Source organism: Cynocephalus volans, chromosome 6 (genome assembly GCF_027409185.1).
Source record: "Cynocephalus volans isolate mCynVol1 chromosome 6, mCynVol1.pri, whole genome shotgun sequence".
NCBI lineage: Eukaryota > Metazoa > Chordata > Mammalia > Dermoptera > Cynocephalidae > Cynocephalus > Cynocephalus volans.
This window is the reverse complement of record NC_084465.1, coordinates 14,028,474-14,100,562: the sequence shown is the minus strand read 5'-3', so window position 1 is coordinate 14,100,562 and position 72,089 is coordinate 14,028,474. Positions and strand designations below refer to the sequence as shown.

Below are 72,089 nucleotides of genomic sequence, written 5' to 3'. Positions count from 1 at the left end.
ATTGGAAATAAAGTTCCTAAAATAGCTAATAAAATTTTTAAATTTTGAACTAAGGTGGAGAAGAGAGAGGATGACTAGATCATCTAACCCTCTTAGATATTAAGGCATAATGCAAAGCAGTAATTAGTAAAATGTACTGGTTTTTGTATAAGAGTAAGTAGGTACAGAATTGATAGTCCTAAAACAAACCCATATCTCTATGTGAACTTGGTGAATGATGGTGATGTGTGTCTATATTAATGAATTTGAAAATATAATGATGAGAAAAAAAGTAAGAAGAAATGTAACATAATTTCAGATATGTTAATTAAACACACAAAAGTGAGAACTACATATAATATTAATGCAATAGTATTAAATAAAAGAATATGAAAGGAGGAAACATGCATGACTGATAATATTGTTGTGCTATGGACTAATTGTGGTAAAGTTAATCTTCTGCCTATTAAGCCCCCCAACTAACTAAATAAAATTTTAAAATAGAAATGTTGGAAGCTGGAATCTATCAATTTTGGTCAGTGTGACTCTCATCTATACATGTCCCTTTCATATTTGGTTTTGTGATGCCTACTTTATCAATCAATCTGCTGTCCACTGTTAATCTCACTCCCCGAGACTTAGCTTTTCCCTTTCTCCCCTGAAAACAATGGAAATGGGAAAGGATATAGTTGACTATTGCTAACTAATATCATTCTAATGATTGATCTTCTCTTATTACTCAGTCTTCTCATTTGAGGTCTACGGAATCAGCACTTCATATCAGAAAGTCTTGTCACCATTGTCTATAAATTTCTACAATTACTTTTACCATCTTTGATGATTTCTGGTAATAAAGGCTGAGCAATGTGGGGGTGAGGGCAATATGTTCAATCTCCTTGCAGTTACATAATCACATCCTTAAATAAAGCAATACTGCAGAATCTTGTTCCTAATTTTCCTGTCCATTCATCTTCTGCTACATTTTCAGTGACTTCAGCTCTTATGTTATAGTATGCTCACTATACTTTCCACCCTCAATTATCTCCACCCACTTGCTTAGCTCATATCAAGGAGATGAATAAGCCTCAGGACTAATTATCACCAACTCCTCTCTAAGACATCATCTACTGAAACTAGTTGTGTCCTTGCTTATGTAGTACAACTGCTTACTTATTCCAATTCACCCATTCTACCAGCTTTCTTTGTGACCAAACACCTATCAACTTTTTCCAGTACCCATGGCTGGCTAAACTTCAAGTGGGTCTCTACAGATGCTTGATAATGGTCCACTCATTTGCTGATGAAATCTCCACAGCATCTCTGCCAACCAACCTTTTTCTGTTTTTCTCAATATTACTTCTGGTCACATTATTCTTAGACAAGAATATTCCTTATTTATTATTGCTACTCCTTTTCCTCGTATCTCCACCTCTGCCACTGCAATATCTTTGAAAAGTTCCTGGAACACAGTAAACACTCAATAGGTGTTTGCTCCCTTCTCACAAGCCTCACTCCTACCGACCTACTGTTAGGTCCCCTAGGGCCACCATATGGTGGACAATTATTATGTGTCAAGACCTGTGCCAAGTGTTGTACATATGTCATCTCATTTAATTTAATACATTTTTACTGAGAACATCAAAGCCATTCCAGAAAAATCTTTAGCTTTTAAAAATATTGATCTCCTTAAAATGTGAGCTCTCTACTTCTAATATCACAAAAGAGGCATGCTCATCCTCTCATACTCTGATACATGTTTTCATCCTCTTTTCTTTCTACCACTTCCAACACCATGTCTTCTTGGTTTCTGACTCCCTAGATTCTTCAGTTTCTCTCTTCCATTGGCTCTTTTCTTAAACTTCAAATACTCTCAGGTGTGCCTAACTTGTCTTGAAAACTCCTAGATTTGAACCTTTTTCTGTATAAGATTTTATCATATTTTTCTCCTTCCCATTCTTGTACATTTCTTAGGTAAGTTCTCAGTCTTTCTTATGCCTCCTTCTTTCCTGAATTCTCTGCACCTGGAAACTCACCTCTTTCATTTCTGAACTAATCACAGTTGGTAATAATTTCCTAGTGACCAAAATTCAGTTACCAAAACCATCTTCTAACTACTTATTCTCCATAGATTTTTTCAGTGCATTTTTTCCCTTTGATTACTGAATCCTTGAATCTTTCTTTTGGCTTTCAGGTAGGACATGTTCTTGATTCTCTTACACTTTCCTGCACACACCCCCTGCCTCATTAAGGCCAGATGGGGAGCATCATGTGAGGCACCATCTGATGGATCTTGGAAGCAAATCATGCAACAGAAGGTCAGAGTTGGTACAGCAGTGAGATCAGTATTCACATTGTCAGAGAGAAGTCAAGAGGGTACAAGAAGGCAGAGAAAAGCGAAGGTTCATATTCTTGGTGCTAATTGATAGCTGAGATAGCTACAGAAGTCATAATGGGAATACTATTAGTCAAAGGGTTTACAAAAACTGCTGGATAGCTCATATCGTTGCAGTATTTTAGGTGAAATATGACAGTTTGGGCAATGTTAATTAAAGGGTTTCCAAAAGCCAATGTAGCTGGAGCAAGGAAGCACAGCAGGTATGCAAGTGGGCAACTGGGTGGGATGATAGGGAGGCAGGTAGGCTTGTGGACAGGAGAACGGATGGACAGTAGAAAAAAGGAGACCTGAATCCATTTCCTTACCTCCTCCTGATGCAAGTTAATCCTAGGTTGGACTTGCTCAGAGGCCTGGGAGTAGTGATAGCATGAAACAGCAGGCTGGGTGACTGCAGAATTAAGGAAGGACCTGGGTTGGTCTGATTATTGGCATGGAATGGGTGGAACCTGGTAGAGGGACAGATCTGATGGGACAGGCACTTGGACCATCATCATCCTTCCTCTTTGATAAGTATCAGTCATCTATACATTTCTGTAGCTCTTAATTACAGAAATTTTCAAGCATACACAAAAATAGAGTAGTATACTGTGCCCTCCTGTATCTATTATCCAATTCAGAGATGATGAGCATTTTACCAGTCTTTACTAAATTCTTGAATCTCCTTCTTTTTTGGCTTTTATGATAGGATGTGTTCTTGATTCTCTTACAACTTTCTGCACATCATCACACCGCCCCTTCCACCGCTTCGTTAAGACCAGATGAGGAGCACCCACACTGTGCCTTTTGGTTTTTTGTTTTTGTTGCAAGGTTTTAAAGCAAATCTGAAACATCCTATTATTTCACCCACAAGTAATTTAGTACACGTGTTTGTTTTGTATCGAAGCAGCTGTATATACCGGCACATTTTCTGCTTTTGTACCATTATCCATGCAGCTCCTCAGCTATGATGTTTAAGCACCAGGTGAGTTTTACAAAGGAGCAGTAGCTAAGAGCCCAGAGGATTCTACAAATAGATCTAATAAGGACTCTGGTACTAGCGCTCTTTGTTTCCTTTAGGTTTTGTGGCTTTAAGATGTCCTACTAAGAACTAGACCTTATTCCTTAAATTAAAGTAGGTTATTCATTTCTTGGGCAGTCAACTTGTTCACTGAAGCTGAAATTTTTATTTTGGGTAAAAAGAACTTTGTCATTTGAAAGTCTCTGAGGTAGGCTGATAGAAAACCATAGAATTATTATTACTGTGTAATCAATGTAAGATAATGAGCATCTAACTCTGAGAAATAAATAAGTACTGGAGATAAATAGACTAATCTAGTAGGAAAGATATGAAGAAATATAAAACATAATTAATAATGCAGTACTACAGACAGTGCCTCAAATCAATAGTACAAAAAATAGGTGTGCTCAATAATGACAGCAAACCGACTACATAAATAGAAAATCAGGATTTGGTAATTTAATATTTTTTTTTCAAAAGTGAATATACTTACAATAAATGATAGATGCATTAATTATTTTATTGTGGTAACCATTTTATAATGTGTATATATATATATATAAAATCATCACATTGTACACTTTAAATGTATATAATTTTTGTCAATAATACCTCAATTAAAAAAGTAAAAGAGTCCCTCAAAATAAAAAATACCCTATTTTATACGACATTTGAATTATCTTTATTAAGGGATAAATCATGTGAAACTAGGACCATGTAGAAAATCTTGTACACGTGGTCCACTTTGCAGTGAGCTGAATCTGGAGAACTACATCGGGGCCTTGGGGGTTGGAGAAGGATGGTGTTAAACTCAAAGATAGGATCTGGCCCGGCTTGCTCAGGAGCCATTTAAATGCACAAGGGATTTGTATAGGGGAGTAGTGGAAGGTAAGTTCAGAAATGGACATGGAGATGAAGTAGTGAATGTCCTAAACGGTTTTGTGCAACTAATGCCAAACAGATGTTCCTAAGTTTTCATTGAAAAAAGTGTTCTGTGGTCCAATACATTTTGAAAATGCTGGCTTAAAAAAATTTCAGGTTTCTTGGTCACATATTCTGATAATGTGCATGTAAATGGAGAAGAGGTGATAGTAGACAGCATTTTTTCTTTCCTTTTTAATTTTTTTTTAATGAAGCATCTGTTAAATCTAAGACTGGTGTTTTTCAGCGTATGGTTCAGAAAAAACCTTGCTAAGGAATTTCGATCTTACCCTAATGGACATGGAGGGCCACCGAAAGCTTTTCAGCAGAAGATGAAGGGGCATGCTACCAAGATTAATCTGGGGCAGTTTTAAGATAGAATAAAAAGGTAGGAAATGAAAGCAAGAAGACTATCCTACCAGCTCAGGGTGAAGTGGTGAAGCCCTGAGTGCCACAGCAGGTGCTGAGCAGAAGGGAAGGCTCACAGATGGGAGACGGCACAAAGAAATAATCTTCGCTTCAGCGGATACTGAATGTGATGGAGAGGTGAAGGAGAAGTCAAATATTATACCAGGGTTTCAAGTCTAGGGAAAATTTGAGACCACTGAAAGAAATGGAGCCATATGCATACTCAGAGCTGGTGTGCTAGAAAGGTGCTGATGTCAGAACTGAGCACACTGAGCTCCATGTGACTATCCAGGTGATTTATGTACAACAGCTGCTGATATAGGTACAAAAGATGAGGGGAGGGGTCAGGGCTGGACATGGAGACTTGGGAATTTTGATAACTGGGCTTTAAGTGGTGAAAGGCTGGTATTTATACTCTGTTCAGACCTTATAGGCATCGTGGTATTCCAAAAAGCATGCAGCGTCTGGAGCCAGACAGCTTGATTTCTAGATTTATCTCTGCCACTAATTCTTTGCAACTTTGGTCAAATTATTTATCTTGCCTGAAACTCCTTATATATTAAGTGGCAATAAAAATTCCTACCTCAAATGATTGTTGTCAATGTTGAATTAGATAATATTTGTGAAGTTTTATAAGCTGTAAAGGGCTGTAACAATTTTAGTTCCACTATGAGTGAGAGGTCAATGGAGATAGGAAGCTAAAATGTAAACGCCAGATCCAAAGATCAGTCCCAGATTGGGTGGGCAGTGAGTAAGACCACTATGGCTTATGTCTATACACATGCCAGGATTCATGGAGTTGAACTACTATTGGGAGGCAAGGCAGGATCACAGTGGGCAAGTGGTTTACAACAAGAAATTCTATGAGCGGTTATTAGGGACCTACTCATTGGGAATGTGAGGCATGAGTGGGCAGGCCACGGGGTGCTCAATATGAGGTAAGAAGTTCAAGTTAGCAGGTCTTACACAGATAATAACAACATCAACTCCAGAGATCCAAAATACCAAGGACATAGCAGAAGCAAAGCCAAGTCTGGCCATGCAGAGCAGGTGGTGAACTAATGGCAAGAATTGGTTACAGAGTTGGGAGTTGAGAATACTTAAGAAGGTCCTTAAGTAATAAAAATGTAATAATCATAATGAGCAGTAGCACTTAGTGTACCAGAAACTTTACTATAAGCTCTGTTCTAATACCAGCTGAAGCACTTAATCCTCAAGCAACCCTATTATTGTTAGCATTTTGCAGATGAAGAAACTGAGACCCAGAGGAGTAAAGTAATTTGCCCAAATTCACACAGCTAGTAAGGAACAGAGCTGGGATTTAAGGGCATTGCAATTGGCTTCAGAATCCAACCTCTGCACTGCTATGCCACAGTTGCTAGTGTTAGAGGGTCCAAGACAGGGCAGGTAGCCCGTTCTGCCATCGACACTCCCATGGTGTGGGGATTCTTACTTCTTAATCTCGATGCTCTGTATCTCTATACTTTCTATACCCTTTTATACCATTAATCAGTGTATTCATTATCAAGGAATATTAATCCTAGGACAAAGGATGGCTTACTTTTCTTATTCTATTGTATTCTCTGTTATGGTGGCAGTATAACACAGCAATGTCAGGCGCACTTTGTGTTCAGAGAAGTCTGAATTTTCATACTGGTTCCACTCCTTGGTTGCTGTGTGCCTTTGGCCTTGTCACTTAAATTCCCTAAGCCCTAGCTTTGTCATCTGTTGCTATAAGCTAGGATTGCGTGTGATGATTCCGTGTACAGGCTTTGGAATGAAACACTTTGAATCCTGGCTTGGCTGTTTATTAGCTGTGAGAGTTTCGGCAAATTGTGCACTTTTCTGTTTCTCAGTTTCCCCGTCTGTCAAATAGGGATAATAGCAATTGTACCTGTGCCAGAGAGTTGTTACAAAGAGCTAATGAGATATTGGCATGATGCCAAAGGCATGGTGCATGTTCAGCCAATGTTCTCTATACTTACATTATTCTGTGCGGTGGTGAGTAAATGCAAGGTACAGAGCAAGTCCTCACCAAACATCAGATACTGTTATTATTTTCTTGTTTGTCCTAATGCATTTACCACAGAGCAAAAGCAGTCCGCAGTCCACAGTCTTTCTCTTGAGGGCTGACCTTCTGCATGTCTCAAGGTTGAGGCTCTTGCGTTTAAAAGTAGGCTTGAATCTAAAATTCTGTCTTGTTACTGATTCCGAGATACTGAGAGAAAGTTTCGTAATAGAGCTGTTGGCTGCAGGGCAGCATCTCCGCAGTTCCTTTCTATAGTCTCCCCTGAGGAATCCTCTGGCCCTTTGCAGCTCTAGGAAGGCTTCTCAGCAGGTGGCCTTATTCCCCAGGGAGAGCTGGAAGAAGCACAGTTCTGTTGGATACCTCTCCTCGCTGCTGGTTGGATGGTTCCTTGTAAGGCTCTTTCATGAATCTGACCATATGCCCTATTTCATCCTCAAGCTCCTGGCAGGAAAACACACTTCTTCTTTAGTTGACTTTTTATTTTTATCGAAATTTAAAAATAGTTATGTAAGGCTGAAAATATTATCAGTCTTCCACCTTGCTCTTTCCTACCTCTGAATTCTCCTTCTCAATTTAAACTCTTTTAGGTGTATCTTCTGGCATTATATTTTAAAAAAATATTAATCTATTATTAGTTGATTTTTTCCATTTTTTTTTTCTCGATGTTTTATGCAGGAGATAAGAATTTGGCTTTCTTATACTTCTTCTCCCCAAGACAAACAGATACAAGAAAAACACTTGTACTTCTTTTTCCCATATAATAATTACATCATTATGATGTAAATATTTAGTATATAATAATATTCACTGTGTACATTATTATGACTATGTTAACATTAATTGTGGCTGGGCCGTAGACTGTTCTATGATCACCAATTATTGCATTTCTTTTCTTGTAAAATGTTTATTTCCCCTGGAGTTAATAATTATCTCATTTTTTTGTTTGCTTAGCTTTCTATGTAGCTATCACTACTTTACCCCTGAACACTGAGCCGATAGTATAAATCTCTGAGGTATTAAAGCACATCAGGCGATGGGTCAGTGTCACCACTAGCATGGAGACATCTGCAGCCCTGAAACTCCAGCCCTGCCATGGACGACTTACTCTTTGCTCACTGCACACCTGTCTTCACCGTCAGCCTAGAGACCAACTTCACTTTCTTTTATATTGGATCCTTATTTCCTGAATACTGGAATTTTCTCTCTCCTTTCCTTTCTTATTGGGTTGGAGCATATCCCCCTAGAAGCTTTAAAAAAAGGGGGGGGGCACATGGGAAAATAAAGTTGTTAAGAGCTTTCTTAATGTCTGAAAAGCTGTCTCCATACTGGATTAATACTTTGGGTGGGCATCCAATTTCATGCTGGAAATCCTTTTCTCACAGAATTGTGAATGATCATTCCATTGTTACTGACTTCCTGTATTGTTTTTGAGAAGTATGATCTCATTCTCGTTATCGATCCTTTTGAAATAATCTGTTTCTCTTTTCCTCTCTGGAAACGAGTGGTGTCTTCTCTTTGTCCAGCATAACCTGAAAGATCATGATGAATGTGTCTTGGTGCGGGTTATTTTTAAAATGCATCATAAGAGCTTTGGTGGGTCCATTCAGTCTTGAAAATCCTGGCTATCAGTTCTGAGAAATGTTGTTTTAGATAATATTTTCCTCCCCAATTTCATTTTTCTTTTGTTTTGGAATTCCTATTTAGGTATTGGGCCTCCTGGACTACTCATCTATGATTTTTTTTAAGTATGAATTTTCTGTAGTTTTTCCTTCCCGTTGTTTTGCTTTACTTATAAGAGTTTATCCTAACGTTTTTATTAAATTTCTCCAATTTCTGATTTTAAAGAATATTTTATTCTGATGTTCTTTTTTCTTGTGTGATGCAATGTGTCATTTGTTCTTATATCATAGATGCAATATCTTTTCTATGCATCAGAGATATTTTGTAATATCTTTCTTTGCCTCTTCTTTGTGTGTGTGTGTGTGTGTGTATATATATATACATATATTTAATATTAAGGTTTTTTTTTTAACATGTCTGGTGCTTCTTGGCTTTTTGTTCATACTTATGAGGAGTCAGTAAGACTATTTATTTTATTATTATTATTATTATTATTTTTTGTCTTTTTCGTGACCGGTAAGGGGATCGCAACCCTTGGTGGGGTGTCATCCGCACTGGCTCACTGGCCAGTCCTATACAGGATCCGAACCCGCGGCAGGAGCGGCGCTGCGCTCCCAGCGCTGCACTCTCCCAAGTGCGCCACGGGGCCGGCCCAAGACTATTTAGTAGCACAGCATGCACAGACAAAGCCTGGGGAGCTGGCTTCAACCATTGGGTGGTGCCTCAGCTGTTTCACTGGGAAATCTCTAAATGTTGGGATCTGTATGTAAGTCTCTTCTACTGATGTGTCAGTAGAATCAGAAAGAAATCCACTAATCTCTAGCCTGTCGGGTATGAGCTTGGCTGCCAATGTCCTGGGAATCTCATAGGAAATGGGGTCTGAGGGTGGGATGAGGAAGGAGTCTTACTCAGTGGTCCTTTTTCAGCATAAGACTTCACTTTTTGGAAATGTATGGATATTTAAGAGGTCTCTACTCGGAGTTCACTACGTCAACCTTTTCCCTCTTCTGCTAGGAATAAAGTAGCAGCAGCTCACTGACTGCAGGACTCCAATTGCTTCTGTGCAGACTTTTTTTTTTTTTGTAGTAGTAGTCTATAAAGATTTTATTTTTTATTAAAACCTATTGATTATACATATATGTGGGGCACAGAGTTATATTTCAATGCATGTAACAGTGTGTGATGTTCAAACCAGGATAATCAGCATACTCATCGCTGCAAAACTTAATCACTTCTTTGTGATGAGGACATTTTATCTCCTCTCTTCTATTCTGTGCAGACTTTTAAGCCAGGCTTCATGTTGTTCGTGCTTGCAATCCCCATTCTTCCCCAATTCTTGAGATCTCCTAGTAATCTGCAGTACAAATCTGGGCATTAGGGCTACTGCTTTTTCAGGTTAGGTTTCTGTTTTCCATGATCTGCTATGTTGGTTCCCCATCCACTTGTTTTGCAATGTCTAAATTTTTGTTGCTGTCATCTCCACTCCCATTTTCTTTGATCCTGAAGATTTATGTCTTTCGTAATCCCTTAATTACCATTTTAGCAAGGTTTGGGAGGAAGCAGGTGTAGAATCATATGATGTATCTAATACATAAGTGGAAGTTCTTTGAGAAGTATTTCTTCACCATTTTCTGTGGGGCGTGTGTAGGTCACCAAGTAGGAAAGACAGTTCTTTTACTTTCTTCTTTACATATATTTTCCTTCCTGATAGCAGCCAGATTTTTTTTTTTTTTTTTTAAGGATTTAACTCTTTCGTAGCTGGATAAAAACTGTCACCAGGGGTCCTAATCTCTCCTACTTAGGTGAAGGTCAGGTGACCCATGCTGAGCTAGTTTGATTCTTCTTCCTTGGGATTTAAATCTTAGAAAGAAGTAAAAACAAGTCTGAAAATATTTGGAATTTATTCACCCATCTTATCTATGGCATTCTAATGAAATTTCTTCTTGTATTAGACCATTCCTGGTTTTCTTGCTGTCTAGATTCCAGAAACTGCCTTGGTTTTCAAGTCTGATTGATTTCAAGTCTGATTCTTCAGATTTCCAGCCAATTCTATCTGGTTCTGATAATGTTTCAGTAATTTCTCACTTGTGAAAGTTAGCCATAATTGTGTGCAACCAAGGAAACGTAAATGATGCAGAAACTCAGGTAGTTTCTATCATCTTGAAATAATTTCTTATCTTTGGCAGTTTCAAGACTGAGAAACAAGCAAAAAACAAATTCAGGTATTTTCTTTTTCTTTCAAGATAATCAATTACTCTATGATTAAAATTTACATTCTCATGAAATACCTTTTGTGAAAATTTGAGAAATCATTAGAAAAATGGAACCCCATATCAGTCAGCTATTGCTGAAAAAAAAATTACAGTATATCAGTGTCAAGTAATAAGCATTTGCTTCTTGCTCATGTATCTGTGGGTTAAATGAGGTGGTTCTTCTTCAAGCTGCAGGTTTTCAGGTTGGCTGGGGCTGTTCTGTTCAATGTGCTGAGCTCACTTCTGGGGCAGAGGCTCTCTAAATTCTATTCTTCTTGTGGCCATGGCAACAGTGCTGGAGGAAAACCCAACTGCATATGCTCATTTCAAGCCACTGCTTATATCACATCTAATATCCCATTGTATATTAGGGAAGCAAGTCCCCAGTCATGCTCACAGTAACATGACAGGTAAGTCCACCCACCACAAAGCCATGGCAGGAGTGTGGATATGTGATACTATTACAGGGAAGTGAAGAATTTGGACTGATATTTCTGTCTACCACAGTCTGTCCTTTTTGCCATGATTATTCATGTCCTTTTCATATTCCTTCTAGCTTCATCCAATCACGATATCAGGCCCTAAAGTCCAGGATATTGTGATGCACATCAAGTTTGGATGTGGTTTCCTTTGATTCACAGACCTATGAATGATGAGGGCAATTTTACTTTTCTTCACACGCATAACATACAATAGTGGAGTAAGGATACAATCACAGGAATAACCACTTCCATTAGGAAGGGCAAGAATAGTAGGCACACAGCAGTGACAGCTCAGTAGCAGTTCTAAAGTCCTGCTGGATAAACATTTCTGAGTCTCTTCTACCAGGGTGAGAAATGTTTCCTGATTAGCTTCCAGTTATTTTCTTTAGAAGTGGCATCCTAATCTATTCTTCAAGGCTCTTAGTTCTGCATACTAGAAGACCCTTTATTACCCAGGTTTTTCCATCATTGCAATCTTCTTATTTCTAGAAAATTGAAGACTCAGAGGTCATTTTATATCTCACACAGTCACAGTCTCAGCTTCTTTTAGCCCAAGCTGGTGACGCTTTTACCAAGATAATTCTCTCAAGAACTTTATGAGTTTTCTGTGTGTTTGATTCCATTTAACCCCATGTACCTACTTAGAGTGGCCCAAAGAAGCCTGATAAACCCAAATTACCTATAAGTAACTCTAAAGAGGAAGGCAGGTTTAAGAAACAATCATGGTATGTTTTGAAGGGAGGCACATGGAGTTAAAATACACCACGATTCTTTCCAAAATATGTCTTCCTCTCTAGAGTTACTTGCAGGTAATTTGGGTATCAGGTTTCTTTGGGCCACATCCTAAATATTTTGCCCAGCTGTAAAGATCTACTAAGATGAAACATTAATCCCTTAAGATGTCTTAACAGAGGGTTACAACTTCACCCATGGTTTGCTCTTTACTCTGAGGCTGTGTAATAATTGCCATACCTTAGATTTGGTGAGAAACTGCCTCATTATTCAACCCTGCAATTTCTCACATTAAATTCCCTCCAAATTCTTGCAAACTGACCCGTTCTTTTTTTCAGTTCAGCTTTTTCAGGTAGCACCTTAATAATGCAGCTGGTAGCAATGAACTCATCTTTCAACATTCTTTCTCAAACTTCTTTACCTAATGCTATAATTTTGTTAAATACATTTTTTCTTAAAAGTTATCTCAGGCAACAATTATATCAAATGCTTTGTGCTACATAATGCATGTCACCATTTTTCCAGCTTTTATTAATAGTTTCTTTATAGTCCATAGTCAATGCCACACATTTGAAATTTTTGTTATGGCAGTACCCTACATCTGGTACCAATTTCTGTTCTAGCCAGCTATTGCTGTGTGACAAACAACCACAAATCTCAATGTCATTTATTTATACATCTGTGGGTCAGCTAGGGTAGCTCTGTTCTCTGTTTCTCATTCTGGGGCTCAAGCTGGAAGGGGCAGTGATTGCCCGAAATATGTTCCTCCTGTGCTGGTAACAGCAGCACGAGAAGGCAAGTCCAAGCACACAAGTGACACTTGAAGTCTTTGCTTACATCAAAGCTATTTTGCTAATGTAACATTGACCAAGCCAAGTCAGATGGTGAGGTCCCAAATCATGGGAAAGAATATGGTAAACTCCACTCATCATGAGGACATGGAAGAAGGTAGGTTTTAATACTACTATGTGGGAGTGAGGAATTGGTACCAATAATTTAAATCTCTTAATTTCTCTGAAGCACACATTTGCCCAGTGAGCCTCCCTTTCCAGAACAAGTATTTTCCCTTTCCTCCTCTGAAGAAACAGTTCTATTTTCTTGAAGATGTTATTTCTTCTTTCTCTGGATAATTCCCTTGTAGAAAGTAACTAGTAATTTCTTTCATGCTCACGCCTTTGGTGAAGCAAATAGAGACTCAAAGTAAAAAAATCTTGCACACCAAAAGAATAACAGGAATTCTCTAATTTAGGTTGGCGAAGTCTCAGGAATATTACTGAGAATGGATTGAGCATACTTAACAGTGCTTCATGAAAGAGTGCAGACATAGCTGTAGATTTTACTGTATTTGTTGATTTAGAATTCACTGTACTAGTTGTCACATATGCATGAGATAACCCACGGGTTGGGCTGGTGAATACAAACACAGACCCAGCATTCACAGACTCCAAGGGAAAACAAGGCCTCTGAAGTCCACTGGAGCAGTTGAAAAGAAAGTAGCGAGAGTACTTGGGTGATAGAATTTATTGAGTAGGTCTATCCTGTGCATATGATCCTCACATAATCTATGTCTCCTAACAGCCTAAAAGGGCTCAGAAGACACGTGTTTCACCAAACACTTAAGCCACGCCTACATGAGACATATCAGTATACTGGATGTTCCCTCAAAACTGTGATTAGTGCAGAGGGACACTACAATCAAAATGAGCTCCCTGATTGGAAAGGACAGATGCCTTGTCCACACTGGAAAGCTGGTAAGCATAACAGTTAGGACTTGATGTAAGTTACTTTAACTTTGATTGCAAGTATACTAGCAAACCACAAATTAGTGAGTGGTGTAGTGCTCCAATGCCTCCTGGCTCCTCATACAGGTATTTTTAAAATTTGATGATAAAGTATTCCATTCATACTAGGGGAGTCCTCTACCAGGTTGCAGGATAGCATCTGACACTGATTTTTTTACCTTTAGACTGAGGGAGAGGCCACATCAGCATTCAAAAGTCCACACATTTCCAAATGAACCAATTTCTGGCTGTGCCTCTTCTGAGTTCTATGCATTCTTCCGTGTTCCATTTCTTCCTGGCCATGGTTTACATGAAAGGCAGGTGACAGAGGCCAAGGAGCCTCACTTCACAATCACAGGACCAGTGGGCGTGTTAATACAGGGAAGAAGAGCTGGGCGATAAACCGAATGATCTAACCTTTGGAGGTCTCTGGTTATAGCTAATTATATGGGTTCTAAAGAATGAAATAGATAGGCATACCATTAAAGTCTTGCTATGTTTTTATGTGTTCTAACTGGTAAACAAGCATCCTAATGATCGGAGGCTGTTGAGCCACAAAGATGAAGAATCCAGACCCTTGACACAATTCCCAGACATGAGTCTATCACAGACCCAGGTCCTTTAAATGAAGGAGAGACAGGGCTCCCTTGAGGATGAATGGTGCTCTTCTAAAAAGAGCAGAAGAAAAACATCAAGTTGCATATACAGGAATATCCATTAGACTAATAGTGGATTTCTCACCAGTAACCTTACAGGTCAGGAGAGAATGGGATGATTGTTCAAAGTGCTAAAAGAACAAAACTGCCAGCCAAGAATACTAAACCCAGCAAAGCTATCCTTCAGAAATGAAGAAGAAATAAATTCTTTCTCAGACAAGCAAAAATTGAGGAATTCATCACCATTAATCTGGTCTTACAAGAAATGCTTAATGGAGTACTACATCTGGAAGCAAAAGAATGATAACAACCATCATGAAACATGTGAAAGTGTAAAGTCACTGGTAGAGCAGATACAAGAATGAGAAAGAGAAAGGAATCAAATCTTTTCACTTTAGAAAAATATTAAATGGTAAAGATAAACAATAAAAGAGGATGAAAAAAACAAAGGATGCACAAAACAACTGGAAAACAATCAACAAAATGACAGGAGTAGGTTCACACCCATTGATAATAACCATGAATGTAAATGAATTAAATCCCCCATTTAAATGACACAGATTGGCTGAATAGATAAAAACAGAAAAACAAGACCCAACTGTATGCTGCCTACAAGAAATTCGCTTCACTTATAAAGACACTCATAGATTTAAAGTGAAGGGCTGAAAAAAGATATTCCATACAAATGGATACCGAAAGCCACAGGTGTAGCTATACTTATGTCAGATAAAACAGACTTTAAGTCAAAACCAAAAAAAGAGACAACAAAGGACATTATGTAATGATAAAATGATAAATTCAGCAAGAAGATATAACAATTGTATATACGTATACACCCCACACTGGAGCACCCAGATATATAAAGCAAATATTATCAGATCCAGGAAAGGTAGATACCAACACAATAATAGTTGGGAATTTCAGAACTCCACTCAGCATTGAACAGATCATTTATACAGAAAATAATCAAAAAAACATTTGATTTAAACTGCACTATAAAACAAATGAATGTAACAGATATTTGCAGAATCTTTTACAAAACAGCTGCAGAATACACATTCTTTTCATCAGCACATGGAACATTCCCAATATATATATATATATTAGGCCACAAAAGTAGTCTCAACAAATTTTTTAAAAATTGAAATCAGATCAAGTACCTTTTTTGACCGCAATGGAATAAAACTAGAACTTTATTATGAGAGAAACTGGAAACTGTACAGATACGTGGAAATTAAAAAACATATTCCTGAATGACCACTGGATCAAAGGAAAATTTAAGAAGAAAATTAAAATTTTTTTGAAACAAATGTGACAGAAACACAACATAACAAAACCTATGGGTTATAGTAAAAGCAATATGAAAAGGGAAGTTTATAGTAATAAATGCCTCCTCAGAAAAAAAATAGATTTCAAATGAACAACCTAACAATCCACCTCAAGGAACTAGAAAAGCAAGAAAAAATCAAACCCCAAAATAAATAGAAGAAAAGAATAAAAATAAGAGCATAAATAAATAAAACTGAGATTAAAAAAATCAATGAAATGAAAATTTGGTTTTTTGAAATGATAAACAAAATCAACAAACGATGACCTAGAACAATAAAGATAAAAAGAGAAAAGATCCAAATAAAATTCAAAACAGAAAAGGAGGCACTATAACTGACATCAAAGAAATACAAAAGATCATTAGAGACTATTATGAACAACTATATACCAACAAATTGAAAAACTTAGAGGAAATGGATAAATTTCTAGACACATATGACCTATCGAGAAGAAACAGAAAACCTGAACAAACCAATAACGAGTAACAAGATTAGTTTAGTAATAAAGTCTTTCAACAAACGAAAGCCCATGGCCTGATAGCTTCACTGCTGAATTCTACGAAATTTTTAAAGAAGAACTAATACCAATACTTCTCAAACTATTTCAAAAAATTAAAGTGGAGAAAATACTTTCAAACTCATTCTATGAGGCCAGTACTACATTGGTATCAAAACCAGACAAGGACATAAAAAAGAAAACTGCAGACCAATATCCACGCTGAACATAGATGCAAACATCTTCTACAACATACTAGCAAACCAAATTCAATAACACGTACAAAAGATACATTATGATCAAGTTATCCCAGGGTTGAAAAGATGGTTCAACATACATAAAACAGTGAATGTGATACATTACATCAACAGAATAAAGGACAAAAACCATATGATCCTCTCAGTAGATGCAAAGAAATAATTTGATAAAATTTAATATTCCTTTATGATAAAAACTCTCAGAAAATTATGTATAGAAAGAACAAATCTCAACACAATAAAGGCCCTATATGAAAAAACTCACAACTAGCAATATAGTAAAAAGGAAAAAGCTAAAAGCTTTTCCCCTAAGAACTGAACTAAGACAAGAAAGCCCACTCTCATCACTCTTATTCAAAATAGTTCTGGAAGTCCTAATAGCCAGAGCAATTAGGCAAGAGAAATAAATAAAGGGCATCCAAACTGGAGAGGAGGAAGTCAAATTGTTCCTGTTGGCAGATGCCTTGATTTTATGTATAGAGATACCTAAAGACTCCATAAAAAAAACCCTCTTAGATATGATAAATGAATTCAGTAAAGTTGCAGAATATAAAATTGACATGAAAAATGATTAGCATTTCTATACACCAACAACAGATTAGCTGAAAAAAAGAAATTAAGAAAGCAATCTAATTTACAATAGCTACCAAAAAATAAAACACCTAGGAATAAATTTAACAAGGGAGGTGAAAGATCTCTATAAGAAAAACTATGAGGGCCGAGCCCGTGGCGCACTTGGTAGAGTGCTGCGCTGGGAGCGCGGTGACGCTCCTGCCGCGGGTTCGGATCCTATATAGGACTGACCGGTGCACTCACTGGCTGAGTGCCGGTCACGAAAAAATGACAAAAAAAAAAAAAAGAAAAACTATGAAACACTCATGAAAGAAATAGAAGAGGGCACATTAAAAAATGGAAAGACATCTCATGGTCATGGATTGAAAGAATCAATATCGTCAAAATGACCATACTACCCAAAGCAATCCACAGATTCAACACAAACTCTATCAAACTACCAATGTCATTTTTTTTTCACAGAAACAAAGAAAAACAGTCCTAAAATTCACTTGGAACCTCAAAAGACCTCAAATAACCAAAGCAATTTTGAGCAAAAAGAACAAAGCCAGAGACATCACACACCATAACCTCAAAATATACTACAAAGCTATAGTAATCAAAACAACATGGTACTGGCACAAAAACAAATACATAGACCAGTGGAATAAAATAGAGAACCCAGAAATAAACCCAGAAATAAATCCCAAATGATTTTTCAGACAAAGATGCCAAGAGCATATATTGGAGAAAGAACAGTCTTTTCAATAAATGGTTCTGGGAAAACTGGATATCTATATGCAGAAAAATGAAACTAGACCATGATCTCTCACCATATACAGAAAATAAACTCAAAATGGATTAAAGACTTAATTGTAAGACCCCAAACTTTGAAACTACTGGAAGAAAACATAGGGGAAAATCAAATGGTCAAAATGGTTTCAGCTCTTGTAGTTTCTTTGCTTTTTTCATATAAATTTTAAAGTTAGCTTATAGGTTTTTCCAAAAATTTCTTTTACATTTTTAAATTAAGGTTGCATTAAATCTATAGAACAATTGAGAGAAAATTGACATCATAACAATATTGAGATCTCTAACTCATGAACAAGGGATATCTCCTATTTGTTTAGGCTTTTTATTTCTTTCATTGCTGTTTTGGAGTTTTCAGTATACAGATTGTAAACATATTTTGCTATATTTACATCTAAGTATTTCATATTTTTTTGGTGCTATTGTAATAGCACCATTTGAAATGCTTCAGTTTTCATTGGTAGCATATAGAAGGTGGTCTGAAACACAATTGATTTCATGTATTAAAAACTTATATTGACTTTGTTGAACTTATTAGTTCTAATATATTTCTTGTAGACTCTTTGGGATTTTCAAAATATACAATGTAGTGGGCCAGCCCCGTGGCTCACTTGGGAGAGTGCGGCGCTGGTAGCGCCAAGGCCACGGGTTTGGATCCTATATAGGGATGGCCGGTGCGCTCACTGGCTGAGCGTGGTGCTGACCACAATGTGCGGAGGGTTGCAATCCCCTTACTCGTCAAAAAAAAAAAATACACACACACACACACACACACACACACACACACACACACACACACACACACACACACACACACACACACAATGTAGTGGATTGACTTATGTCCTCTCCAAACTCACTGAAGCTTGAATTGTGTCCCCCAAGTTTTATGTATTAGAAACTTAGCCCCCACTGTGACTGTTAAAAAGTTGGTAAATCCTATTATGGTAATTGAAAGGTGGAGCCTTGAAGAGATATTAGATTGTAGGACAATGACCTAATGAATGGATTAAAAGTGGTGGTCAGGGCCGAGCCCGTGGCGCACTCGGGAGAGTGTGGGCTGGGAGCGCAGCGACGCTCCCGCCGCAGGTTCGGATCCTATATAGGACTGGCCAGTGCACTCACTGGCTGAGTGCCAGTCACGACAAAGACAAAAAAAATAATAATAATAAAAAAAAAATAAAAGTGGTGGTCAGGGTGTGGTTCTGAGGGCTTTAAAAGAAGAGATAGGAGAGTCTGTCATCACTCTGCTCTCTCAGCTTCCACCATCTTGCAATGTGAGACCCCTGGGTCACTGTCACCACCACCAGATGCACTTTGGACTTCCCAGCCTCAGAAACTGTAAGCAATAAATGTCATTTTTCTTTATAAATCACCCAGTTCCAGGTATTTTGTTGTAAGCAGCAGAAATGGACTAATACATACAATCATGTCATTTGCAAAAAGAAACATTTTTATTTCTTCCATTCCGTTCTGTATGTCTTTCTCCCTCTCTCCCTCCCCTCCCTCCCATTTCTTCTCTTACTGCACTTAGTAGAACTTCCAGTGTGTCAAGGAAGAGTAGGATAGTGGACATCCCAGCCTTTTTGCTAGTCTTAGGGACAAAACATTGGGTCTTTCACCATTAACTATGATGTTAGGGCCATTTTGTAGATGAGCTTCCTGAGTCTGAGGAAATCCCCTTCTATTATTAGCTCTCTGAGAGTTTTTATTATGAACAGAGTCTGAATTTGGTCAAATGATTTTCTGCATCTCTTGCGATGAGTGTGTGTTTTTTTTCTTCTGTCTACTGATGTGGTAAATTGTTATTATTTTTTGAAACATAATTGATTATACATATCTGTGAGGTACTGAGTTCAATATTCACACCTGTGTGCAATATGTGATGCTCAAATCGAGATAATTAGCATATTAATCATTACACAATGTAGTGTGATCATTTTTGTGGCTTTTTTCAAGTTTCTCACTACCTTCCTTCCCCTCCCCCTTTCCCACCTCTGGTGGTCTCAGTTCTCTTCTTTTGAAAGTTCAATGAATTATTTTGATTGTTTTATCTTTCTTTTTAAAAAATTATTTGTTTATTTATTTTTTTCAGCTCTCAGTTGTGAGTGAAACTGTGGTAGTTTTTTTTCTGTGCCTGGCTTATTGATGCTGTAAATTAACTTAATTCTGAATATTTAACTCTCTCTGCATGCTGAAATAAACCTCACTTAGAAATAATGTGTTACTTTTTCTACATATTGTTGGATTGCAGTTGCTAGTATTTTTGAGTATTTTTTTAGTATTTTTGTATCTATGCTCAAGAGGGATATTTGGTCTGTAGTTCTCTTGTAATGTGTATGTTTTTAATATAAGGAAATGCTGCCCTAATAAAATGAGTTGGGTAACTTTTACTCCTCTTTTATTTTCTGGAAATAATTTTTGTAGCATTATATGTGTGTGTGTGTGTGTGTGTGTGTGTGTGTGTGTGTGTGTGTGTGTATACATATATATATGTGTATATATATATTCTGAAGTATTTGAGAACACTTGTCAGTGCAGCCATCTGGGCTTGAAGATTTTTTTTTTTGAAGATTTTTGGCCAAAAATTCAATTTATTTAACATATATTAGATTATTCAAGATTTCTATTTTTTTTTTTTCAGTGAGTTTTTGTGTGTGTTTTTCAAGAAACATGTCTGTTTAATCTTTCTGGTTATAAATGTCCATAGGATCTGCAATAATTTCCTCTTCTGAAATTTCATTCCTGAAATTGGTCACTTGTGTCTTTTTAAAAAAATCTTGACCAATATATTGGCTAGTGAGGTATTAATTTATTGCAGAAGTCCAGGCAAAAGATGGCGGTGACCTGGATTAAGGAGAGGGCAATAAAAATGGTGAGAAAAGACTGAATCTGTATATATTTAGAAGGGAGAGCTGACCAATTTTGCTGATAAATTGTATGAGGCTATGAAAGAAGGAAAGAAGCCAGCCCCATTCTCTATGATCCCATTTTATCTACTTTTATGGTGTTTGTGTTTTCACTGATGATTATATTATGTATTTTTTTGATTACTTGTTGTTTTCTTTAATCACTAGAATAGGTACTCCATGAGATCAGAAACTGTGTCTATCCTGTTCACAGTCAAATTCTAACACCTAGAAAAGTGCCCAGTACATAGCAGGGGCTCAATAAATATTTGTTTATATGAGTGAGAGAAAGGAAAGAGATTTGGCATCTATAATGGTCCTTAATATATTGCTACCCTTTCACTTTCTAATTCCACTTGCAGGAATCTATTTTGAGAAAAATTTCACAAATGCAAAGACTTATCCCTATTGGTATTCTAATAGTGGATAATTAAATGCACCCTGACTATTCAATAAGAGAATTTGGGTCACTTCTCAAGAGGTTCAAGGAAGACATTTCCCACTTTAGGGGCAGGTTGATCAATGGTTGCAAATAGCCCTCTCTGCCAGGCCTTTAGCACTCAGAGCCTGCATTAGTCTGTTTTTGTTGCTTTAACACAATACCTGGAACTGGATGATTTATAAAGAAAAACGACATGTATTGCTTACAGTTTCTGAGGCTGGGAAGTCCAAAGTCCATCTGGTGTTGGTGACAGTGATCCAGGGATCTCACATTGCAAGATAGTGGAAGCAGAGAGAGTGAGAAAGACAGACTTTCCTCTTCTTTTAAAGCCCTCAGAACTGCGCCCTTATCCACCATTTTTAATCCATTCACTATTGCTCGGCCTTACAGTCCAATCACCTCTTCAAGGCTCCACCTTTCAGTTATCGTAATAGGATTTCCCACCCTCTTAACAGTCACAGTGGAGGCTAAGTTTCCAATACATAAAACTTGGGGGACACAATTCAAGCTTCAGGGAGTTTTGGGGGAACATAATTCAATCCACTACAGAGCCCAACAGACTTATGGGCACAGGGTGACTCCAGTTACTTGGCAGGGTTTTGTTAGTTCACTTCAAACCATGCATCTTAATGACAATTGCTAAACTCTCGAGGGTTTAATTTAAAAAGTTTTGCAGCAGGCTTTGAACCAGTTCCTGGAGCCTCATTATTGTCAGTTCTCCTCATCATGGGCCTATGTGAAAAGAGTTAAAGGAAAAGAGAGAAGTGGCTAAGGGAGAAAGAAGGGGAAGAGAAATGTATATGATAAAAAACAAAACAAAATAAAAAAAAAAAACCCCAGGGGAAAGTGGGCGCGGAGCTTTAATTAAAACCCAGTTGGGCAATTTGCAGTAGTGAGTTTAACTTCCAGAAGGAAAAGTAGTCCTAGGAAATGCTGTGGGAACATGGCTTGGCTTGGCCCCTCAGAGGTCATATTTACAACAAACCTCACAGTACAGCCCATACAGGCACTCAGAGCCTTCCTTTGGGAACTCATGCCTGGCTGCACAAATGTGAACACACTGGAATTTACAGTTTTACTAATTAATGAGACCTACATTTATTCTGCTGAATGCCGGAAAAAATGCTTGAGACATAACCCCATATTTTCCTCCAGAAAGAAAGAATTATTATTTTTTAACTTGTACAGTAGAGTTCTGAATCCTAGTACTCAATCTCAAGTATATTTATTCCAAGATCAAAGAATTCCTGAGCTGAAAGTTACTTAGAGCTATTTTGCCTCTTCATTTTACAAATAAGGAAAATGATGCTCAGAGAGTACCTCAAGATAGTAAAGAAAGAGGATGTTTTATTTCCTCCCCCGTATTTCAGCTCTCTCTCCACTATTCTGTGCTGTTTTCCAGTTTTTATTTTTTTCTGGGTTTATCTACTCAACAAATACTTGCTGAGAACCTTCTATATGCAGTGTACTGCTTAGCATTGGGGAAGGTGGCACACAAAGATGAAACAAAAAAAAATTCAATTTTCTACAGGTGTATAGTCTGGTTATAAGTATTTTATATTCATTCTTTCTCTCCTTTCTTCTGCCGGATTCTAAAAACAGCTGGAGGTGGCTAAGATTTAGATCGCAGTGAGCCAAATAGGACCTTGTATTAGAAAAAGTACCGTTTGGGCTTCCAGAGATTCCAAGGGTTGGGTGGAATATTCCTGGAGGAAGAGGCTGTCAGGTTGTCTTGAGGATACTACAATTGTGAGTGTACCTAGAGTATCACTCAGGGATCCTGGCCGACAAGCAACAAAAAAGAAAGCTCGGCTAACTTTTCAGGGAAGGAATTCACTAGAAGGAATTTGGATGGCTCTCACCATTGATGGAGTGTGTGGAAGGAAAACCAAGCCTGAATACACTAGGAACCAGGATCTAGATGTTCAGAAATATAGCAAAAATTATGCCACAGGAAGAGTTTGGTTACTATGCTGCTGCTGTGGCCACTGGCCGCTGGATGCTACCAATAAAATTAGTTCCATACTCCTACAGTCCCCTGTGTCGCCAGCTTAAGATTCAGCATCCCGGTGGACTTGGACTGACCTGACTCCAGCTACAAGAGTTGAGGGGAAGGAATACGTTATTTGATATTTTTAGCTAGTGCATTATGAAGAAGGGCCTTGTGTTCCCTGCAGACTCAGACATATGAGGAGTTTCACAAAGAGAACCAGGATCCAAAAGCTGAGCAGCTAGAGAGAGAGAGAGAGAGAACCCTAAAAATGCCACTGTGTCAGGTTAAAGTTAAAGAGAACTGAGTGAGCTGAGAGCAGATAGGCAGTCTATTATTCCAGTCAAATTGGCACTTTTTCATCCATAGAAGATTTTTAGCTATAAATTAATAAGCCTTTTTGCCAATATAGGTTCATCCCAGATACCTACAGATATATTCAGACATAAGGTGCTACTGTTAGGGGGAAAACCTAGATAATTTATTACTATGAAAAATAATCTCTGAGCTAGTCATATTTCTTTAAAAGAAAAATATGCATCTTTTACACATTAGTCTCTTAAAATTCAAGCATATAACAAATCTGAAATCCAATTGAGCCGATAGAAAATTGGTTTGTCTGACTGACCTAATGTTCTATCTCATCCTCTTCTCTTGTAAGCTACTTTACAATTTCATATAAAACTAAATTTAGTTTATGTTTTCCCCCTTTCCAACCCATCAGTCATAATTTCTCTCTCCATACTGAATTATTTGCATCTACATGTAAATATTCTCTAGTATCTCATCAACTTAAAAAACAAACTTTTCCCTTGGTCTTTTATCTCGCCAGGGATCCCTATTTTTCTCTGCTTCTTACCAAGAACAATGTATCAAAAGCATTTTGAGTATGGATTGTCTCAGATTCCTCGACCCCCACCCCCCACCCCAGTTGGTTTTCTAACTCACCCACCACCTACCTCGTCAAGGTCACCGATAGGCTCCATAGGGATAAATCCCAAGGTTACTTCTCTGCCTTCATTTTACATGACTTCTCATCAACATTCAACAATATATGGCTGTTGACATCTTCTCCTTTCTCGCCCTTTTAAGAAAATGTTTCTTTCCCACAGTTCTGAGATACTATAAGTTTGTACTTTCCTCTTATCTTGAGGGGCTAGTCCTTCCCAATTTCAGTTGCTTGCCTCAAAATATTGCCCTGCAGCATTCTCAGTGTTCTTAAGTGATTCAATTTGGCCTGAAGCTTTGAATACCATCTATATTCTGATGACTTCTAAATTTATATTTTCAGACCTAACCTCTGCTCTGAAGTCTAGACTCATCTGTTAAACTGCCTCTCTAATATCTGCTCTTAATTCTGTACTCCAAACCTCTAAAGTCTAGACTCATCTATCAAACTGTCTATCTGATATTTTCTCTTAATCCCATACTTTCATTTCGTATCATATAAGTTAAACATCTGAAAAACACTGAAAGCTTAAGCCAAAAGCCTAGGTATCATTTTGATCTCTCTTTATCTGTCCCCATCACATCCATTTCATTAGGATCATATTTTCTAAAAATAATGACTCTTTTGCCTCTTCCTTTCCAGTTTATTTTTTTTTTTTTGTCTTAATGTGTTAATAAGAACCTCTAGGGATGTGCTGAAGGTAGCACTGACAGTGAACATTTCCCCCATGTTCTTGAATTTAATGTGAATGCTTCTGACTTTTTACTACTGAGTGTGCTTGCTGAAGGTTTCTTGTAGACATACTAGGGAGTTTCTTCCTACTTTACTGTGCTGCAGATGTTTAATCGTGAATGGCAGTTGGATATTTTTCAACTTTTTTTTTTTTTATGATCATAAAGTGTTTTTTCTCACCTTCTGTGAGTTTGGAGCATGTATGGATGTACTAGAACTACATCCTCCAGTCCCCTTCCTCTGGACTTGGAAGACCTCTTGTGGCCACACCTGTTCTTTGCAACACTTTGTCCTGGAGCCTGCCTTCTGCTTTTCCGATGCTGTGTTAAGAGTTTTAGGAAAAAAGCTGTCTTTCTAGTAATTTAGGGCCGGGTGTTGAAGAGGCTGCGCCCATGCTTAGTGTGACAGGAAAGGACTCGAGTTATTTTGTGTGATGATATAAAGAGATTTGGCGATCATCCCAACTTAGAGAAATGCCCCTCATCCAGCATTTAGTGGTACATAGAAGGATAGGGGGAGATGATAATTCAGAGAACAGCGTCTCCAAAATTAATATTGCCTGAAGTTTAAGTGAGGAGAGAAAAGAAACAGGCATGAGAAGAAGTGAAGACAGAGACCGTAAAATGTCAAGGACTAAGGCATTTAATTAAAAGCTGATTATTTCCCTCAAAAGTTTCTATCACCATCACCCGTAAAAATACTGCTGAAAACTTTCCTTTTGTGTGTATAAACTGGGTGGAGACCAATAAAAACTTTCCTCGCATCTGACCACCAATATGACCAAAAGTTATGAGATAGCAAAAAAATGAGGGAAAGATTAAAGTTATAAATGCAAATTTCTTCTAGTGTAATGGAAGGATTTATTTGAATTTCAGTTTAAAAAAAAAAGTTCTCTATAGGGTATTCAATAGGGACAGGAGTTAAGAATCCTTGATAAATCTTGTATAATTTTATTCAGCTCACAAATGCCTATGGAAAGCATTTAATGGGGCAGGTTCTGTGCTATGTATGGGACATATAGCTTTGAGAAATATAGACATCATAACTACCTTCATGAAATGTACCATATAGTGGGGTAAAAGAATATTAAACAAACATTAACTAGAAATGTAATGAGAAATATTAAATGAAGTTTGGTTGGATGACCACAGGTAAAGAGTGTGCATAGCCAGGACACACCTAGGCATAGAGTTTCCTTTAAGAAAATATCTTTAAATTGAGACCTAAAAGAGAAGACAGAGAACCATTAGTCAGCCTTCCCAACCACATTGTTGTCTTTCCAAAGCTGGGAAAAAAAATGTAGACTCTTTGTCTATCCTATCTTTCCAAAGGTAGCTTTAGAGGTATAAAAATGTGTGGTCTCAGGATCATGGAATTCTAGAGGTGAAGGCCTTGGTGACCATTGACCAAATTTTGCAGGAAGCTGGCTGGTGTTATCACTGCTCTTACTTATGCTGTGCTGTAGCCCATCCACTGTGAGTAGAAGAAAGAGGTATATCACCAGGAGCATCTGTTCCAGGGCAAATCCTTTGTGAGGAAAGGCAGGTGCCATAATGCTCTAACAGCAAACTGGAGAGAACTTGAGGAAGGGGAAAATATGATGGCAGGTGATAGAAACTCAAACTCAACTAGAAGCAAAAGAAAGCAATTTATTGACTCAGGAAACAAAAAAGTCTGGGTGTTGACCTGGAGCTTTAATCACTGTTATAGATTCTTGAACAGTATCCTTAGGGATAGAGCTCTTTGCCTTTGACATGTCATTGTTTTCCTTGTGCAGGTTTCATTGTTCATCAGGCTGTGTGTGTGAAGATGATAATTCAAGGCAACGCCCGGCGTAGGTTGTTCAGAGAAACCATGATTTCAGAAAGAAGGATTTTTTTCCTCTCCACTAATGCGTTTATCACTCATCAAAATAGGACATTGTCTGGTTCTACTCAGGTCATCTGAACACCCATAGTTAAGTCACAGGTCCTGGGGAAGGAGTGCTATGATTTGCCATCTGTGGTCTCATGCCTATTCTCATGATGAGAGTGCTGGGGTCGCTTGATGTTAACCCATTTCAGTCATGGGAAAGGTGAAGACAGCTCTCAAGAGGAAGGTTGATAGAACTGAAAGAAAGCAAATTTATGTATTTTTTTCTCTTTGAGCATGTCTTGGGCTCTTATAATTAGGGGAAAAATTGCCATGATGATATATTCCCTCAGTTAAGGGAGGTGCATCTGGAATCCAACTATCTTTTTCAAATTCTTTCTTTACCACTTATTGTTTTGCCACTTTAAAACTTAGATTTCTTCCTGTATCTGTGAAGATGATATATGTATACATGGCTTAGCAGTTTCCATTCATCCTGGATTCACGATGGCATTGATTCTTCAGCAGAGAAGATCCTCGAGTGAGTTTCTAACCAAAGGAATGCTGTGAAGGTAAATACATAAACCAATATTCCCCAATATCTTCATGCAATATATCTCCATGAAGTTTAGCCTATCACATTAGAACTTTAATTTCCAGGAAAACATTCTCCCACTTGAGACAGGGTCTGCCTATAATAGTTCCTAACCCATCAGGTTGCCACGAGAAGGAAATGAATTAGTCCAGCTACACTACGCTGAGCACCTGACTGGCTCATGTTGAGATCTCCATCATGGAGTTATTATTGATCATTTTTTTTCTTTTTTATTGTGGTAAAACATACATAACAATTTCCAATTTAAGCATTTTTAAACATACAATTGTGTGGAATCAATTAATTCACAATGCTGTGTGACCACTACCTCTACCCATTTCCAAAACTTTTGTGTCATCCTAAACATAAACTCTGTACCCATTAAATAATAACTTCTCAGTATTCCTTCTCCCCCACCATTTCTGGTCACCTGTAATCTACTTCTCTAAATTTTCTTTTTAATTTAATTTTTCTTAATTGATGCACGATAGTTGTATATATTTTTGCAATACAATATGGTACTTGGGTGCATTTACACTGTGTGCAACACTCATATCAGGGTGTTATTCATTTCAAAGAAGTATTTGTTGACCACCTACTCTGTTCAAACCACCCACACATATGATATTTGTGAAACATGTTAAATCATTTTAGGATTAGGAGAAAGAAGTTCTAAAGGGGTCTAAAGAAAGGCATTTCTGGGATTAAGACTCTGGGTCTGAGCAACTCCTGTTACCCAATAAAGCAAATGAAAACACTAAGCAAACAAATCAAGAAAGAAATCACTCAGGTTTAAAAAGTTAAACTATAGAAAAGCTGATTGAGTTATATACATATTCCTAATTTTGAAAATCACTATCTAATTTAATCTCTACCTTGCAAAATAATTGGGATAATTCTGAATAAGATTTTTGTGGGGGGAGGAGGAGAGCGAAAACTAAAGTTGAAATCTGAGCTGATTAAGTGGGGATTAGATTTGGTGCATCCAATGAATGATCTTGCTCCAGAGAGAACATTTCTACAGTTCTTCATTTTTTTTCTATTAGGTATGGATTTCATGGGGTTTTCCTGCCACTCTGGCAAGGAGGCCAGACTATCAACCACATCCTGCTGGACAGACCAGCCCCAGGCCTGAAAGAAAGGAATCAGATTCTTCTGCACTTTTTTAGTGAACTTCATCATCCAAAGATTCATCTTGCCAGCATTGTCTTTGGGGAAATTGGAGAGGGTCCGGTACTCAGCAAAGAGCTGGGTGAATGGGTCCCACCCAAAGGCCTCCGGAAGCTGGACAGAGAAAGAAGGGGCAGAATGAGGTGTCCAGTCTACAAAAGTCACACTCCCCCAACACACACGTAAAACTATACGGTGATGCTTCGTTATAAACCATCTTTTAACATTGATGGAATTCTCGTCAGTGGCTCTCTCCTTTTCTGCTCTCTAATATGCCCATTCCAGTGACAGGTGTCGCATCTTATCTGCCTTAATCCAATCTCAAAGACAAAATTTGTGCTTTTACATTACATGTGCCATAGTAGTTTCTCAATAAATGGTAGTTACTTTTAATATTATTCTTTCTCTCCCTCCTAAGCATAATGATATATATGGACTTGAATCCGGCTGAGGTGGGCATGCCTCTTATCTCATGTTGCTGGAACCCTACCATTTGAAAACCTCCCTGTCTCCCAGACATCATGAAATTTTAGTTCTTTGTTTAAGTCTTGACTTCAGTCTGTCACGTTGTTTTTTGGACTATAGCCTGTAGAAAAAGAGAAGACAGGCAAAGGAGGAAGAATTTGTTGTGGGTAGAGCTGGAATGGACTCAGACACTAGGGAGAAAGTGTAAAGGTCCCTGGAAATGAATAGAAGGGATTGGAGAGTTTTAGATTTAGAGAAGGCAGATTTCTGATTCACCATTTAGGAATCTATGACCCTGGGGAATCACATCCTTGAGGATAAGTTTTGTTTGTTTGTTTGTTTGTTTGTTTGTTTTTATTATCTCTCACCTGCGATCATAGCCTGGGCCACTAGGAGAAGTATAATACTAATTATAATCAACAATTTATTGAATGTCTACATTACTCCAGTCTCTGTGCTAAACACCAGGGTCAAAAAGACAAGTGCTTAAACAAATAACTGACAATGTGGGGTCATAAAAGCTACGTCAGAGCTCGAAAGTAACAGGGGAGAAGAAGTAAATTACATTTCAAAAAAAATGTTCAGGGAAGGCTTTCTGGAGAAGACATTTAATGAGCTGACTTTAGAAGACGAATGGGAGTTTTTCTGGTATATAAAGAAGGCAGAACTATTTCAGGAAGAAAGGGCAGTATTTGTAAATGCAGTATAAATTGGTATAGCCTTTTAAGATGGCAATTTGTCAGTATCCATCAACATTTCAACTACATATACTTTTAAACTAGCTATTTTAGCTATCCTTCTTGGATTGTGTGCCAAAAAGTGCCCACACTTTCATACAATGACATAGAAGGATATTCACTTTGAAACTTTGAGTAACAGCAAATATTGGATCTAACCCACATTTCTGTCATTAAATCAGTTGTTCTATAGTCACTTCATGGAATACTATTCATCTGTGTCAAAGAATAAGATAGATTAATGTGTAGATGGAATTAGGTAAATGAGAAAGAACTTTGACTTATCTACTTCTTGGGATTCAAATCATAGGACAGTTAGAGTTCATTTGATCCAATCTTATGGTTATGAGAAACCCTGTCACTTCTCTAAATTTTCTCTAATATTTACAGACAAAAAGGAATCTTGCTCCATTATGGAAGGAGATGCTACAGGACTTGCTCTGACTTCAACACCAACTGCTGCTCCACTTTCTACTCAGACATATCCCTTCAGAATGGTCCCACTCCATTCCATGGGACAGAAGTTCCTGAATGTAAGGATGAAGAGATGTTGCATTCTCCCTGCTGTCCCTGTAATAAATTTCATTCATTCATTCATTCAGTATTTGTTTATCGCTAACCTTATGCCAGGTATTACACTATGTGCTAGTGATATATAAGCAAAGCAGATATAATTCCTGTCTCCCATGAACTTTACGGAAATTTTCCCCACCTACCTACCATCTCTTTCTAACCAATCAAAATTGGAGGCACAATAGTAAATAAAACAGAAAAAAATGCTCTGCCTTCAAGGCATTTAATATTCAGTCCATAATAGAAAACAAACAGAGAATATTGTTCCTTATCTACCACAGGTCATTTATAATTACATTAGTAATTTGTAATGATTCCATTTTATAATGACCATTTTTTCCTCTGCTAGACTGAAAGCGCCTTAAAAATAGGGAATGGGACTGCTATTTGATTGACATAGATCAGATCCCTTAGGGAAGCACCACTCACATGGCATAGAGTGGGATGCTGGGCACCTTCTTGGAGACCTCTATTTTGCTTACATCCCCATGGATGTCGGTGATGTACACTCCGGCCACACTGGTCACCTGGTTACCAGAGAACTTGGAGAACACCTTTTCATGGCCATGCTTACTGGCCCGATACCAGGCATGGCCCCCAATGAGCAAGCTCCTTCCACGTTTTACAAACTGGATCAGCTTTGTAACCATGGTGTCTTCATAGGCATTGGTGCAGAAAACCCCCAGGGGCTCTCCCGGTTCTTGCACAATGTGTGACTGAACCCCAGAGTCCTGCAGGATCTTTGCTAGCAATGTCAGGGATGGGTGCACCTCAATGGGAGCCCCAGGGGAGGGAGAGAGCCCGCCCACTGCATTGAGAAGAAATGGAGCCAAGCCAGCATGCTGCAGGTAGCCCTCGTGTGATACCACAAGGAGGCGGCCTCGGCCATAGCAGGAGGCAGCAATGAGCACCTGGCCCTTGTCATTCACCATCACTGGGAAGCTGGCCTCTCCAATAAGAAGCAGTTCACTGGGGATGGAGCCTTTGGGGACATCCCAGCTTGTCACCCCTTTCATGAGGACCTGGAAGGCAGCAGTGGGAGTTGTTGTCATGGTTCTATCAGCTGCTGCAGAGGAAAGCAAAGACTCAGTATGGTGAATAAATGAACAAAAACCAAGTGGATAAAAGCAACAGTAACCTTCTCTCCCATAGTGTCTTGCCCAACAGAGTCTGCAGCCAGACTCTCTTCTCTGTTCATTTCCCAGTCTCTAGAACTCTTCAGATACTGCAGATGATTTCTAAGGAGACTTACTGCGTTGATTTATTTTCATCACTCAGACATCACTTTCATTTCTTCCTTACGTCCACCAACCCAGATGTTCTCCCTGGCTCTGTCCTCCACTGGCTCCGCTCTCCTCTCTTCTAGCCCCATTCTGCCTGTCAGAGATTACATCTACGGTCATTCTCTTTACAACAGCTGTAAATGATCACCATTGTCTATCCCTAACCTGGACTTCTCTAATGGATATGTTATTTTGATCAACACATGGAGCATTACAGTTATCAACTCAAACTCTGTATGTGAGAAATTGAACTCAATTCTACCTTCTCAACACAATCACTCTTAGATCAGACACTTAAGCTTACTTTTCCCATCTGTACAGGGAAGATCGTATCAACTTCTAGGGGGTTTGATGTGAAGATTGATGGAATTTACACACGCAAGGGTTTGCACAGAGCCTAGCAATTTTCTGTACTTTTATCATTCTTCCTCGTTTCTCAAAATGATAGAAAAAAGCCAGTGCTTTAGAATCATGATTTCCCTCTCTCTCTCTCCTCTGTGGACACTCAGTTAGTCTTCAAGCTTTATCTGGAATCTGTCACTTCGGTCTGCATTTCTATCACCATTAATCTGATTCAGGTTCTTAATACTTCATGCTTGGACCTAACCTATCTGGAATCTTCATTCTCACATAAACTCCCTTGATAAGAAACCCTCCAAGCTTCACCACAGGTAAAAAATGGGCACTTCTTTCAGCCTGGAGGTGGAGGTGTTCAGAATCTGCCTCATCATGCTTTTTCAGATTTATCTTGTATTATTTCTCTCAATTCGGACTCTGTTCTGCTTGGAGAATGTGAACATGACCTGAGATTTCTAGTCTCTGTTAGGTCATTTCCAGGTAAATTCCATTTTCTCCCTCCCTTCATTTCCCTTTCTCCAACTCTCATTACCAAAGTTTTAAATTGCTAGTAGAAGGCAGGTGAAAAGTTTTTATATTTATTCTGAGGATAGAGCCTTTTTCACAGGAGGCACCAGCCTTTAGACCCATGAAACACAGTTTTGTCCACTTCAAAGCCCAGATGTGAGCAGGCATATGGTTGAGATTCATGCTTTACTAACTGCTTAGGCTGATTAAATGACAGCTTTCTAATTGTTGAGGTTGAAGAGTGGGAGGAGGGAATTTTGTTCATTTTGAGAAGCAACAATGCTAGACAAAGTGTTTCAGCTTTAGCACTAGCCCAGACTCTGTGAGATATGGTAGGTGATTGGTTTCCAAACAGTAAAGAGACCTGGTTACCCTTTTGTAAGTTTAAGGAAAAACTAGAGTAAGCTCCTTCCTTCCGCAGGCTACTTGAGGGCCTGTAGCCCAGATTAGCTAATACTCTGCCTGGTAAGTCTGTCCTTTGATCCATTATCAGTGAAGTGGCCCAAGGCATATCCAAAGACACTTTTATTTGGATAGAGCAGTCCATTGTTCTCCCTAACAAATCCTGGCAGAGAACTTACTGTTCAGCCTTAGGAAGAACTATTTCAGAAAGAATAGTTAAGTGTTTTTAGAGAAGGGTAAAAATTCATCTCTTAGCTTTGCTGAGGAGAAGAGGAGGTATGCTTGGCATGAGATCATCTTGGGGAAACAGAGGTAGAGGCTTAAATGGCCATTATGACTTCATTAGAGATTTTAGGTATAGCTGGCATCCATTTCCCTTTTGCCCCAGGGAAGCAGGATGCAGAAGGGGAGAGAGGAATGTGCTAAATCTCAAACCTGGTGATGAATACCAGGTAGTGATAGGGCAGGCCATGCATGGGCACGTATCCTCCCACTCAGCATACCAGCCTGGGCCTCTGTGACTGAGGACAATGGGGCAAGAACCTCAGGATGAAGGGGCGAGGGTGGAGACTCAAGTTGGGGAAATAGCACACATTCCTGTTCAAAAGTGAGTCACAGTGTGGCTGCCTTGAAGCTAAGGAGGGCATTTAGTTACAAAACCAAAAAGAAAAAAATTGTATGCAGACAGCCCCTGTCCTGGATATTTTCCAAAAATTTAAGCTCCCCAGTAGCAGGGGAAGGAAAAACATGGGTGGAAGCAGTGAGACTGAGGTGGCAGATTCCTTGACACTGAGAGCAGGAACTGGGGGCAAACTGTTCAGGGAGCGATGGAAGAAGCTGCTATGTCTAGTGAAAGTGGACCCAGTCACTGGGGATCTCAGTCTCTCAGATGTTCTAGCTTGTGGAAGCAGCAGAACCAGTAGATTTCAAGGGCCCATGGAGTTTTAAACAACCAATGTGGATTAAGGACCAGAGCAACCTTCCTGAATGTTTTTGTGTAACTTAAGAACTCTTGCGAAATTCTGAGCTGAGATTGAAAGAATAGACAGTGATTTTCCTACTAGTTCGTGAGACAGTAGGCTCAGAGTAGTCGAATTTAATTTGATTGAAAGAAGATACAATGTATGACATTTCTTCTCCTCTTGAGGTTATAAAGTAAGGATCCTGAGAACAGGAACAGTTTGTGCTCTGTGGACACCTGTGTGACACTCGGAACCAGCTCAGTAACGTTAGAGCCTGAAGTGCTCACTGGATGGTGGTGCTTCCTTCACCCGCTCCACATGTAAACTATAAAAACAACAACAACAACAGCAAAATTCTGATTTTCCCTTTCGTGACCACTTCTATTTTCTTTTTGTGCTATCAAATGTGAAAACTCATTTGGAAATAACTTTATTTTTGTCTTTGATGCCTCTTTCCTGCTTCCATAGCTCACCCATTAGGTCCAAAAGCTTTGGTGACACAGAGCAAGCTCTTTTACCTCTTTGGATCATAGTTTTCTCACCTGCAGTACAACACAGCGTGGCCTGTAAGTCTTGCTGATCCCTGAGGCTCTGACTGCCTTGGGTAGCAAAACAGACAAAATCAGACTCTTGCATGATAACCCTGGATGTGTGTGGCATGAACAAAAGAAAGAGAATGAAAGGACAAAGAAACTCAAAAACAGAAAAGAGATGTACAGCAAACACACTTCTTGCATGCACTTTGGGTACCAATTCAAATATGCGCATTTATGGCTTTCACTAACAGAAGACCCCAATAGATGGCGCAGACGCTCGATGCCACCACAAGTCCTAGGCACACAAACCGCTAGTTCCGACACACAAAGAAAGAAAGCAGGTCTCACATCCCACTCTCCATGCCTTCATGGCAGAGACATTTGCATTCCAGCAATAGTCAGAGAGTCTCACCTGTGTGTCTCCTGACTATAGCTCAGGCCTTCTGGGAGGGAGAAGAGGAGTCTATGTAGAGTGATGAGGAGATGGCCTGGAGAGGTTATCTACATGGAAGAAATGTGCTTATCTTTTGGTATATCTTTCTTCCTGCTTCCTTTTGGGAGGGCGGTGTTTAGCTGACAGCTTCCCTGACACCTGAGGGACAGTCAAGTCCGGCTTCTTATAAGTCCTTGGGCCACTTTTCTTGGGGCCTGGGTCTGTAACTTAGAACAAAGTGATTTAGGCTCTGAGATTTTCCTAGCCCTTCAAGTGTTCTCCGTTTGTCAACTTTGCCCTCCACGTGGGGGTCTTTCCCTGGGGTGAGCAAGCGAGTCTCTGCACAGCTCTGTCATGTTTAGTGGGAAACATGGATAAATATTACAGGAAATGGTGGCTGATTGGGCAAAGCCTTTCACAAAATGAGCAAAAGCCATGAGTTTCATGACCTCTCTGGGCATGTCTTGTTAGAGAGTTTCCTTGAAGAAAGCTCATTCTTTGAGTTTCCCTCTTCTTTTCGGTCTTGGGTTAGGAAATTGGAACACTGCTACTGACCACTCGGGGCCAGACTGAATATTCTGAGTTGGGTGGCTGTCCCCCTGGTGAGAGGCACAAAGCAATGCACCCTGGCATAGGGCAGGGCCAGCTGCTGCTGTGATCACTCCCAAGATGGCTGGGATCAGTGCAGATGAGGGAAAGAGTAATGGCTCTGAAAGTTGATCTACCAAATCTACAATTTTCAATGTCTATTCATTAGAACCCATTCACTAGCCCACTGACTGGTGTGCTTAGTGATTAATTTACTGAATATTTGTTCTTTTAGCTATTTGTGTACTGTGCAACACTTTGTACCAAATAGGGGGTATATTTTAATGGATTATGGAGATACCTGTCTAGTGCAAGTTTTGATTAGTTTGTATTTTAACTTATGACAGCATCTGAAAGAATTTTCAGTTGTTCTTTTTGCTACTATAACCCAAAGGGTGATGAGGCAAAGAGAACAACTCTCTGCTTGAGAAAAGATGTAGTGAAGAGTTATCACTGAAAAATGAGTATGTTTAAAAGTTAATATTATGGAAGAAAATGATTGAAAGTAAGTTGAACTAAGCATCAACATAAGGAGTTAGAAAATGGTAGTAAAATAACACGTCCCCCACCCAAAAAAGAAGAAAGGAAATAATAAAACTAAGAGTAGTTATTATTTACATAGAAAAATAGTGCAAATAACCAAACTTAAAATAGGTTCTTTGAAAAGACAAATGTCTGGTGAGACTGATCAAGGTAAAAAGAGAGAAGCACAGACACTTACTATCAGGAATGAAATGACAGGTGGCAGGTGACGCAGTAATTGAACAACAATGCAAGGATGTGACAAACAACTTTAAGCCAATGTATTTGAAAATTTCGATAAAAAGCAAATTATTGAAAAATATAACTTTAAAAACTGAATCAAGAAGAAATCTGACAATAATTCTGCAGCTATCAAGAAAATATTATCAGTAGGTAAAACTTTTTATAAAAAAATTCCAGGTGCAATGTCTGGTGAGTTCTTTCAAGTATTCAAGGAACAAATAAGTTTAATATTATGAAACCCTTCCAAAGAAAGCAAAAGAGAACATTCAGTAACTTATTCTATAAGGAAGGACACAACTTTGGTATCAGAACATAGCAAGTACACTAAAAAAAGAAAATTACAGGCTAATCTAACCTGTAAATATGGATATAAGGATACTAAGAACAATATTAAACTTATAGATAATAACTGGTAAGTATCATGATCCACATGACTTGTTGAGTTAATACCAGGAATCAATATTGGTTTAACATTAGAACATCAATTAATGAATCCATCTATGTTAACAGATGAAAAAAGAAAAAAAAATATGACCATTTCAGTACTTGTACAAATACTTTTTATTAAACTCTAAGGTCATTCAACAAAATCTCTCAGAAAATAAGAAAGGAAAGCAAACTTTCCTAATGTGATGATAGATACGTATGAACATCTATGTTAAACATTATAATGAAATGATGAAATGTTCAAACATTGCCCTTTGAGATCAAGAAAAGATAAGGGTAGGCACTATTGTCACTTTTATTAAACAACGTTGTACCAAAGGTCCCAGCCAGGGGAAAACAGTAAGGTCAAATAAATAAACAAGCAAATATTAGGACTGAAAACAAATTTTTAAAAACTTTCCATATTCATAAGTAATTTGAGTGTGTATATGGAAAATATGAAGCAATTCTCAATGTATTAGAACTAATAACAGGGTTTAACAGTACTGCTGGAGTTTAAAATCAATGTACAAAAATTAACTGCATTCCTATATACTAGCATTATACCAGTCATGAAATAAATTTTTTATTCATTTGCAATGATGTAAAAATCCACTTATATTAAAAAAATATGAATGACTCAAGAATAAAGTAACAAATCTAGAAAATGTTTTATAAATTAGAAAAGTATACGAAGAATCACTAGAAAGTACCAAAATAAAAGTAGAGGTGTAATGTGATCATAAATTGGAAAACAAATTTTTAGTTTATACTTTTATTTTTGGTGGCTAGTGGTATGGGGATCTGAACCTTTGACTTTGGTGTTACCAAGCCTCACTCTAACCAACTGAGCTAACCAGCTGGCCCCTAAAACTAATTTTTAAAAGGTCAATTCTTCACAAATTGATCTATACTTTGAAAAGTTCACTTCAAATCAAAATCCCAACGGTGTTTGTTATTGTCATAGTTTGCTTTTTTGTTTAAGTGGTACATAATGAGCTGATTTTAAAATTTAAATGGAAGCAAGAATAGTTGAATATTCTTGAGAAAAATAAGGTAGAACAAACAGCAAGATTTATTATAAAGATATTACAATAGTATAACATTGGCATAGAAATAGAGGAAAAAAAATCAATAGAAAAGAACAGAGAGCTTCCAAAAATCCCCACACATATATAGACACTTGACCCTGTACATGAATGGGAAAGGACGAACTTTTCAATAAACACTGCTATGACTAGGAATCTATAGTTTTTAAAGACTTTTCCTTGTTCACACTACACACAAAGTTAGTATAAAGATCTAAACTTGAAAGGAATACTATAAAACTCTTGGAAGATATTAGAAAAATATTTTCATGGAATTTGGTTAAACAAAAATTTAGTTAAGACACAAATAGCATTAAGCATAAAGAAAAGATTGATAAATTTGACTACATTAAAATTAAGAAGTTACGTTTATCAAAAGACACCATAAGAAGAATGAAAGGGCAGCCCACAGAGTGAGAGAAGCTACTGGCAACACACATAGCTGACCAGTCATATATCTAAAGTATCATGACATACAGAAAAATCCAATAGAAAAATGCACGTGAGAATTGAACAGGCACTTCGAAAACAAAAACAAAATGTCTATTAATATATGCAAGCTACCCAAACTTGCTAGTAACCAGGAAAACCAAAATTAAAACCACAATACAATATTATTATGTACCTACCACTTTGGCAAAAAAAAATATATATATATGATAATAGCAAGTGTTCATTGAGATCTAGAGCAATAGAAACTCATATATTCAAAGTGGTAAAATTTATCCTTAAACTTGCCTTTTTTCTATAACTTGTTTTTATCTATTAAAATAGACGCTGTTCATATTCTTTGTCACAGCAATTCCATTCCTGGGGTATACCAGAGAAACTCCTGCACATATGCACCAGGAGGCATGTAAAGGATGTTCACAGTAGCAAATAGACCCCAAATAAAAACAATCAAATATCCATCAGCCTCAAAATAGACTAACTGAGTGTCCTGTATTCACACAATGGAATATTAGGCTGAGATAAAAATGAACTATAGCTATACGCATTAACAGATGAATTTCACAAACATAATATTGCACAAAAGAAGAAAGTCATAAAAGATTATATAAAATACAATCATTGTATTTTTACAAAGTTCGATATCTGTTAAATCTAAACTATGTTGTTTAAGACTGTGTACATAGATAGTAAATCTGTACAGGGAAACAAAGGCATGATTGCCAAAGTCTCATTAGTGTTCCGTCTGTGGTAGGAGAAGAACACATGGGGGCTTCAACAACTAGCAACGTTTTGCTTCTTAACCTGGTGCTGGTCTGGTGGTTCACTTGACAATTATTATTTAAATTGTACATAGGTTTAGGTACATTTTTTTGTAAGCATGATATATTACATAATAAAAAAATATTGTACAGCTGGAACTTCATACTCTAAAAGGGCAAACTTCATTTATTAGAGCACATTCTAACCTATGTAGGAACCATGACAATATTCAAAAAATACAATATTTTTTTTTCAATTTTTAAAGTCTATATTATAATAACTGAATTATGGCAAGGAAAGTTTAAAGTTCTGCCTTCTTCTGCATTGTACTTTATTGCTTCTTCTTTTAAACTGCCTGACCCTATCACAGATGTAAACACATTTTATGTTTTCTTCTGGTTCTTTAAAAAGCCTGTGTGCTACCCAGCTCCCTACACCTACCCTAGGATCTCATTATCTCTGGAGGGGTCTGACAAGGTTGCAATAATTTTGGTAGGATAATATCTCATTCAGATTAATTTAAATCATTTATTGCCTTCAACTCAGAACTGTCTAAACCAGGAGTATTGCTTTAAGTAAAAACAAACAAAAATAGAGTGGAAGATTCCCCAAATATTCTCTGTGTGTTTTTGTCTTGTTTTTGTGTGTGTGTGTTTTGTTGCCATTGTTGTTCTTTACCAGCTGAATACAGGATTTGGGTATAACTGAAGAAATATATTGGCTCATGTTCTTCTAAGCCACCCATTCACCTTCATACACCAATTTCCTACCAGCAGAGGAGTAGCTGAGCTCCCATCGTGCCAATATCTCTAATCAAGGGATCCGCTGCATGAGTCTGCTTAGAATCTTTATACTACCTATGCAGGTATGAGGGTGCTTCAAAAAGATCACAGAAATTTGGTATTATCGTTTAATGCTATTTTTCCATGAACTTTTCAAAGTACCTTCGTATACACATATGCTTGTAGTGAGTATATGTATACATACATATTTGGCTGGTGTCAATATATAAGACCAATATATATGGTATTAATGTATAAAATTTTACTTTATCTGTATATTAGGACAGTTGTTTTCAGAATGATTTGCTCTGTATTACTTTGGATATGATATTTTAGTTGTTCATGTGCCAGGGCTTGATGCCAGGGCCAAATCCTTGGAGGTGATACAGAAATTCTCTGTGTCCTTAAGGATTTGATTCTGTAGCCTGCCAAGATCTCTGGGCAGGACATAGATGTTGCTTTGAGTGCTGCAAACAAACGTTGATCCCCGTCTCTAACTGTAAAGCAGGGTCAAAGCAGTATCTTCAGTAGATCATGCCTTGATAAAAAGTTTGAGAACAGAGATTCAAAAAAACTAAAGCCCCAGGAGGGGAGAGACTCCAGTTGTTTGTTTGTTTGTTTTGCTTTGCTTTTGTAAATTAATTTTTATTGAAACATCTTGATTGTACATATTTATGGGGTACAGAGTTATATTTCAGTAAATGTATACAATGTGTGATGACCTAATCAGGGAAATTAGAGTATTCATTATTGCAAAACTTAATCATTTCTTTATAATGTGAACCTTTGATCTTCTTTCTTCCAGTTGTTTGGTCACATGCAGTAAATCATTGTTAATTATAAATTCCTGGGTCGATGGTACACCAATGAGAGATTCTACTTTTAAGGGTAAAGTCAGAATTCCCTGATCATGGCTCACATTTGGTATGGTGATTATTGACTCAGGTATGGATGAAACTATTGATGAATTGAGTTTTATTATATTTCCTAACATAGTTTTTGCATTTTTTGGCGGAGCTCTTATTAACCTTAACCACCTTGTGGCTGGGGGTCTTGTTATAAATCAGTGTTTGATAAGTAGTTTGTAGAATTTGATGTCCTTCTGTGAGTAGAGTTCTTTTGTTTTGTTTTGTTTAACCAGTATCCAGAGGGAGGCATATGGTTCAGCCGAAGAGGAGGTCCCAAGTGGCCACGTGTCCTTCTCCATGTGGTATGAGACAGATGAAAAGGCACTGTGGCCTGAAGAGCTTTGGGGCATCTTATTACTTCTTTTCTCCAGTGGGAGGTCACAAATTTATACTGTTCCGAATGATTAGGTTGGAGCAGCCTGTCCAAATATTAAATGGGCTACTACTAGCAGTTAAAAATGATTAATATTTTCTGTTTCTCTTTCTTAGAAGAGGGGATATAAGTGAGAGAAAGGTAATGTTTGCTTTGGGAAGATATTTCTCTGCAGTGTAGATATCCCTATGGCTATAAAGGTGTCAGCCTGGAAGGCTCTTGGTAATTATTATTACTTTTAAAAATCATTTATTTTATGAAAGTCATAAACTTAATGAGAGGATAATTAAAACTTCATATATGTAACTGATGAAAGCAAAACTCAAGTTGATTTGGGAGCTTTTATGGATAGCAAGAGCGACGGCCACACAGGAGAGGTGACATAGATATCTCTTTTTTACTAAAATTAGGACAAGAGACTGAGTTTGCCATGATGGGTACAGTTTCACTGTTATAGTTGATGGTCAGGAACCGTAAGGTTTCCTAAGTGGCTGCAAGATAGAGACAAAGAACAACACAGGTGGCACCACATCTGCAACCTCTAGAGCTCATTCAAGGTAGAAATTACTTGAATCCTCTTCAGCAGTGCTTGTTCTTTCATTGTAACAGAATTTCCCAGCAGCAGGAGCTTTGATGGTCCCATTTAGTGTGACCCACCACTAATGCTTTAATTGTTTTTGAGACTAATTGTCTATTTTTCTAACAAGCTAGTGGCTATATCACTCTAAGGGGAAGAAATATAGGTAGGGATCTTTTTTCTTCTTTAACACTTAAAAGTAGCCATTATTACTTCCCTAAAGTATCTTGGGGTGATTTTTCTTTCCCTTGAAATTTATTCAATTTGTTGGAAGTTTAGATTTTTCAGATACTGGATCTAATAACCTGTGAGAATATATCTGGTCCCTTGTCCAACACTCTCAGACATCATGATGGGAGTACCATAAGAATGATAAAGCCTGAGTTCAAGACCAGCTTTCTCCAGGACTCCACCAAGCTCTTATTTTGAAGCACAGGGTTTTAAAAATACTCCATACTCTAGTCTAGGTAGGACAGGGTCTCAGAATAGAAAAAGAAATCAGTTATATACTCTGCTGGATGTGTGCCTTGGATGAATGACCTTTATCTTTAAGTAATTGCTTTTTGAGTAACTAGAAATAACCTGTTTGGTTTCCAGCAGTTTTAATATCGTCATTTTGATTCAGTAGTCACACACATGGTTTGATGCAAGTAGAGTTGCAGGCTGTGGCAGGTCCAATAAATGTAGACTGTGGTATGTTGGCTAAGAGTGTGAGCTCCAGAGTATGGGATCCAACTTCCAGAGGCTGAACATTTGGCTTCACTACTTACTAGCTCTGCATCTCTGTTCTCTTCTCTGCAAAATGAAAATAGTAATAGAACTTACTTTGTAGGAGTGTTGTGAGTGTCAATTTTTTTAAAAAGCACTTAAAACATTTCCTGGCAAACAGCAATTTATTGATCATTCACCTGGCGTACACTGATATCCTTGGGAGAAAATGTAGTCTGGAATATCAATTTTTCATTTATTTTCTTTCAATGGGTTTATATAAATGCACGGTGTTTTTTTGTCATGACTCCCCTGTTTCTTGTAATAGTTGAATGAACCTTCCCACGTAAAACTTTACAAATTCAATCCTGAATGGTTCTCTGAATAGCCATACATTTCAACTACCTGTTCAAATTATGGATTATTTATGATAAATAAAAACTAACTGGTAGAGGACAGACTGTACAGTCATATTAAGGAAGTATGTTTTGTGAGGATGTTTCAGTCTCATGCATTCAACTTGGATTTATCTAATTGAAGTACCCAACATCACAGGCTCCAGTCTCTGCAGACCAAGGAAAGCACTGTTTTGCCTGAATGCCAAACATAAGTGCTGACAATTTGTATTTAATCATTGTATCCTTGCATGGCTTGTTTTTCCTTAGTGATGCCAATTGTTTTGGACTTCAGTTTCCAAGTCTACACCTAAGTGTTGTTATTTCAATAATAGAGGGATAGTTGTCCTAGGGCTATTAAGGAACTAGGAATAAAAAGCAATGGCTTTTTGCTATTGTTTAATTCTCCCCTTCCACCTGTACCCCTCAATAAAAATGATTGGCTTTCTTCAGGTTATTCTTCACAAAAGGACAATAAATTCAAGCAGCTTTCATAAATTTGTTGGAAGACTCGGAAAAAAATAGGAGTCCTTCTTACTAAATTCTAAGTTTGAAATGCTTTGTCAAACTGCTCCATTGGGGCTGGTTTTGGGTTTTATCCCCTTGTTATGAGGTAGTATGCTATTTGAAGTGTAATCGGGAGGCTGCACCCTCAGAGTAGGCTCTTTGTTACTCCCCAAGATAAGAATGTTTTTCTCTATATATATCTGCGGTGCCTACTCGCTCAGCTTCTTTGTTCTCTAAGTCTCTGGCTCAAGAGATAGTTTACAATTCCAATTCTAATTTTTTTCAATCCGGTGATTCACAATCTATGTTTAACATTTTAAAATAATCCTCTTTCCTTTCATCATCTTTAGGAGCTTACAGTGATGATATGTATATTTTTTATGAAATAAAGTTTTTAATGGCTGTCCTAAACAAAAGGTGAATCAGCACAAAGAGTTGTGTGTACAAAATATAGGATCTCCTATAAGCTGAGTATGAGCACCAAACTATCTTTCTAGCAGAACCGGGAAGTATTCCAAGCTTCTACAAGAAGACTTTTCAAAATGGAAGCCAGGCATGGTACCAAAGACTTTATAACAGGAACAACGGCATGAAATGCATATTCTGAGAAGGTGGGAAATCACGCCATGCTTGTAAGTATGTAAGCAACTACTGAAAAGTAGTTGCCCTCTTTGGAAACCTGGACCACATCTAATGCCCTGGCTGGCCACTTGTTGGTGTGCTTGCTACATACTGCTGAAGACATGGGGTTCAATCTCAGATGAATAAGTGTATCAGAGATGTGTCTTGGCAATACTAAGAAAGGTCAGGTTTCTATTTAAAGTTTCTGGGTAAGATAGCCTAGGGGGCTAAGGAAATAACTTCTTATCATAGGAAACTATATATCAGTTTCCTGTATTCAATAAGTGGGACAAATATCAGAAGTGAGCTAATAATATCTTTCTCTTTTCTTCTACAGAAATGGAGATCAGACCAGAAGTACCTGTATAATGTTGCTATTTATAGGTATCTCACCTGACTTGTTTTGGAGTTGGAAAGGCATATAAAAGGATTTGTTTTATTATTATTATTATTATTTTGGTCTTAATTTGGCATGATTTTTATTGTGGGATAAGTCCCTGTTCCAGAACTTGATGACATGGCAGAATAGGAAAAATGTTAATTCAAAATAAAAGTATCTACATTAGAGTTAACTTTAGCTAGAAATGTTAATTAGTAGAGAAGAAGAACTGACATAGGAATATAGTACAAATAGGAACCAAGAAATTTCAGGGCCTGAAAACTTAGGTAAATAATTGATTGTTTCCCCCCAAATACAGAAGAAACCCCTAAAGATAGCTTATAGTGTTCTCTGACCTAGGTTCCTGGAAAAGGGCGAAATGAGAATTAACGGAAAATTCACCCTCACAATGCAGCCTGTATTTGGAAGATAAAAGTAGGAGAATGATTATAATCCCATTATGGTTTCTTTCTGGAGTAGTGAAAGGATTTTTTTGAAAAGGGATAAATAACAGAGGCCTTTTTAAGACAGCAAACAGGTACAGCAATCCTCATGTGGTCTTTTCCCATTATTACGTAGTCTTGTTAGGGATGTATTAATGCAGTAAAACCCCACAGCAAAACTGCTATGGGACAGATCCTGTCCTTGGGCTCCGGACACAGCTGTGAGCAAGACAGCATGGTACCTGCCCTTATGAAGTGTCTATGAAGTGGGAAAGAGAGGCATTAAATGGAGAATTACAAATGTGATGACTGATATGTAAGGGAAATTACAGGCTTTATGGGAACATGAAGCATAAGCACATGGCCCAAGAAAAAGACCTTTACGTTAAGATTTGAAGAATGAGAGAAAAACTTGAAAAACACTGATACACCAACCCAGATTAATGCAGGGAAGTATTGTCCCTTCCCAAGGCTTCCACTAGCTCAGAGTGTCTTTGTGAGAATCAGAAAAAGCCTCTCTGGCAGCCCTGCCTGGCTGGCTGGAGCCCCCCATTGGCTTTTTTGTCTGGCACCTTTGTATGAGGCCGAAATGGTACATCCACAAAATATTCCTCCATCGTAGGGCAGGGTTTTATTTTATTAAATGCAACACAAAACAGTCCTGATTATTTTGCTGATATTTAGCTAACAGATAAAAGATTGTTGAAATTACTCACATTTCAAAAAAGATTGCAGACCGTTTAAGTTTAAGGTCTGGTTAAAAGTCCTTGAATACTTAGCAGGAAAGAAGAAAAAATAAAAATGTTCCCATTTCTTATGATAAATATAAATTATATATTACAATTCCTCACATCAGAAAATATAACTCTAAAAAAGGACATGAGTTTAGTTGATTTCTTTCTTTTTTTTTTTTTTTTTTTTTGGTTATACCAGAGAGGAAAGCCAAACACCAGAAACGTCTCTATCCTATTGTGATGCGGAGGAAAGAACAAGTAGAAGTGAGAGATCTGTGAGCACAGAACAGTCAATAAAGATGAGAAGGAGGAACGAATTAGCATAGCAGAAAGATGTGCAAAATAAAGCAAGCAAGGGAGAGGATGGACAATCTGCAAAAATACACAGGGATCAAATCATGGAATACCACGTTAGCATGTAAGCTGTGTTGAAAATTTGAATACAGTTTAAACTTATTTTGTTTAAAAGCATCATGGTAGTATATGGTAGAAATAAAATACTAAAATACCAATGAGGAGCTTATAACACAAACAACGGTAGTCTGTCCAAACCTTACTTTCTCATCTCCCCCACTTCTCCACTTTTTCTGTTCCATTCTCCCCAAGAGACTATTTAAAAACTTTTTAAATTTCTTTTATTTCTATTGATATAATATGCTTACACCATCACAATTTTCTGTATTACGAAATTTCCAAATATATGCAAAATTTGAGGAATGATCTTTCAAGTGGCCCTTCATCTAGCTACCATAATAACATTGGGCAACCTCATTACACCTTGCTCTCTGACTCTCCAGTACCAAAGAAAATGCGTGTCTCCCAATATGTCCACTAAAAGTCTGTGGTGTGTGCTTCTTAGCCTGGCATGGGCTACCTTCCTATCACTTGCATCCATCAAGGTCGGCAGTCACGGGTGACAGGATGAGCCAGGCATGGCTTCTGTGTCCACTCCCGCTCTCGGTGTGAGTCAGCCTCTTCCAAACCAAGTAGACTCTTTGAGGTTGGTGATACCAAAAGAAAACCGATGGGACTTTTACCAAAGTAGAAAAGTGACTGATGGGAGGGGAAAACTAACCAAACCAGTGTCCTGTTCAGCAGTGACTGGGCAAACATATGCGCTCCATGGAGGCATAGAACTAGGTCCAAAGCGAGACATGCTAGATTCAGTATCCTGTTGTTCATAAGCAATTTTCTTCAAATAATTTTCTAGACTTAGAATAAAATTATGAAAGCAAATGTCTCAGAAATCATGGATTATCCCTGCCACTGGCAGCAAATTAATTTTGGTGTATTCAAGAATAATCTGACAGTGTTTCAGTTACAGACAAGTAGCTGTGAAGTTAAAAACAAGAGGCAAAGCCACAGTCTGTAAGAGACAGAAGGAACCACAGGGCTCCACCTTTTACTTGAGAGAGTGTGGGGGAGAAGTCAGGTTTTGTCTTTGTCTCTAGGGCAACCAATTAAACCCAGCATTATCTACCCAAGCACCCTTCCCTAACATCGTGGTTAAGAACACCAGTTCTGGAGTTGAATTGCCTGGGTTCAAATCCCTTCTCTGCCAAGGCTGGATTACCCAGAAGTAGACTAATCACAAACTGAGGCAACTGGGAAATCAGATAATTTGGGGGAGGTTAAATCTGATATTTAATCAAAATGCAATAGTGAACATGGAGAAAATTAGGACTTTCTTGGACTTCCTCTCATCTATTTTCTAAGTGAATTTTTGTTTAAATTGTTAATTATTCATGGAGGATGAGCTTCACAATTTTTTCATTACCACGGGCTTCAGTCAAGCCCTGACTCTTCCTCTTATTAGCTTTGTGACTTCAGAAAACCCTAAGTGTCAGTTTTCTCATCTATGAAACGGGGAGAGTAATAGTACCTACCTCAGAGATCATCTGGGCAGATTACTTGAGAAAACTCATAGAAAGCAGCTCACGTCATGCCTGGGACATGCTGACTGCTCATTACACGTTAGGTGTCATTACTGATCTCTCATGTGACAAATATCTCTTGAGCACCTTTCACTTGCAAAGCACCTGACAAAGGACACTCATGAAATAAAAAGAAACTATCCTATGGCTAATATCCAAAAGACTGAGAATGATAAAGGCTGGTGAGGATGCAGAGAAATAGGAACCCTCATACACTGTTGGTGGGACTGCAAAATGGTGCAGCCTCTATGGAAAGTGGTATGGAGGTTCCTCAAACAATTGCAGATAGATCTACCATATGACCCAGCTATCCCACTGTTGGGAATACACCCAGAGGAATGGAAATCATCATGTTGAAGAGATACCTGTTCTCCCATGTTTATTGCAGCACTATTTACAATAGCTAATAGTTGGAACCAACACAAATGTCCATCATCAGATGAACGGATGAGGAAACTCTGGTATATCTATACAATGGAATACTACTCTGCTACAAAAAAGAATGAAATACTACCATCCGCACCAACATGGATGGACTTAGAGAAAATTATACTAAGTGAAATAAGCCAGGCACAGAAAGAGAAATACCACATTCTCACTTATTTGTGGGAGCTAAAAAAAATAAATAAATAATACATAAACAAGCAAACGGGGCGGGGGGGAGGAGGGAAGAAGACACAAAAATCACAGCAATTCCTTGAACTTGTTAAGAAAGATGAACAGACATGATGTTGATGGGTGGTGGGAGGAAAGGAGGAATTGCTAAAGGGACATGAAAATCAACTACATTGTATATTGATAAAGTAAAATGAAAAAAAAAAAAAGAAGAAAAGAAAAGAAACTGTCCTAGAATTGAGAAGGATGTGCTGATGGGATTCATGAAGACATTCCCTAGGTTAGTTCTCTTCGTGAGGAGCCATTCTACTCTCAACAAAGCATTTGGAATGATATTCAAACACATAAAAATATGGTTTAAAAGTAAGCTAGAGAAAAATGGCTAGACATCCAGCCCATTAATCCTGTAGACAAATCTCCAGTTAGAACTCCACATAATCAAAGAATCAGGGTGGGTTAGCATAAGATTATGAGAAAGCTTGAGGGATGCTGGGTTGTGGGTTAATGAAGGGAGGATTTGGTCTGCTGTACTCAGTGATCCTATTCTGGAGTGAAGCCTGCCATGTCTGCGGACCTCTCACAGCTGACAGTGTCTTGACTCCATGGCAATTAAAGGAGCCAGATACCTGCTTTATGTGAAGAACAAATAGGCATTTGGACTTGGTGGGGGCTGCTAGAGTGACTTTTCCTTTTGGTTGAAATAAAAGTACCAGAAGATGGAACTAACCCAAAAGACCAGACCCCAATAGATCTTAAGCACTCAGTTTGAGTGTACACAATGTTTCTTTGGATTAGGTTATACCTGAGAATCCGTCCAGAGATGGAAGGAAAAATGCAGGATAGACTAGGATACTGACCACAACTATACTTATTGATACCACGTCTGGGAACAACATGATACACTCTAAATCCCCTGTACAAGGACTGAATGCTAACCCCAAGAGAGTCAACACTGAAGTGAGACCCAGTGTTCAGGATATACCTCTAGACTATGACAGGCCACCTGTACAAGGACTGAATGCTAACCCCAAGGGAGTCAACACTGAAGTGAGACCCAGTGTTCAGGATATCCCTCTAGACTATGACAGGCCACCCTGGGAGCGGGTGAAGGATGACGGATAGTCTTGCATGTATATGCATGTTGTGGTGTACAAACATGTTTACCAGTATCAAACATGAGCCCTGTGAGGAGATAATTTTTATTCCCGTGTCATAGATAGGGATACAGAAACAGAGAGGTTATGTGATTTTCCCCAGAACCAAAGCTGGTCCAGGGCTCTCTATACTATATCAACCCGTCTTTCTTATGATGAGAAAACTTCTCAGAGCATGAGAAATTAGAAGCCTTGTTCAGAAGCAGCAGGGGTGAGGGAGTGATATCAGATTACTATGGTAACCCCTGGTCCTTACAACCCTTGGTCAAAAATAGGATGGCGAGATGAAAAACCCTTTTCTGGAGGACGGTGGTGGGAAGGTGAGTCTCGTGGTGAGAGCAGCAGTACAAGCAATGAATCAATAAAAAGAAGCACAAGGGAACATTCCTGAGAAAGTTGATTCCACTTTGTCTTATGACCTTGACCGCCACCCTGAAGACAGGCTGGGAAGCAGGATTCAGGTTCAAGGTGCTGAGCATCCCAGGCCAGAACCATGGTGGTGGATTCACAGAATGATCCTTCTTCCTCTTCCTTCCTCTCTGCTGTACATCTTCTACTTCTCTGTGTGGACGTACATGCTCAGGGGGTTTTCCTGCCACTGAGGCAAGGAGGCCAGGCTATTAGCTACTTCCTTCTGGACAGGCCAGCCCCAAGCCTCAAAGAAAGGAACCAGATTCTTCTGCACTGCTTCAGAGAACTTCTTCACCCATAGATTCATCTTGCCAGCTTTGTCTTTGGGGAGGTGAGAGAGGGTCTGGTAGTCAGCAAAGAGCTGGGTGAATGGCTCCCACCCAAAGGCCTCCTGGAGCTGGACAGAGAAAGAAAGGGCAGAATGAGGTGTCCAGATTGCCAAAGTAAACTGCAACATGTGTGTTCATGACTACATCCCATTTACAGTGGTTAATTCCCCTTAATCATCAGCTTCACTTCTGTTACTTGACCCATCTCCCCACCCTACCCCTCCCTGTACATAAATGCAGTCTCATTGGCTCATTCCACATCCTGCACAAGACAATGCTCCCTGAATGCAGCAGGGGGGCTCGCAGGAAACCTGATGTCTGAAAAGAGGTAAATACTCAATAAATGACAGTTACTATTATTATCTTTAATTTAAAAAATATGTATATATATCCCCAGATTTTAAGTGTTTTCCTCAGCATTAGGACAGGTTTGAACCTGACTGAGATTAGAAAACCTTCCATCCTATATGGTTGGCCTACTGGGACCCCAAAAGCTAGGAATCTTCAATACTTTCCAGACATAACAATAATCTTTATTCTTTTATAGCCATCTCAGACCTATGACTATATGCAAGGATACTATATTGCTCAATGAAACACTGCTTTTGGGGAAAAAATAAATAAAATAAAAAAAGAAAGAATCAGGCATGTCACAAGGGACTCAAAATGAGTGACATATTTGATAGAGAGGCAGCCCACCTGAAAGCCACTGGCGGGAGGCCCTTGTTCGCTAAGAATATGGAAATTTGGAGTTAGCAGGGATCTAAGGGTTTCCCAACCCCACTCCCTCTTGTGTGGAGGAGAATTGTGTGACTCTGGGGTATAAGAGCGAGAGGACAGACGATGCTATTGACATCGAGCCTCCCTCGGAGTGTCACGATTCACCCTCATGACTGCCGTGGCCTCTGACAGTCTTCCCGTCCATTGTTCATTATAACATGCACTAGATATCTGCAATGTGCCAGACAGTGTGCTAGTCAGAAATGATTGAGAGCTCTTGTCCTTCTAGAGGGCAAAGCTCAGGGGGAGAGGCAGACATGTAAACAGACAAATCACTAAGAAACTTGGTATATCCAGGAGATGATGTATGGCTGCAGGGGCAATAGAGCTGACTTTTGACAGGTGACTGAGCAGGTAATAGATAAGAGGTTCAAGCATGTTTCAGCAGCAGGAAGGAAACACAGGAGACTTGGGAGCCTGAAACAGTGAGATGTGTTCATAACTGTAAGTGGTTTGATATACCTGAGGATACATATGATAAATACAGAGGTGAAAAAACTAGGAGATGTCACCGGAGGTGCTGCCGAAAGTTTGAGGATGAAGGGCCTTCTAATACCCTGCTAAGCAGCTTCAGCTTTATCCTGTATGTAAAAGAGAACACTTAAAGAGTTTTAAAGATGAAATATTGACATTATTCCGGGAGTAGTGTGGAAGATGGATTTTAGGGGATTGAGGCAAGATACTGGAATGGCTTAGGAGACTATTGGAATAAACTGAGGGAAGAAAGTATGAGGGCCTGAGCTAAGGACCAGCAGGAAGAATGACGGGGAGAGTACCTCTAGCAAGTCGAGGCTCCTGCCTGTCTTGAGACTCAGTCTCAGACTCCAAAATAATGGGCCTCTCCATAGTTTTGGAGAGCTGAAGTTCACAGCTCTGCAGTTGGTAGATGGGTGGGTAGGGCAGAAGCAGGGCTTTAACTTACTCTTTAGAGGCAACCTACCATGAAGGTCTGCTGTCCTGTAGACCCTCAGACTGGCTATATAAGATTATGGAAACTCATGAATGAAAAGTTATCTCATTGACTGAGGCTGTCTCACATTCACTTTTTAGAAAATTAGTGAATGAAAAAAAAAAAAAAATCAAAGAGAGGGCATGAAAGTGCAAAAGTGTGGGGCCTGTCATGAAGTCCCACCTTCAGGTTCTAGGTCCATCACTGAAATGGGTGCCATTAGTCAGGTTGCTTAAATTCTTTAACTTAGTATAAGACTCTGTGAAAAGTGGGCCATACAACTCCTATCTGTAGGGCTGTGGGAGACATCACAGGAGATCTGATATGGGAATAGCGTTGACAACTTAAAAACATTAAAATTCAAAGCAGGACTTGGGGAGAGGGACTGGAATTTGTGCTTATTTCACAGGAAGTAGACTTGCTTCATGACTTTGGTGTGCTTCTGTTGGGTTGGATGGTTATTTATTTATTCATTTAAAAAACATTTTGGGTTCAAGTGGGTGATGGAAATCTGAGAACCTTGTGAGCAGCTTTATCTCCTACAATGCCTTCTTGTAATACAGTCGCCCTGTACACACATCCCTGATAATGTAAAGGGTTGTGACACTCACTCAACCTGTAAAACTAAGGTGAGGAAAAGAAAAATAGAGGAGAACAATGGCCATTTATTGAACACTTACTAGAGGACCAAGGATAAAACCAGCTAATGGAAGAACTGTGATGCAATCTCGAGAATGTCTGAGTTTCTGCTCTTGACCAATATGCTGTATTTCTACTAATTATTTTGATAATACTTTTCATTTCTCTTATGTCACAAAATGATAGGAGGTGGGTGGGACAGGTGTCATTCTTTCCAGCTTAGAGGTGTAGAACCCAAGGAGCCCCTCCATGTAGCCCTGTCTCCCTTGTCCACGGGAGGTGGTGGACCCAGGCTGGTGGGGGGTGTGGGGGAAGAAGTTGGAGAACTCCTGGGATCCAGGATGCTACTTGACTGAGGGGTCTGGTGGCCCCATTTCTGGTGGCCCTAAATTTCTGCTGGTACCTGAAGATATGTTTCCAGAGCTGTCCACATATTCCAGTCACGCAGTGGGGCTCCCTTTCCCAGGTGTGCTTTGATTCTCTTCTCTCGTACTGGAGGGCTCAAAGCAGGGTGGGCCCGAGACCTGGGGATCCCCAGGACTGTCTCATGCACATAGACTGACCAAAGGTTACAGGTGGCCTCAGTGGTGTGTGGTGGGAACTCCCACCCATGCCGCTGCTGGTTGTGGCCCAACTCATGGACAGGGCCCCACAGACCTCTGCTTCTCATGCTCATCTCACTGATGAGCGCCTGCACCGACTCCAGGTGGCACATGATTGGGTATCCTGAGTGCATCCAGCCTGTGATCACAGAAGGAAAAGAGGGCTCATGAAAGGGGGGAGTCTACACAAACCTCTCCCTTCATTCTTCTCCACTGGGGAGCTTTTCATCACCATCCTGATTGTCCCCAATAATTCCAGAATCTCTGTGCTGATTGGAAAGCAAATGGCTTTCCTTGTCTTGGTCAGGAACTGGAGTACCTCGTACCCTTCCCAGATGCTGGCAGCTGGGTCATGCCTTCCTTCTCTGGCCTTGGAGAATACAGATGCACCTGACACAGCCGCCCCTGCTGCAATTCCACGCTTCATTTCTTCTGAGCTGTTTTTGCATGTGAGTCTGTCACATTGTGTCCTGTGTCTGGATTTGAGGTTCTTGAGGCTAGGACAGTGTCATTTTTTCTTCCCCCATGGAAACCAGTGTGGTTCGCCATGTGGGAAGCAGAGTTCCTTATTTTTCTCCCTATGCTACTCTTTCCTCTACACCACTCAGTACCTAACATAAACCTCTTTATTCATTTCCCCTTTTCATTTTCAACTCTGACTAACATTTGAGGGAAATAGTTCATTTTGAACACTCTTCTTGAAATGACTTTCTTGCCACCTACAAATTCCTAGCACCAATTTTTCTGAGTTTGTTCTACCGTGCTGTGAAATTTCTCCTTGTAGATGTTAAGTGATTTACTGTCCATCTGTAAAGAGCTTACATTCCCATCATAGTCTATGTCTTTTATGTCCTTTTCCCCACTTTACATTTACTTTACTAATAAAATTATGTTTTACACATCTTGGACATTAAAAAAAGAAAAAAAAAAAACTGAAAACAAAAAACATAAATGATGTCCTCTGATCAGGAGCACCCACCAGCTGAGATCTGCACATCAGCAACAATCCTCTCAGGACGTCGGAAAGGGAAGGGCTGGGCTGCCAGCCTGGCTATGGCCTGCAGCATCTCATCCCAGAGGCGGAGCAAAGGCCCGGGGTCCTCCAGGGTCTGCAGGTTTGCAGTTGGCACCGTCAGGATGATGTTGTCGGTGGCCAGCTCTCCCCAGGGGGCTGGGTTCTCCCGGATATTCCTCCTCCACTCCTCCAGAGATGTCTTACCTGGGAATAAATATCCCAGAACTTGCCACCCACTTCTCCAACTTCCCTTGAGCTGAAAGACACAACTTGCACTCCAGGAGGAGAACACAGAAATAATAAACTGTCGTGTGGTCTACAGGCCATGAAGTGCAGGACAAGCTTCCAGACACTTCTCTATGCTCTGCCCTGAAGTCTCCATGGACACAGCGTGTTTCGTATCTCCTGCCTCCAAGTTCACCCCTAACAGTTTGATACAGGTTAAATGCGCCCACCAAAGTTTTGTGTATTAGAGACTTAATCTCCACTGTGACAGTGTTAAGAGGGTGAGAAATCCAATTATGGTAATTGAAAAGGGGGGCCTTTAAGAGGTGATTAGATTGTAAGGACCATTCTCTTGTAAATGGATTGATCCATTCATGGAGTGGTGGGGATGGTTCTAAAGGCTTTAAAAAGAGAGCTAGTGAAGAGGTTAACTCTCTCTTGCTCAGACATTTCACCACGTGACACCCTGAGTCCCTATAAAGCCAACACCACCAAAGCCCTCACCAGATGTGTTCCTTTGACTTGGAACTTCCCAGCCTCCAAAACTGTAAGCAATAAATACTGTTTCTTTACAAATTACCCAGTTTCAGGTATTTTGTTATAAGCAACAGAGATGACCTAATACACCGTTTTTCCTCCTTCTCTCCTCTGACCCTTTTTCCTGTCCCCCTTTACCAAGCAGCCCACAGTCACCATGGCAACTACAGGGAACCCTGTTCCCCCAACTTCCAGTCCACTTACCCAGCTTGTAGTATGGGGCAGGCACAGCATTCTTGATGGTGACAGACACAGGGCCAAGTTGACTGCCCTTGGGCACAATGACATAGAGGAGGCCACCCCAGAGGCAAGAGATTGACCGTTTGGTCCTGTCCATGCAGCATTGGTGAGTCACCACAGGAGCTCGAGACAGCTTGCTAGCCTTGGCCAAGTTGTCAGTGTGGCAGCCAATCTGTACCTGGACGGATGATTCCAACATATGACGGAGGAACTAGAGTCCCCACAATGTGTGTGTGGGGTTGTGGGGATTGTTGTGGGGATGGAGGGGCCTAGACAAATATGCCCATGAGACTGCAGCTTCCCTTTTCTATGAGCTATGCCTATGGAAACCTATGACCTGTTAGCACTCCAAAGTCATATGGACTAAAAAATACACATCACTTTTCCAGGGATTTAACCAGCTGCCCAACAGATCTCCATCAGACGTGAGCTGGTAAGAGACCTGGCCTTACCCTAAGGCTGATAACTGAGGGGGGTCTCATGGTATCTTTTTACTAGGCAGAATCCTGGGCTCTCATATCAGAGCCTAAGCCAGTGTGATGATTCTGATGTTGGGAATGAGCCAGGGAGATCCTGGTCTGCCCTTTGTGAGCAGACAGGAAGCCCATCCAGAGGCAGTGAGTTCTGACCTGAGGGGAAGAGGATTGATTCACTCTCCCCCTTGGTCCAGAGGTCACCCTCCTGGTCAGAGGGACCTAGACCTGTTTTGTCTAGAGTCCTGGGGCTGCTTTTCTTGCATTTGAACTCCAGAAAGGATGCTGACAACAGAGAGACCCTACCTGTGGTAGGAAGTGAACCTAGGAGTGGAGGAGGCAGGATGAATTTAAATCCTGCATGTAAGGCACATTTTTGTAAGGGATGGATGAAGCGTACCCTTCAGGTGTCAAGGTTAAGAGGTGAAACTCAGACAGGCTTTGTGCTACTGGGAAGGTGGGCGAGGTACTGATGTGTAATCGGAGCTCCTTTTCCTCACCTTGGTGTCTCTCCACACCCCTGGGGGTAGGTAAAACCATCACTTGAGGACATCAGAAAGCTCAGGTTTGAACACTTGATCTAGTATTAGTATCTGGGACTGCTCACTTAGGCTCCCTGAAATTTAGCTGCATCATCTGTAAAATCTGTAAAATGGGCCGAGGGACCCCTCTCTGGACTCCTGGTAGCCCTGAGTGAGCTGGAACCGTGATGTGGCTGCGCAGGAAGCAGCGGTGTGGTCAGGCCTTACCTTCAGGCCCGCAGAGGCAGCAGCGTCAGACAGCGAGATTTCTGCGTTCTGTCCCTCCGGGAGGTAGAGCCCAGTACTCACCCAGCAACTGCCATTGCCTGACAAAAGTCACAGAGAAGGCTGAGATCTTCCTTCCTCCATGATGCCATCCCCACCTGGAGCCTCTCCGAGGCACGGCTTCTCCCGTGTCCCCCCAGGCATCCAGGCATCTAGGACTTATCCCTCCTAAACCTCAAGCAGAACCCCAACCCCCATCTTCCCGACAGCACCTGCTAAAGCCTGGAGCTGGCCTTCCTGAGGGTCAGCACAGGCAGGTCCTGCAAGGTCAGCCGCTCCCACCTCCTGCCAGGTCTCAAAAGCTCTGGCGCTTTCTGCTCACTCCATACCTGGGTTGGTCCCATTGATCTCCACAGTGATGGGCTGTTCAGAGAGATACCGACTGGAGGAGCAGGTCCAGGTTCGAAGCCCCTGGGCCAGCTGGGAGCAGTCAGTCCCAGAGTGCGCCAGCTCCGTGGCCAGGCACAGCACTGCTGCCTCGCGGGAGTCTCTGGCGACTGGATGCTTCCGGCTCACAGCTGGGAGGCCCGAGCGCTGCAGCATCTTCCGCAGGAGCCGGTGCAGGGATACATAAGCAGGGACCCCCTCTGCAGGAATCTGTAGGAAGGCTGCACCATCTACTCCCAACTTGGCCAGATAGCTCTTTCCCAAGTTCCCACCCTCATGGTTCAACAGGGCCTGGAATTCAGATAGCGCCTTGCGGAAATGATAGCTCCTCATCTCAGGGGTGGGGACAGAGAAACTGCCTGTGCTGAGAGTCTGAGCCAGGATGCTGAGGCCAAAGCAGTTGAGGATGAGGTTACCAGGGAAACTAGCCAAAGTGGAGCGGCCTGGGTTCTGGGAGGCCCACCACCAGGCCTGTCCCCCAATCAGCAAGCCTCCACCCTCAGCCACAAACTCCTGGATTTTCTTAGCCTCCCTGTCACTGTAAGCCTTGCAGCAGTAGACACGCAAGTCGCTGGTCAGATGGGGCACCAGGCTGCATTCCAGGCCATGCTCTGACAGTATGGAACATAGATTTTTTAGACTTGTGCTCACCCCAACTTTGCCTGTGCAGCCTGTGGCCAGCCAGCGCACAGCATTGAGCAAAAAAGACCTCAACTTGGGAGCACAGAGCATGCCCTCGTGGGCAGCCAGGACCACCCGGCCACGGCCATAGTGGGCAGCTGCCAGGAAGCAACCAAGGGAGGCATCAAGCCCCAGAGGGAAGGCGAGGGCCCCATGCACCAGCAGCTGCGAGGGGACCCCCCCTGTCCTGATGTCCAGCTCTGAGACCCCTTCCAGTAGCTGTTGCTGGTCCTGCCCGAGGTCCTCCCCACACCTGGAAAAGAGACAGGAGGGACAAGGAGACACCAGTCAGTTAATGAACCACTGAAAGGAGTTCACTGAATAGAGAAATCAGTGTGGGGTGGAAAGAGTGCATGGTTCATGTCAATCTTCTCATTCTTACTAATGACATTTAGGGTTTTAGCATGTATTTTACCAAGTGTAAGGTACATTTTTTCACCTTCTTATAACTGATGGCATATCATCATGTAATAGGCAGTATTTCCTCTTCCTTAGTCATAACATAAAATAATGGCACGTCTTACAATCAATGTCGTAGATTTGATGAAATACTGTAGAGGGAGGTAGTGGCTTTATTTGAATATCTTAAAATCCACATTCTCCAAATAAACACCTCCAGGAACTTCCCACTTAGTCAATTAAGTGTTGAATTTTTTGGCTTGAATTTCACATCTTTAAAAATAATTAAATATGTAAATGAATTAAGTTAGAAAAATAGTTTATTATGCCTACAGAAAGCAGTCCTGCTTATGAATTTCTCAGAGCTAATTTTCTGCCAAGGAAGGCTGTAAAAAACATCATATTGCATGCTCATGAGCCATCTCTAGTCTAGGAACACATCACAAGTAAACTGTTAAATATTACACTTGAAGATTTATACAAACACATACACTGTTTTTTGGTTTTTTTAAAATTCTCATTTAAATTTGATGAGAATATTTACTACTTTTTGTTGAGAAATGGTCAAAATGTAACAAGTTCAGAAAAGGTTTTTTATTTCAAGAATTTTTTTACCAATTTGTAAAATTTCTAAATGCTAAATAATAGGAGATTGTTTAAATAACTTATGGTTAACCGTACATAGCATACCATATGATAATTAAAATAATTATTAGATAATTTGGAAAATGCTTAATGGAAACATTTTAAAAATAAGATTCCAAGATACTATGCTCTAAATAAATCAAATATATTATCTGCCAGGCAGTTTTAAATGCTTGGGATACACCAGTGAAATAAAATCGTTAAATCACCTGTCTCTGTGAGGCTTACATTTCACAGGTGTGTGCGTGTGCGCGCGCGCGCGCGTGTGTGTGTGTGTGTGTGTGAGAGAGAGGTGAGCTGACAATAAACAATAGCACAACCAACAGATAAATTATATAATCTGATAGAAGACAGTAAAAAGAGGCTCAGAAATGTCTGGGCAGAGTCTGACATTTGGAACAAGGTAATCAGTATAGGCTGAACTGAGAAGTAACATTTGAGCTAAGACTCACAGAAGATGAGCTAGCCATGCAGATATCCGAGAAAGGTAGAGTCCAGGCTGAGGAAGCTGCCTGCACAAAGGTCTTAAGGTAGAAGCAAGCCTTGTGGTGTCCACAGAACAGAAAGAGGCCTGTGTGGCTGCAGCAGAGGAAACAGGAGGTCGGAGAGGGAATGGAGAGGTCAGATCATTTTTTAGTTACTGCAGATGTGTCCATTGAAGGTAGACAGTAAGCCAGGAAACAAAGACATTTTGCAACATGTGGCCAAATTGTCTGAGAGTATGGATACCCTAACTACCTGTAGGAAAATGTACCACTTTTTCTTGTCTGCCCTGTATATTTTACCTTTCTGGACCTACCTCAGTCCCCCACCATTGGCTATCATTTGGTTCAGATGTGTGCAAGGGACACAAGCCCCAGGCTGGAGTGACTGGAACATATTGCCCTCCTCTGAGACTGCTTATGATGAATCTGTCTCCTTAACTACATCCAGCTCTGGACTATCTGCTAGACTACTGGGGAGGTTTTAAGCCTGTAGGGCTGAGAAATAGACCCACAGCTGACAGGATTTTATCGTGTAAGGAGCTGTCTAGAAAACAGTCAGATGACCCCCACAAGAAATCTGTCCTCTACCTTCCTGATATCTGATTAAAATGATTGAACACATTTGTCCCTGTGGACATACATACACATACAACCACAGTAGCACTGGAAATCTAGAAAGTGCCTGGGATAGTGGATATCAGTTACAGAAACTACATGGGATATAAGAAAAACAAAAACCTACTTAACACAAAAGGCAGCATAAATTGAGTTAAGCAAGATGAAATCATCTGAGATGAAAATATTTGCAACAAATTTAACAGACAAAAAATTAGAATACAGACTATACAAACAATTTCCAAGAATAAACAGAAAAGCAAAAAACAGAGAACATTTAAAAACCATACGCTGAAGCAGCTCATGAAAGATAAAATACAAATGGAATATTCAATGTTTGAAAAGATGTAATCATGCAACTACAAATTAAACATGATTAAAATTTTTTTACCCAAAAAATTGGTAAATGTTGATAAAGCTAACAATATTAAGTGCTGATAAGAGTGTGGAGAAAAATAATCTTTCATGCAATTTAGAGGTCAGTTTGGCACTATCTAATCAAATTAAAAAGACAAATAGCCTATATAGTAGTATGCATAGAGGCAGTATCATAACAGATGACTTGACAATATTTTAAGGGCAATATTAATAATCTCAGATAGCTAGTTAGCAATATTTAAGTCCCATATATTATCTCTTTGCAACGTTTAAGTCTGGATAATAACATAATTAAAGTAGCTATTATGTAATGGGGTTTAACATATGCTAAGCATTTTACACATGGATTATCTCTTTTACTTGTTATAGTAAACCTGAAAGTTATTATTCTCGCTTTATAGATGAGGTTTAGAAAAGTTAGACAATTTTCCCCAATTCTTAGCTAATAACTTGTCAGGGACAGGAAGCAAACCAGGCTGGCCTGCCTCTACAGCCATGGTTGTTGTCTACACACCAGAAGTCTCTCGCTCAATTGTTGAGTCTTTGGATGGAGCCCACAGCTGGGTATACGGCGATCAACACTTGTATTTTATGCAAAGGAGGCTTTAAATAGAGCTGAAGGTGGAGATAATACTGCATTTATGAAAAAGAAAAGCATGGGTTATTTCAGAGCTGGAAGTGCAGGAGAAGCCACTGAAAACGAGGAAAGGGAGGAATGGTATGCTGAGGAAATGTTCCACGTCACACCTGAGCTGACAGGTGATGGGGCGATAGGCTTCTGAATTCTGATTAAAACACTATCATAGCAGGAAGCTACAGCAATGATTAGAAAGTTTAGCGTGAAGTGAGCTTCTGTAATTTTCACCACACTAAAAGTATAATATCTAACAATTTTTTTTAATACATTTTTTTCCTGAACATAAAAGTAATGAAGTCTCTGGATAGAAATCAAATACATCTTCACTTGGCTTGTTTTGTTTTTCTGCTCAGACGGTCCAGGATGTAAGAATACTCTTCTGGATTTAATTTGCTCTCTTGTAAATATACACGGGATGGTAACACTGGAATCTAGAGACAAAGTTTTCCGGGGATCTATAACATCAAGAAAAGGACTAGAGGAGATTATGTTGATTGGATGTTTAAAAAAAAACAAAAACATTTTGAAGCCCGCCCCCCATGAGTTTGTGTATCTTTTCTATATTTTTTCCTTTAAATACAGATAAACTATAGTAAATAACAAATTTTAAAAACTGTCTTTATCATCATTGAGTAATACAGGTATAGACTATCAGAGAGGCCCCTTGTAATTGTAAACATAGTTTTCTCTCTTATTTTAAGCTAGTAGGCTCAGGGTAGAATCTCATTAGGTTTCCATCATGTCTACTGAAAACACAATTCGAATAAACACATTTAACTCATCAGATTTAAAAAATAATTTAGAACACTCACTTCTATAACAAATTGGAGGTATGTAAATTACTCATTTTGAATAATCAGAATACAGAGGCTCCTGACTTGTGGGCATAGATATATTCGTATTTCTAGGTTACACCTAAATTTTGCTTAAAAATATAAACATACTTTACTGTGTTAACTGTATCTCCTAGTTTTATAGACAATATTACCAATTTCTGAAGACTATTATCAGAATTAAAGGAGATAATATATGTGAAAGCATACATAGTACAAAATTGGCATGCATTAGGCACTTTAAAATTCTGTTCATTTATATTTGCACATTTATTTTAGTTTTTAAGATAGCTAACTAAAATTTTTTAGAAAAAAGAGAAGTACAGTGTATGACTATAGATTTCAAAAAGAAATAAAGTTTGTCAGAAAAGGAAAAATCAGAAAAAGTAAAGTTTACATCAAACTAGTTCAAACACAAAAAATTGAAAAAAGGAAGGCCAGACTGTTGTGTATTTTTAATTTGAGTACTACTATAACTCAAGAGCAACGGAATGGAAAGAAATGATAGTGTTTTTGTAAAAATGATAATGTAGATTATTAATCATTTAAGCAATACAAATGAGTACATAGAAGAAAGTAAACACACACACACACACTCCAAGTATTACTCCTCAGTAAAAATCAGTCATACCTAGAAACGGTTAAAAAGACAGCTAGCTAGCTAGATAAAAAGATAGAGAGGAAGAAATTACATAAAATGGAACCATGAGGCACTTGCTAATTTTTTACTTGAATTAACAGGTGAGCAAGAAAAGAAAATAAAAACGGAAGGAGTGCTGAAACAAGATAGTTCTTCACCAAAAGAGAGAATAATTGCTTAAACATACCACTATGATTAATAAGAAAGATTATGAATTCCATCAAGAGAATGCCATCATTAAAACAATGTTGTAACTGAAAAAGCATTGACTGACTCCCTGCCATGAAAGGTGGAGGAAAGGGGTTCCCCAAGGATTCTTGAAAGTTTGACACCTAATCGAACTCCTTCCAATGTCAATGGAATGCATTCACTGGAGATAAATAGGGTCACGTGCTGCTACATACTGATCAGTGCTACAAGGATGTCCCTGTCGGCACACTGCCTGGTTGTTATTGTGCACCTGCACTTGATGAAGTCAGTTCCATTAAGGTAAGGGAGGTAGGTGTGTTTGAGAATGCTGTCTTTCCAGCTCCTTCCAGGTGGATCTGGTTACATAACCTTCTCCCTCTGTCCCCCCAGCCTAGGTATTCTAGAAACCTGTTGTAGCTTATTTCTAGGCTGCCCCACCATCTCCTGATTGGCCCTTTTGCCCTTCTGTCATCTGCACAGTCAACTCTGTGAGTATTCAACATTCCCTGTATTTCAATACAATATTTTTTTTCCTGGTTATACTCTGACAGATATAAGCTTTGTCTATTTTGTTCCTTGTGGAGGTTAATTTACTTATCTTACCTGAGGTGTTTTGTTCTTCATTGGTTTCCTCCATTCTGAAATCCCCTTTTTCATCTCGCTCTGCTTCTCATTTTATTTAACATATGTTCTCCAAATGTCCTTTTATAGCATGAAATATTCTGGGGGAATCTGCTTCTGTTCATTGAGCCGCATTCTTTTCCAGACATGGTTGCTTCTGTTCTCTTTCCACACTAAATTTCTTTCTCTTTTATAGTTCCCCTCTTAATTTATAATTTTTTTTTTTTTTTTTTGGTGGTGGTGGTTGTTCAGTACGGGGATCCAAACCATTGACCTTGGTGTTATAACACCATGCTCTAACCCAGTCAGTCCTTAATTTATAACTTGTTACAGCATGTTTATATAGTTATTAAATAGATTTTTTTTTTCCTATTAGTGTGGACAGATCTTCTGCATGTTCTGATATAGCGTGGGTGAATTCTCCTTGATGCACTTGCTATGTTTCCCAGGACTGTTTGTTTTTACATACAGATCACATCCATCTACCTTTTCAAATTATATCGTCTCTATATCACTTTTTTCCACTTATTACCTGAAGTCAAGAGAACTAATTGAAGGGCAAAGATCATCTGAGTCCCAGTACTGTCTTTGCTGGGGGCCTGGTCCCTCCACTCTTAGGGGATCTAAAGCTAGGCCTACTCCACCTGACCATCATGAAACTCACTTGGGGATTCAGCTCACTACCATGGTTGGAAGATGAGACAGCAAACCCTGACAACCCTTTCTGTCTCCACCAAATCCCCAAGTAGCTCTATGGCTTTTATACTTGAGGGTTTTTTAAAGTGTCTTCTCACCCAATTTGTTCACTTTTCTACAAATTAGAAGGCATTAATGATAATTCTTGAATTTGTGGGGTTAGAAGATGCTCCATTGTGGGCCACACCTCGATCCCCTGTTCCTCTCCTTGGCTGGTGCTTGGCAATGTATGGCATCATCATCAAAACCTTCCATGTTCAGATGTTTATTTACTATTTTTCATTCATTTTATCAGATTTAGGGGAGAGGGTGATTCTGGGAGTTTGACTCATTTCACACAATCTTTACCTGTTGTAGCAGATTGAATTATGTTCCCCCAAAACTCACTGAGGCTTGAATTGTCTCCCAAGTTTTATGTGTTAGAAACTTAGCCCCCGCTGTGATTGTTAAGAGGGTGGGAAATCCTATATAGTAATTGAAGGGTGGAGCCTTGAAGATGTGATTGGATTGTAGGACCGTGCAGTAGTGAATGGATTAAAAATGGTGGTCGGGGGGTAGTTCTGAGGGTTCTCTCTGCTTCCACCATCTTGCAATGTGAGATCCCTGGGTTACTGTCACCACCACCAGATGGACTTTGGACTTCCTAGCCTCAGGAACTGTAGCAATAAATTTCGTTTTTCTTTATAAACCACCCAGTTCCAGGTATTTTGTTATAAGCAACAAAAACAGACTAATACACCTGTCAACTCTCTAAATTTAAGGATCTTGAATTTGAACAGGGCTGTGCTGCTTATAACTAGGAAGTCCTTGGACAAAGACATTCCTGCTCTACAGGAATTTGATGAGGATAGAATAAAATAATACATAGTCCTCAAGAGATTCATAATCTAAGCTACTAGCGTGCATTTACTTGCATGTGAGCAGCTTCTAATATGTTCTTGACCTTGTAGATGACACTATGTACAGGTGTAATGAGCTGTTGATAATTTAAGATTAACTTTCCCCCTAGACTCTTCTGTCTTGGTATAAAAGCAGCAAGTGCCTTTGGATCTGATTTTGAATGTTAAAGTAAAGTAACTTTTGTGTCCTCCTCAATTATATAAACATAGGTGTGCAGTCAGCTCTTGACCTTGGGGATAGGACAGGAGAGGATCTCTTGTTGGTGTGTAGAGATTAACACTTCCCTTGGCAAACAGAGCTTGGGTGGGGCACAGAACAATTCCCTCAAGGAGCTCCAGGACCTTCAAGCAGGAACTAGAAATTAAGGAACCTGCTAGGTCGGTCCAGGGACCTTTGACCAAGATTAGTTTGCAGAAAAGTTAACTGAAAACTTCAATGGGTACTTTCCTATGAAGGTGAGAAGAATATGAGCTGGGGACCCTCTTTGAGTTTTGAGTTCAAGGGATCAGTCAACTACAGCTCAGTTTTGACTGAGGCTGAAAGCCTCTGTGACTAAGCCCCCAGTACCATATTCACATAATAAAAAGTTTTCTGCAGGTTTAACACTAGTAAATTAGGCCACCCTTTCCCTTGTTAAGGTTTTGGATATGTATTCATCCATATCTTTTTTCCTTAATTTATATAGTTTACAAATATTTGTTGATCTCTGCTATGTTTCACACATCAGGCATTGAGAATACAACATTAAACATGATGGGAAAGATCAATGTATTCACGGAGCTTGACAGCACCAGTAACTAAATGGCTGAGATATTTACAGATTGTGATAGTTAATATTTAGGGAGCAGATGGATAAGTGTGATAAAGTGAAACTGAAAGGAGAGTCCTAAGTTCAGTAGGGCTGGGGAAAACTTCTCTGAGAAGGGTGTTTGAATTGAATCTTAGTAGAGAGAATAAATTGTTTTTCAAGAGCTGAGAGAAGACAGAAATCTGAAAACCAAGTTACTTTGTATTAAATTGCTGGTGCTATCTTTTTCAATAATCAATTTTCAAATATCTTGATAACTTATAAAACAAGAAAGCTAATGTCACACATTGTGGTCTTTGCATTGAGGTAGAGTTCTAAAACACTTCAAAGAAGCGCATGACTGATGGAACAATTATAGTCCCCTTCCTTCACAATATCCAAACAAGAAGTACCTAAGCATTCAAAAAAAAGGAAATAGCTAAACAAATTATAGAACTTATGACTGAAAATACTCATTAAGAAGATGGTTTGTAAAAATAAAAAAAATATATTCAAGCAGAATACAAAGTAGCAATATGTAATCACAACTAGCAATAATGATGTATGACAATAAAAGAGATACAAAAGTCAACATTTTGTTGAGGACATTGTGGAAACTACAAATATTCAAAAACTTTAATATCCATATTGTTTTTTCAATAAAGGTTTTACAAACAATAACAAATGGCAATGTGGAAGATGATCTTCACACAATATTACCCGAACATTCACCACACTTCTGTCAGTCATACAAGTATAGACTGAAGCTAAACAGTCTGGAAATCCCAGTGCTAGAATAGTGCCTAAATTGTTAACAGGCACTCAATACATTTTAGAGGAATGAAGGAATGAATACTATGTACTAGAAAGAGGAAAAGAAAATTGATATGTTCAGAAAATTTATTTATTTATCCTGTTGGTTACAGAATAAATAAAAACAATATAAATGACATCACGTCAAAGAAAGACATCTTCATGTGAACTGGGGGACATTTTTCTGTTGTTTGAGGGCTATGAAAAGGCAACGACGTCATGTAAAAATTGTCTTTTTATTCAGGGTATAATTATTGAAAATCTGGAGAGTATAGAAATGTTTGAAGATGCAAATAAGCATCATCAATTTGTCACCAAAGATACACTCACTGAAAAACTCCCTGTACTCTTATTTCTGTTTGTGAGTCTGCTTCCTAGAAACCCAACCTGCAACCAGGGGAATTTGGCAATGCCTCACAAAATTACTAGACACTTCCTCTGTGACTCAGCAAACCCGTTTCCAGTGAAATGACAAAAATATGAAGATATATGCACAGGGTATTCATTGCAGCAGATTTGTAATAGTAAAAATGCTGGAAAAAAATATATTAGGAACTCAAATGTCTATCAGTAAGGAACTTATTGAATAAACTATATTATATCCACACAGTGTAGTATAATATAGTATATCTTTATATACTATTAATGGAGCCATATTTGGAAAATAATGTTATGTGGAAAAAGTAAGGTGGAGTAAAATGGTAGAGTATGCTATTGCCTTACCCAAGGAGGAGAAGGCATCTAATACGTGTGGTCATTTACTTATATATACACAAATAATGGAGCGTTAAATCATAAAAAAAAAGGGTGAAGAAAGAAGAAAATTGTATGAAGAGGACAGAAAGAGAATATAGGTTTCCTAAGATATTCCATTGGATCCACATAACTATTTTTATGTAATTATAAAGCAAAATTAAATTACAAGAGTAATTTCAAAACTCAAAGTAAAACCAAATCAATTGACATCTATATTCACTTAGTGGTATAACTACAAAGAGAGGAACTATTCTTTTTTTTTTTTAAAGATGACCTGTAAGGGGATCTTAACCCTTGATTTGGTGTTGTCAGCACCACGCTCTCCCAAGTGAGCAAACCGGCCATCCCCGTATAGGGATCTGAACCCGTGGCCTTGGTGTTAGCAGCACCACACTCTCCCGAGTGAGTCACGGGCCAGCCTGAGAGGAACTACTCTAAGTGACTTTAAAAGATGGTAATTTGACTTTATATACCTAATCAGATATATTATAAAAACATAAAGAAGTGAAAATAATTGTTAACTATTATAGTAATAATATTGTCGGTAGCAGTATTGTTATTTGCATATTTCAACTGTTGTGTATATATATCATGGAGAACAAAAAAATGGGTCATTATGTTGGTGTCTTCCAGAGCTGGGATTTTTCATTATTGGGAAAAAAAGAAATATAGATGTAAGATTGTTGAAATTAAAATAAAACCCTATAGCTCAGAATTTGAATTTGAAGTATCAGTATGAACTCTTGATGTACGTATCTTTTTTTTAGAGACCTATTTCTTAGCTTTGCCCAGTCAGAAGGCACAGAAACAATGATAAACCTAGTAGTAATAAATACCTCCAACACCCAGATTGTGGTTTCTAAATACCATTTCCCACTAAAAGAAATAGGGCTTCTTGGAAAAATGGCTAAATCTGGGCTTGGGGCAGTAAATGTATAAGATGAGATTGAAACTCCTTGTTACACCAAAAAGTAAGGAAGCCTACTAAGGTTGGGTCAAAAAAAGATTAAAGAGTCAATGTGAATTGGCTCACAATGGCCAAACATGTGACAATTTTAGCACCAATAAAGATAATAAATGAAATACACTGTGTTTAAGTCCATGATTTCATAATGGCACTAAACATAATGAAAACACATTGATGACCTCTGGAAGATACTAGGGAACCAGCTCAGTATTTTGAAAACTGGTATAAAAATGGGAGAGAATGAGAATTAAGCATTTATCTTGCTTTCCTATATATAAACTATACCACAGAATAAACACATCATTGATGAATGCAGGTTTGCTTTATAGAACTATTCCAATCAATAAAAGACATAATAGAATTTTAAAGCCACCATTTTATAACCACTGATCAATTAATGGATCTAGGGCTAAGTAATAATTATTAATGACTGCTAATATCATAGTGAGAGAAAAAAATTGGGCCTTATGCTCCCCCCAATGGAAGTACATACTACCATCCATAAAGCAGTCAGGCCAAAGATTCAAACATGGATCTGATTAAGCCTCTAGATCAGGAGCTGGGAAAATTTTTCTTAAAGGGCTAGATAAACAGTTTAGGTTTGTTGGCCACATGGTCTCTGCTGAAACTACTCAACTTTGACATTGTAGCTTGAAAGCAGCCACAGATGATTAGTGAATGATTGAGCATGGATGTGTTCCAATAAAACTTTATTTACAAAAACAGGGGGTTGGCCCACAGGCCTTAGTTTGTCAATCCTGCCACAGAATCTAGATCAAACTTTACATTTACAGGAAAAACAGGGAAGAAAAGGAATATATTTAAATGACAGCACAGGGATGCTCAACAAAGTTTAGAGTGAAGGAAACTGTTCAGAAAAGGATGTCTTCAACAAAAAACAACTTCAGAAAATCAAGAGTTGGAAAGGAAACTCATCTCTCATAAGAGACATAAAAGTTGTGTCAAGAAATCAAAGTATTTAGGCTTTACTCAAATACCAATGCCAATAAATTTTGAAAAATAATTAAAGGCAATCATAGAAATAAATGATGACATTAAGGAATTATTCTTTAAGGTGTGATAATGGTGTCTTGTAGTTATGTTTCAAGAATTCATGTTTTTAGAGATATAAATTGAAATACTAACAGATGGAATGATATGATGTCTGCTATTAATCTGGGGTGCAGAGGGGTGGGGCTGTAGATGGAATAAGATTGAGCTTGAGTTAACTATTACTGGAGTTGGGGAATGGCTGCATCGGGATGCATTATACTTTTCTCCTACTTCTGCATATGTTTGAATTTGTCCATAACTAAAAGTTTAAAAAAAGAAAACAAAATATATGTCAGATTCAGTGGCACAGATGAAAAATATAGGTATAGATGAATCAAAACAGGTTTAGTTTGCTAAAGAGGAGAGTCCTTTGGGGAAATTCAAGAGGAATTATGCTGATGGGATTTAACTTCCTTGTCCCTTAGTATTAGAATCAAAAACAAGTTGGAGAAAATCAGATCCACCCTAATATCTCAGAATAACCATATCATCACCCCAACCCTTTTAGAAAGGAAGGAATTCTAAGTGTACCAGGGCCCAGGGCACAATATCTGTATGTCCCTTCTTCCTTGACTTCCTCAGAGATGCCAGTGTCCATATTCAGCTCCTCAGACCTCTGGCAGTTAGGGTTGGCCTCCTGATCTGGTCCTGGCCATTAAAATGTAAATGGCAGTCTAATGGTTTGGGCTTCCAGAAAACACACAATTTTCTAAATTAAAAGGGACAGACTCAGCAGTATATCCATTCCAGCTTATTTTGGCCTGGGTATTAGAATGCCTAAAGTAGTAGTGGTCATTTCGTAGCCATAAGAATAAAAGAATGATGGGATGGGAGTAGGGGCACAGTGACGGGGAGAATGAACCTGGGCCATGATGGAGTCACTTCCACAGGCCTGGATTACCTACCTGGACTTCATATTACATAAACTCCAACATGATTAATCCACTATAGTAAGGCTCTCTTACATGTGGCCAAACACAATTAGTCACTAATATCTCAAACCCAAAATATCCAAAATTAAGCCCCTGATCTCTTCTAATACATCTTCTCAAAGTCTTGCACAGCTCAATAAATGGCAACACCTGTCCTGAAGTCATTCAAACCAATAATCTCAACTCCTCTTTTTCCTTCTTACTCCATATTCAGTCCATCGGCCAAGCCTGATGGGTTCCACCTTTGAAGTATGTCCAGAATCAAACCTCTACTCAGCAGCTCCATTGCTATCACCATAGGCTGGGTCACCATCATCTCTCATGTGGCCTATTTAACTGGCCTCCTGATTGGTCTCCTGCTTCAACCTCTGCCTCCTACAGTCCATTCCCCACCATCAATCAGAGGTTCTCTTTGAAATATGTCACATCATGTCAATTTCCTGTACAAAATCCAAAATTCCTTCCCACCTCACTATGAATAAAATCTGAAGTTCTACCCTGGACATTAGTTCTTAGACAGCCTCAGCTTCCAGCACTCTAGCCCTCATTCACTCTGGCTTCTTTGATGTTTGGAAACAAACCCAGCAGGCTTCTGTTTCAGGTTTTCATCCTTGCTCCTCGCTCTGCCTGGAATCTTCTCACAGATGTCCACATGGCTCATTCCTTTACATCTTTCAGGTCTCTTTTCAATGTCACCTACCAGAGAAGCCTTACAAGTTGGCCATTTGCTTGTTTGCACTCATATCTGTTCCTATTTCCTCTTGGTCATCCTCTGCGCTGCAGGAAAATGTATTTCCCAGGTTTCCTTGGCCCTAGGATCTTGGTGGGTTCAGACCATGGAAGGCAGTGGTAGAAGATCAAAGGCAGACAGTAAGTAAGAAGTAGCTGAGGTATGTGTCTCTCTTAGGTTGTGTGTCTGGTAACCCCAAAGTCTTCTCTGAGACTCCAGCTCCCATCAGACAAACCTTCCATCTCCGGTCCCAGCTCCTGCTGGACAGGCCACACATGGCTCCAGCTTCTGCCAGGTAGCACAGCACTTGGGCTCCAGTAACACCATCTCCTGCTGTTGCTAATCTCTTGGTTACCTGCTGTCTCCTGTGTGGCTTTTCAGCTTTTCCATTACATGTATAATCAATTCTCTATACTAAATCCTTTCTGTTTGAAACATCAACAAATCCTGACTCAGCCTGATCAATATGCCTTCTCTGAAGACCCTAAATAAAATAGTGTCTGCTCCTTTTCCTGACATGCCATCTGCTTATCCTGCTTTACCTTCCCTCATGGCTCTTACAAACACCTAATAACTCTCTACATGTCTATTTGTTTCCTCAATTGCCTGACTCTCCACTGGAATACCAGCTTCACAACAGCATGATTTGTCTGCTTTGATCTCTGCTAGATCCCCAGTGCCCGGAATGGGGCCTCACACATGGTAGATGCTCACACAAACAAATGTTCTTATATCTATTTAAGAGATATTGATAGGTACTCTCAATGTTCCAGGCACTAGACACAGACATAGAGTGGTAAATAAGACAAGCTTTCCTATTAAGCTGGTAATGGCTTTGGCCATAGGAGAGAATGGCAGTGCGGACCGGACCCAGCCCTCCATGTGTCTTGGTGCATTTTAATTACCCTGGTTTTAATTTGTGGTGATTCCAAATCTGAATGGAAAATCCCTTCTATTAAAGTGTAAACTCATTGAAGAGGGGGATCAACTCTACAGTTTAACATGAGTCAGACTCCCTAACGGGGAACAGACACTCACCTGACATGAAGTGGAATCTTGGGCACCTTTTTAGAGACCTTGAACTGGCCTCTGTCTCCACAGATGTCAGTGAAGTACACTCCAGCCACACTGGTCACCTTGTTCCCGGGGAAGCTGGACAGCACCTTTTCACGGCCATGCTGACTGGCCCAATACCAGGCTTGGCCCCCAATGAGCAAGCCCCCTCCACGTTTCACAAACTGGATCAGCTTTGCAGTCACAGTGTTATTGTAGGCATTGATGCAGAAAACCCCCATGGGCTCTCCCGGTTCTGGCCCAATCTGTGCCTTAACCCCAGAGTCCTGCAGGATCTTTACTAGTGGTTCCAGGGATGGGTGCACCTCAATGGGAGCTCCAGGGGAGGGAGAGAGCCAGCCCACTGCATTGAGAAGAAATGGAGCCAAGCCAGCATGCTGCAGGTAGCCCTCGTGGGATATGACAATGAGGCGGCCTCGGCCGTAGCAGGAGGCAGCAATGAGCACCTGGCCCTTGTCATTCACCATCACTGGGAAGCTGGCCTCTCCAATAAGAAGCAGTTCACTGGGGATGGGGCCTTTGGGGACATCCCATCTTGTCACCCCTTTCATGAGGGCCTCAAAAGCAGCAGCAGGAGTTGTCGTCATGGTTCTATCAGCTGCTGCAGAGGAAAGCAAGGTCTCGAGTTGGCCAGAACAGATGAAGGAATAAGTGAAAAAAACAACTAAAAACATATTCACCCCTGAAATTTCAGTGGGTTTCCCACTGTGTGCCAAGCACTGTTCTAGCACTGGGGGTACAGCCAGGAACAAAACAGACAAGGTCCTCACTTACATTAATCGAATATCTTAGCAGGGGAAAGACAATGAATAAATAGGTACATAAACCGACAAATAAAACACAGCAATTAATAATGGTTATGATGAAAATTAAACGTGATAGCAAGCGAATAAAAGACTATTTTTGAGTGGGTGACAGGAAAGGCTTCCATGAGAAAGTGATGTTGACGGTGAAACCCCAAATGCAGCTGGAGAACAGCATTCCAGCCAAGAGAGGCGCCGGGAGGCTGAGAAAAAGGGCAAGAGGGGCAGGAGCTTTGGTGGAAGGAGGGAGGGGCTGGATCCTGCT

The 72,089-nt window shown here is 39.3% G+C and overlaps 2 protein-coding genes across 2 annotated transcripts; both read right to left on the bottom strand.

Moving 5' to 3' along the window:
* Positions 1 to 30,533: 30,533 nt before the first annotated feature.
* Positions 30,534 to 31,160, bottom strand: LOC134380833 (TRPM8 channel-associated factor 2-like). Its single transcript, XM_063100988.1, has one exon. The coding sequence runs from the start codon at positions 31,158 to 31,160 to the stop codon at positions 30,534 to 30,536; it is 627 nt and encodes a 208-aa protein (XP_062957058.1).
* Positions 31,161 to 48,824: 17,664 nt separating this feature from the next.
* LOC134380338 (TRPM8 channel-associated factor 2-like) lies at positions 48,825 to 71,608 on the bottom strand. Its single transcript, XM_063100114.1, has 7 exons — positions 70,986 to 71,608; positions 56,133 to 57,124; positions 55,747 to 55,844; positions 54,489 to 54,702; positions 53,487 to 53,726; positions 52,309 to 52,646; positions 48,825 to 49,605 (listed from the first exon to the last, which is right to left on the bottom strand). Exons 1-7 carry the CDS (start codon positions 71,606 to 71,608, stop codon positions 49,351 to 49,353), a joined length of 2,760 nt encoding a protein of 919 aa, XP_062956184.1. The 3' UTR covers positions 48,825 to 49,350.
* Positions 71,609 to 72,089: the final 481 nt, after the last annotated feature.

Bases quoted from the DNA above. Each gene is read 5' to 3' on its own strand.
- LOC134380833 (XM_063100988.1), bottom strand. From the start codon at position 31,160: ATGACAACAACTCCCACTGCTGCCTTCCAGGTCCTCATGAAAGGGGTG.
- LOC134380338 (XM_063100114.1), bottom strand. From the start codon at position 71,608: ATGACGACAACTCCTGCTGCTGCTTTTGAGGCCCTCATGAAAGGGGTG. The intron at 57,125-70,985 runs GTGAGTGTCTGT...TCTCTTTTCCAG, and splicing joins AAGATTCCACTTCATGTCAG to GTGTGGGGAGGACCTCGGGC. The intron at 52,647-53,486 runs GTGGGTGCTCCT...CTGTGATCACAG, and splicing joins TGATGTGCAGATCTCAGCTG to GCTGGATGCACTCAGGATAC.